This window comes from Hyla sarda, chromosome 12, assembly GCF_029499605.1.
Source record: "Hyla sarda isolate aHylSar1 chromosome 12, aHylSar1.hap1, whole genome shotgun sequence".
In the NCBI taxonomy this organism is placed as follows: domain Eukaryota; kingdom Metazoa; phylum Chordata; class Amphibia; order Anura; family Hylidae; genus Hyla; species Hyla sarda.
In genome coordinates, this window is record NC_079200.1 from 42,051,577 (window position 1) to 42,113,227 (window position 61,651).

The 61,651-nt window shown below is 44.4% G+C and overlaps 1 protein-coding gene across 1 annotated transcript; it reads right to left on the minus strand.

Moving 5' to 3' along the window:
- Positions 1-19,126: 19,126 nt before the first annotated feature.
- Positions 19,127-57,978, minus strand: MAP3K14 (mitogen-activated protein kinase kinase kinase 14). The gene is made up of 16 exons (XM_056548862.1): positions 57,807-57,978; positions 39,944-40,192; positions 39,724-39,796; positions 39,303-39,495; positions 36,350-36,823; positions 34,103-34,240; positions 33,040-33,169; positions 30,328-30,459; positions 29,218-29,322; positions 27,912-28,075; positions 26,847-26,997; positions 25,572-25,805; positions 24,383-24,480; positions 24,153-24,282; positions 23,505-23,605; positions 19,127-21,738 (listed from the first exon to the last, which is right to left on the minus strand). Exons 2-16 carry the CDS (start codon positions 40,173-40,175, stop codon positions 21,535-21,537), a joined length of 2,559 nt encoding a protein of 852 aa, XP_056404837.1. The 5' UTR covers positions 40,176-40,192; positions 57,807-57,978; the 3' UTR covers positions 19,127-21,534.
- Between the last annotated feature and the right edge of the window lie 3,673 nt (positions 57,979-61,651).

Below are 61,651 nucleotides of genomic sequence, written 5' to 3' on the forward strand. Positions count from 1 at the left end.
CCTCGGTTAACAATGGTATTCCGGAGGAGGATTCTTCGGTGCAATACGTATCGTTCGACAGGGCGGTGGATTTGGTCAGAAAAGCTGGTCGGGGTGCTTTGTTGGCCATGTCTGATGTGGAGGCTGCTTTTCGCCTCCTTCCCGTGCACCCTGATCGTTTCCATTTGCTGGGTTGTTTTTTGGATGGAGACTATTTTTTATGATGCGTGCCTTCCGATGGGCTGCTCTATCTCTTGCCACTATTTCAAGCTTTTTGTCTCTTTTCTGGAATGGGTGGTGAGATATGAGACTGGTTCCTCGGTTGTGACGCATTAGATGATTTTTTGTTTGTGGGTCCGGGGGCTTCCGGAATTTGCTGTTTTTTGCTGGATACTTTCAGGTTTTTCATGGAGTGTTTTGTGGTCCCTTTGTCCGAGGACAAGACGGTGGGCCCTTGTACGGTGTTGTCTTTTCTGGGTATTGAAATTGACACGCTGGACATGGTCTTTCGCCTTCCTCGGGAAAAGGTGGAGCGTTTGAAGGCACTGTTGCTTGGTTTTCATGGGGCGCGGAAGTTCACTTTAGTGCAATTTCAGTCCCTGTTAGGTTTATTGAATTTTTCGTGCCGCATTATGCCTATGGGCAGGGTTTTTCCCCGCAGGCTTTCTTTAGCTACCAGGGGTGCTAGGCACCCGGGTCACTGCATCGGTTTTACCAGGGCCTTGAAGGCGGATGTCTCAAATTTGCTGAGTTTTTTGGATTCGTACAACGGTCGAACCTGCTTTCAGTCCTCCGTGGTTACGAATGGCGAGATGGCCTTGTTCACCAATGCGGCTGGTGCGGTCGGTTTTGGCGCTGTTTTTGGTTCCCGGCTGAGTGGCCGGTGTCCTGGCGCACCTCCGGTTTGTGTTGCAATCTTGTTTTGTTGGAATTGTTCCCGATTGTGGATTCCATTGAGCTCTGGGGTAGTGAATTGCTGGATCGGAGGGTGTGTTTTTGGTCTGACAACATGGGGGTTGTCCAGGCCATTAATGGTCTTTCTCCTAGCTCTCCCCTGGTGCTCGCATTGCTGCGGCGCATAGTGCTGCGTTGCTTGGAATTTAATATTTGGTTCTGGGCTCAACATGTTCCAGGTGTGGAGAATTGTGTTGCTGACGCTTTGTCTCGCTTTCTTTGGCAGGAGTTCCGGCAGCTGTTGCCCCAGGTGGAGTCGGAGGGGCATCCGTGTCCGGACAGTTTGTGGGAGCTCGTGGAGATTTCCTGATGTCGCTGGTCCGAGCTTCTGTGGCACCTGCTACGTGGTCTTCTCATGGTAAGGCGTGGAATGAGTGGCTGGAGCTGGTGGGAGGTTGTAATGTGGGGGGTGTGGTGCCGGATTGGCTGGAGGTAATGGTGGATTATTTACTGTCTCAGTGGGCTAAAGGGGTTTCGGGTGCTGTTGCCACGCGGCGCTTGGCGGGGGTTGCCTTTTATTTTCAGCTCCTGGGCTGGTCAGACATGACCAAGTTTTTCGTCAGGCCCTTAAAGGGGTACACCGGTGCTTAGACATCCAAAGGATAGGGGATAAGATGCCTGATCGCGGGAGTCCCGCCGCTGGGGACCCCCGTGATCTTGCACGCGGCACCCCGTTTGTAATCAGTCCCCGGAGCATGTTTGCTCCGGGACTGATTACCGGCGACTACACGCCCCCTCCCGTAGGCTTGCTTTGAGGGGCAGAGCGTGACATCACACGGGGCGGGGGCGTGATGTCACAGTAGTCGCTGGTAATCAGTCCCGGAGGACTGATTACAAACGGGGTGCCGTGTGCAAGATCACGGGGGTCCCCAGCGGCAGGACTCCCTCGATCAGGCATCTTATCCCCTATCCTTTGGATAGGGGATAAGATGTCTAAACACTAAAGTACCCCTTTAAGGGGTGGTCCCGTGAGCGGACGGGGCTTGATGTCCGGCGCCCAGTTTCTTTTCCGCTTCTGGGTCGTTTGGTGGAGGCAACGTGGAGTGTCTGTGCATCACCTTTTGAATCGATTTTGTTTTCTGCAGCTTTTACGCTTGCTTTTTTCGGGGCCTTGCATATTGGGGAATTGTTGCCGCCCTCCCGTTTTTGTCCTGGCGGACTTGGGGTGGCGGACGTTTTTCTCGGTGGCCGTTTTGTGCGTCTGCATATACAACAGTCTAAGACCGTTTAGGCGGGCTCTTGGCTGGTGTTGCATGCGGTTTGGGGGGCGGTGTGCCCTTTCTTTTTGGTGTCTTCCTTTTTGACCTCCGATCCGGAGGGCCCGTCATTTCTTTTGCATGAGGGTGGCTCTCCACTCACGCAGTTTCAATTTTTGTCCTTTTTTAGGAGATGCTTGTCCTAGTTGGGTTTGGATCCTCGTGAGTTCGGTACTCACTCTTTTCGGATCGGGGCTGCCACAGAAGCTGCGCGGGCGGGTTTACCTGAGGCTGCAGTTCAGCGTGTGGGGTGCTGGCGGTCTGCTTGTTATGCCAGGTATATTCGCCCGGATCTGTTGGTTGATTTCTAGTTTTGTTTTGCAGATGGTGGTCGTCCGGTGGTCTGGGTGCTTGCACTCCTATGTTTTCCGGGTGGCTCAGCGGGCGGAGACCTGTCCTGGCAGCAGGAATTTGGGCTTTCAAGGTGTGGAGGTGTGTTGGAGAGGTGTCGGGGGGCTGCGGTGGCCCCAGGTGCTGGTAGAGGTGGTGGGCATCAGTCGGATGTCTCGGGGTCCGGTGCTGCTTGCTCTGCATGTCGGGGGTAACGATCTTTGTTCCACACCGTCGGCGGAGCTTCTGACTATGATGCGGGCGGATCTGGTGCGATTCCCTGCCTTCTTTTCAGAGCTTCTCCTTCTGTGGTCGGAGGTTGTTTCTCGGGCTGTGTGACATGGGGCCCATGATGTGGCTGCTGTGGAGAGGTGAATGCGTGGATGTTTCGATTCGTGTGGCTCCGCTCGGGCATGGTGGTCAGACATGTGGAGCTGGAAGGGGACAACAGGACGCTGCTTCGGTCTGATGGTATGCACCTGACGGACATGTCTTTCTGTCTGGCCTACAGAATGGGATGGAACATGGCCTTTATCTCTTGGGTGGGGGTCGGAGCCCGGTATAGGGTTAACTAGTCTTCTCCGTGGCGGAAGAATTAAGAGGATGCGGGTCATCCTGGGTAGACCTGTGCACCGGCGGGTGTGACAGTACCGCCCAGAATGACAAGAAGCCATCAGTGCCTTGTTTGTTGATAAGTTTTATACATTTTCTAGTTATTTATTGTTATTTATAAATAAAACTGTGGCCGACTTCCACCCACATAAAGTTTAATTTGGTGTTTATCTCTTATTTAGCAAGTAAGGGGAGGGGTTATGGTATGGTTTCAGTAACAACGATTCATGTCTTAGCAGTCATGTACATTTTCCTGATGTTCTTTTAGTTTCTCCACTGGCAATGTTGTTCTCATTTTCACATCATGGTTTGGCTGTACAGTGACCCCCCGACCTACAATGGCCCTGACATACGATAATTTCAACATGCGATGGCCTCTCAGAGGCCATCGCATGTTGAAGTCAGCATCAACATACGATGCTTTTGTATGTCGGGGCCATCGCATAAACGGCTATCCGGCAGCGCTGACTGCTTCAGCTGCTGCCAGATAGCCGTTTACGGTGCCCCGTGTGCTCCGGTGATGGTCTCCTACCTGTCCTCGGGGCTCCGGAGCATCCTCTTTGGGATCCCCTGCATCGCCGGCGCTCTCCATCGTCGTCATCACGTCGCCGCGCACGCCGTCCCGTCATGCAATAGGAGCGGCGTGCGTAGTGACGTGATCACGGCGACGTGAGAGCGACGGTCCCGGGCAGCAGAGATGTCCCGGAGCGGCGGGGACATCACGGGGACGCGGTGACAGCGATGGAGGACGACATGCAGGGCATGTTTACATTGCACGGATCCCTCAACATACGATGGTTTCAACAAAAGATGGTTCATTGGAACGGATTACCATCGTATGTTGAGAGACCACTGCATTTTACTGTCCTTTTCTTCATCACCACTATACCAGCCTCCATTGTCAATATCTTCAGTGTCAATCTACTTCTTAATATTGTAGTGGAGTATCTGTATTATTTTGTTTGGTTTTCGTTCTGATCAGTCACTCTCCTGGTTTGTACATGTGGTCCGAAAAGTTGCTTGTGATGCTGAAAGGATGGATCCCTATTTAGCCAGAAAATATGTGTCAAATTTCAGTGACTATCAATGTCAGCTTCAATTAAAGGGATACTCCACTGGCCAGCATCCGGAAATAAGTGTTCCGACTTGCATTGAGGGGACGTGGCCGTGATGTCCCGAGGGGCATGGTCGACCCCCACAGTGCGAAAACAGTGTTGAGAACATTTACTTCTGAATGCTGTCCAGTAGAATAGTAAGACTTTCTAATAATATGTAACAGATAGGTTCATTGGGTGCCTTTGTGGCAAGTTAATAAAAAAAAATGCTTCCTATCATTTGCTCAAATTTAAAAAGGGACGCGCACAACAAAATATATTTTGCACAGAAACTGGGAAAACCTCACACTTGTGCAGCAAGTTTTGCATTGTGCAAAAATCTGGGCTAAAGATAAATACTCCCCATAGTCTATACAGGGGATCTGAAACTCTGTATTAGGGTACGTTCACACGCGCAGATTTTTTTGCTGCGTATTTGGGTTTTCCGCTGCGTATTTGAAAGTGGGCGGGCTCTTCTCGGCTGTCCGCAGCAGATTTTCTGCGGCGGAATGTACACTGGGGAAAATCCGCCGCAAGCCCCATTGAAGTCAGTAGGGACTGTGGCGGATTTTCCGCAGCGTAAATTCCGCTGTGGAAAATCTGCAGCGGACAGCCGAGAAGAGCCTGCCCACTTTCAGATGCGCAGCGGAAAACCCGCTGAAAAATCTGCGCGTGTGAACGTACCCTTAGAACAAAGAACTGATTGCTGTAAAGATTTGTAATTCACCTCACTACTCTATAGCACGTCACGGGAAAGTAAATTTGACCAGACCAGCCTCCAGTCTGAGAAGTTCCAACCTCAATGTCACTGATGAATTAAAATCACAATGTCACAGTGAGGCCATGGTCACATGTCGGATTTTCCATGCTGGATTCCGTATTGGCAAGATTTGGCTGCAGCATTTCAATGGGATTCCGCTGCACTGAGCATACAGCGGAATTTCAGGCACAGAGATTTCGATTTCCGTGTCCGCAGAAAGAATGAAACCTGTTCATTCTTTCTGCGGACTCCACCCGGCATGCATAGCCGTCTATGAAACAACGCATTTCTGTGCGGTCCTAGTATATTATGCACAGTCTCTGAAATGTCCGCACGGAGATGTGTTAACATACCCTACAATGCTGGTTATATCTGTACCGTGATCTAAATAAGAAACTGGTGACACTTAATGGACACCGGGGGCATCTATTGACCCTACTGACTTATATTTGGGTCCATTGGGCTTCACCCAATAGGCTGCTAATAGCTGCAAAGTTTTAGGAGCTTTTTACCGAAAATTTATTAAAACACCTAAAAGCTCCGGGTGAGAAGTCTTTTGTAAAAAAACAAAATATTGTGAAGAATCTCTGTTTTTTTTTAAAATTATTATTATTTTATTCACTGTATGGTAAAAATTGTTATTTCTATTCTGTGAGTTGGTACGATCATGGCAATACACAATTTATATTGCTTTTTTATGTTCTTTTTCCTTTTTTCAACAAAATCTTTTTTGTGTTGCCGTGTTCTGACAGCCACAACTTTTTTATTTTTCGTCCAACACCATTGTGTGAGGGCTTATTCTTTGCAGGACAAGCTGTACTTTTATTGTTTCCATTTTTGCAAGACATGCTACCTTTTGATCTTTTTTATTCCACGTTTTGGACCAAAATGTGAATTTTTTTCACTTTTTTTTTTTTTTTTTTTTTTTTTTACAGTGCTCACTGTGTGGGATAAATACCATTATTGTTTTATTGCACAAGTCCTTACTGGTGTGGCAATACCTATTATGTATAGGTTTGGGCATTTTTTTTTTTATTGGGGAGGGGAATACAGGGTTTTGTTGAGAAAAGGGGCATTTATTTATTTATTTTTTTACACCTTGTTAATTTATTGCTAAACATTTGGGGGGAAATTTATCAAAACCTGTCCAGAGAAAAGTTGCTCAGTTGCCCATAGCAACCATTCAGATCGCTTCTTTCATTTTTCAGAGGCCTTTACAAAAATGAAAGAAGCATTGCTATGGGCAACTCAGGAACTTTACCTCTGGACAGGTTTTGATAAATTTCCCCCTTTATTTTTATATTTTACACTTTTTACTTGTTATACTATGCTGCAGTACATCTGTACTGCAGCACAGCATAACTGTCAGTATACACTGACGTGCAGCCTGTGCGATCCAGCCTATGGCTGGACCTTACAAGCTGCCGTACTAGGCAGACAGGTGACCATCAGCTGGCCTCCTGGTGCCATGGCAACCAATGGGATTCTGCGATTGTATCGCGGGATCGCCGTTGGTGAATGGGGGAGCCCCCTCCTCCTGTCGATCCCATAGATTTCGTGATCAGGACTGATCAGGGCATCTCGGCAGCTGTGGCGGGACCCCGTCTGTGATTGGACAGCCTGGTGATCTGCAGCACATCGTGCTGAGCAGGAGATCACTAGGATGTATGCGTACGTTAATATGTAGGCAACTGGGACCTATGCATACATCCTGGGGTGGGAAGGGGTTAAGGCTGGGTTCACATGGTCGAAAATATGTGTAGAAAACTATGCCACCATTAACAATAAATTACAAAACTGGTTTTAGGTTCCATGGAAGCTGCGTGGCTTTCATGTTAGGCCATACACTAAGGCTGAGTTCACACCTGCGTTGTATTTTTGGTTTTCTGCTTCAGAATGGAGAGGTTTCTGTATTTTACCAGAATGTACAACAGGTAACGAGGCTGAAGTTGGTTTCCTCCTGGTTTCAGATGTATTGTGCCGCAGAGATACCCTCACAAGTGTGGACACAACCTGGTTTTATACAGGAGTATGTGAAATCCAATATCCCAGTGTCTCCCAACCAGGGTGCCGAAGGCTGTCCGGGCATGTTGGGAGTTGTAGTTTTACAACAGCAGGAGGCACCCTGGTTGGGAGACACTGCAATAACCTGACACCGCAGACTAAGAGGTGCAGGTTCCAATAGCAACCAATCAGATATCTACCTTCAGTTTCTCACCTGCGATAAAGAAAAGCGATCTGACTAGTTCAGGGAAACTGTGCCATTACCAGATCTGGGCTGTGGTATCCTTATAAAATGGCATATATGGGCCTCATTGCATGCTGTGTTAGTAAACTAGAGAGCTGCTATCAGGTCCCATCCATTGTTACGGTAAATTTCGGGACTGAGGTCATCTGTTGTCAAGGACCCCCAGCTCACCCTGATAACACCCAGCAAATGTACGGTCACGTGATTAAATGGCCGCCTCCTATTCCCCTGCGCGACACAGTGCCTCTGCTGTTTAAAATTGTGAACCGCGGTACGCGCGCTATGGGTTCTGGTCACGTGATCTCAGTCTCACAGTAACCTTTTCTGCCCAATGTGACGTCACTTGCGCTCCGGCCCCATGAGAGGAGGAGGATAGTGCTTGTAGGAGGGAGAGTCACAGTGTGAAGAAAAGACACAGCATGAGAATCCCTCAAGTCTCTGAACTGTTCACAAATGAGAAGCATCACAGTGGTCTGCACTTGTCCCTAAGGTGGCATCTGCAGATATAGCCCGCCCTTGCTAAGGAACATTGGCCAACACTAGTCGGCTGCAGGTCCCTGTATGTCCTCCACCTCTTCTGACATGTTTCTGTCTACAGCAGTGGTTCCCAACCAGGGTGCTATATGGACACACCAAATGGCGACTAGACATGCACGTCCTAGGCTGTGAGCAGGGCCGGATTAAGAGCATCATGGGCCTGGTGCTGAAGATTTTGATGGGCCTTTTTATCATAATATATAAAATGAAAATGCAACACAAAGTAATTTTTCTTAACACAAATAAAGCGCATCTGTCACATGTTTTATGCACATTAAATTACCAGGATAGCTGAATATATGTTAGTGTCCAGAGGAAAAATTGCTGAGTTAACCATAGCAACCAATCAGATTGCTTCTTTCATTTTCCAGAAGCCTTTTCAAAAATGAAAGAAGTGATCTGATTGGTTGCTATGGGCAACTCAGCAACTTTTATACTGGAAGAAAGGAGATTTTGTCTAAGGCAAAGGAAAGGGTTTTTTACACTAAGAACAATAAGGATGTGGAATCCTCTGCCTGCAGAGATTATCTTATTAGAGTCTGTAAAGACGTTTAAACAGCAACTGGATGAATATTTGCAAAAGCATAACATTAAGGGATATAGGCCCTGATTTTTTTTTAGCATGTTGTGATGCCCGCGCTGTAGCATGTTGTGATGCCCGCGCTGTAGCATGTTGTGATGCCCGCGCTGTAGCATGTTGTGATGCCCGCGCTGTAGCATGTTGTGATGCCCGCGCTGTAGAATGTTGCAGAAAATTATTTTCAGTATAATACCAATTGCCACAGAATGGGAAAGTGCTAAAAAAGTTTTTACCATCTAAAACTACAGCTCCCAGTATGACCTTAAGTATGTGGTGAGGTTATGCTAGGAGTTGTTGTTTCACCCATCATTACTGCAGAACTTACAAGTGACTCCAGCTCTGATAGGACATAATGATGAGAATACACAATAAAATCTGTTACTACAGGTGACGTCTTCTCTATAGTGAAGAGAATGTACAATGATATCAGTGACTACAGGTGACGTCTTCTCTATAATGAGGAGAATACACAATGACATCAGTGACTACAGGTGACGTCTTCTCTATAGTGAGGAGAATACACAATGATATCAGTGACTACAGGTGACGTCTTCTCTATAGTGAGGAGAATACACAATGAAATCAGTGACTACAGGTGATGTCTTCTCTATAGTCATTCCTTATCTAATTCAGATGGTACATATCGCCAGGACTTGTTTCAGCTAAATGTTCACTCAGCAGAGCTTGATACCCAGATGGCTCCTCACTATGTCAGCAGATTCTGATCCTCTATATGAAAACAATAATTATTATAATACTGCCAAACACCATATCCTTTGAATATAATACTGGCACACACTGTACCCTCTGAATATGATACTACTACACACTGTATCCTCTGAATATAATACTGCCACACCGTAACCTCTGAATATATTACTACAACACACTGAACCCTTTGAATATAATACTAGCACATACTGTGCTCTCTGAATATAACCTTGCCATGCACCCTCTGAATACAATACCGTAATTATGTGGCCCATAAAAACCATACTACCCTAAAATTCCTTATAATATATACTATGGCCGACATGTATAATTGTCTTTACACTGTTTTTTGTGTCTAAAAATGGTGCAAAAAAGACGCAAGCAGGGTTTATTTGTGCCTTTTTTGCGCTTGAGTTGTAATCCACCGATTTTGGCAATACACATAATATGGAAGGGCATTATATGTGAGGGGCACAGGACATGAGGCATTATATATGAGGGGCACATGTCAGGGGGCATTATATGTGAGGGGCACAGGACATGGGGAATTATGTATAAGGGGCACATGTCAGGGGGCATTATATGTGAGGGGCACAGGACATGGGGCATTATATATGAGGAGCACATGTCAGGGGGCATTATATGTGAGGGGCACAGGACATGGGGCATTATGTATAAGGGGCACATGTCAGGGGGCATTATATGTGAGGGGCACAGGACATGGGGCATTATATATGAGGGGCACATATCAGGGGGGCATTATATGTGAGGGGCACAGGACATGGGGTATTATATATGAGGGGCACATGACAGGGGGGTATTATATGGGCACATGACAGGGGGGTTCTGTCATGTGTCCAGGGCCGGATTAATGTAGGCCCGCATAGGCCGCCCGGACCGGTGACCCACCTCCCGTTCTGCCGCCAACACCTAACGCCGACACCATGCCCCGCTCCCCTCTATCTTACAACACCAGGGCCGTCGTCACCTCCGTCAGTCACACGCGCTGCAGCAGCTGTCAGTGAGAGCTGACACAAGGACTGAGCAGCAGCCGCCACAGCGTGTCAGTCTGAGTCACCGGGTCCCAGAGAGAAAGGTGACAGCCCTTGGGGCCATTTATAATGTAAGGCACTGTGAGGGGCACAATTTAACATGTCAGGGGGGCAGCAACCGCATTATAGGTTGCAAGACATGGGGTATTATATATGAGGGGGACATTATATGTGGGGACACATGACAGAACCCCCCTGTCATGTGCCCATATAATGCCCCCCTGTCATGTGCCTCTCATATATAATACCCCATGTCCTGTGCCCCTCACATATAATGCCCCCCTGACATATGTCCCTCACATATAATGCCCCCCTGACATGTGCCCCTCACATATAATGCCCCCCTGACATGTGCCCCTCACATATAATGCCCCTGGCTTTCCTGCCCCCTCAGGGGCAATATATGTGAGGGGCACATGTCAGGGGGGCATTATATGTGAGTGGCACAAGACATGGGGTATTATATATGAGGGGCACATGACAGGGGGACATTATATGTGGGGGCACATGACAGGACCCCCCCCTGTCATGTGTCCATATAATGCCCCCCTGTCATGTGCCCCTTATATATAATACCCCATGTCCTGTGCCCCTCATATATAATACCCCATGTCCTGTGCCCCACATATATAATGCCCCTCATATATAATACCCCATGTCCAGGGGGCATTATATGTGAGGGACACATGTCAGGGAGCATTATATATATGAGGGGCACATGTCAGGGGGCATTATATGTGGGGGGCAAATAACAGGGGGGCATTATATGTGGGGGCACATGACAGGGGCCCCCCTGTCATGTGCCAATATAATGCACATATAATGCCCCCCTGACATTTGCAGCTTACTTATACCCCCTGTCCTGTGCCCCTCATATATAATGCCCCCCTGTCATGTGCCCCCACATATAATGCCCCCTGTCATTTGCTCCCCACATATAATGCCCCCTGACATGTGCCCCTCATATATAATGCCCCATGTCCTGTGCCCCTCATGTATAATGCCCCTCATATATAATACCCCATGTCCAGGTGGCATTGTATGCGAGGGACACATGTCAGGGGGCATTATATAAGAGGGGCACATGTCAGGGGGCATTATATGTGGGGGGCAAATGACAGGGGGGGCATTATATGTGGGGGCACATGACAGCGGCCCCCCTGTCATGTGCCAATATAATGCACATATAATGCCCCCCTGACATTTGCAGCTTACTTATAATACCCCCTGTCCTGTGCCCCTCATATATAATGCCCCCCTGTCATGTGCCCCCACATATAATGCCCCCCTGTCATTTGCTCCCCACATATAATGCCCCCTGACATGTGCCCCTCATATATAATGCACCATGTCCTGTGCCCCTCATATATAATGCCCCTCATATATAATACCCCATGTCCAGGGGGCATTGTATGCGAGGGACACATGTCAGGGGGCATTATATATGAGGGGCACATGTCAGGGGGCATTATATGTGGGGGGCAAATGACAGGGGGGGCATTATATGTGGGGACACATGACAGGGCCCCCCCTGTCATGTGCCAATATAATGCCCCCCTGACATTTGCAGCTTACTTATAATACCCCCTGTCCTGTGCCCCTCATATATAATGCCCCCCTGTCATGTGCCCCCACATATAATGCCCCCCTGTCATTTGCCCCCCACATATAATGCCCCCTGACATGTGCCCCTCATATATAATGCCCCATGTCCTGTGCCCCTCATATATAATGCCCCTCATATATAATACCCCATGTCCAGGGGGCATTATATGTGAGGGACAAATGTCAGGGGGCATTATATGTGGGAGCACATTACAGGGGCCCCCCTGTCATGTGCCAATATAATGCACATATAATGCCCCCCTGACATTTGCCGCTTACTTATAATACCACCTGTCCTTTGCCCCTCATATATAATGCCCCATGTCCTGTGCCCCTCACATATAATGCCCCCTGACATGTGCCCCTCATATAGTGCCCCATGTCCTGTGCCCCTCACATATAATGCCCCCTGACATGTGCCCCTTATACATAATGCCCCATGTAGTGTGCCCCTCACATATAATGCCCCCTGACATGTGCCCCTCATATATAATGCCCCATGTCCTGTGCCACTCACATATAATGCCCCCTGACATGTGCCCCTTATACATAATGCCCCATGTCCTGTGCCCCTCACATATAATGCCCCCTGACATGTGCCCCTCATATATAATGCCCCATGTCCTGTGCCCCTCACATATAATGCCCCCTGACATGTGCCCCTTATACATAATGCCCCATGTCCTGTGACCCTCACATATAATGCCCCCTGACATGTGCCCCTTTACATAATGCCCCATGTCCTGTGCCCCTCACATATAATGCCCCCTGACATGTGCCCCTCATATACAATGCCCCATGTCCTGTGCCCCTCACATATAATGCCCCCTGACATGTGCCCCTTTACATAATGCCCCATGTCCTGTGCCCCTCACATATAATGCCCCCTGACATGTGCCCCTCATATATATTGCCCCATGTCCTGTGCCCCTCACATATAATGCCCCCCTGACATGTGCCCCTTATACATAATGCCCCATGTCCTGTGCCCCTCACATATAATGCCCCCTGTCCTGCCCCCTCAGGGGGCATTATATTTGAGGGGCACAGGACAGGGGGCATTATAAGTCAGGGACATATGTCAGGGGGCATTATATGTGCATTATTTGGGCACATTAAGGGGGGGGGGTGGGCTGTCCTGTGCCCCCACATATAATGCCCTATGTCCTGTGCCCCTCACATATAATGCCCCCTGAGGGGGCAGGACAGGGGGCATTATATGTGAGGGCAACATGACAGGGTGCATTATATGCGAGGGGCACAGGACAGAGGGCATTATTATTACGTGGGGGGCACAGGACAGGTTATAATTATTATATGTGGGGGCACAGGATGGGGCATTATTACCATATATGAAGGGCACATATTGTTTTGCATTTCAGAGGTATGGGCCGGCATTTATCATTGTAGGTGTAAGTGAAGCATTTTTACACCTTTTTTGTGTGCTGGAAATGTGTTGGAGCACCAAATTGATAAATTTTGTGCAGGTCACATTTTCAAAAATTTCACTCTTCACATACACCAAAAAGCTAAGTCTGGGCTGGTGTAATTTTAGAGACTTTTCAGTGGTTTTGCCAATTTTTTGCGCCTTTTCACAAAAAGGTGCAGTTCATAAAACCCTTCCATATTATGTGTATTGCCAAAATCGGTGGATTACAACTCAAGCGCAAAAAAGGCACAAATAAACCCTGCTTGCGTCTTTTTTGCACCATTTTTAGACACAAAAAACAGTGTAAAGACAATTATACATGTCGGCCATAGTATATATTATAAGGAATTTTAGGGTAGTATGGTTTTTATGGGCCACATAATTACGGTATTGTATTCAGAGGGTGCATGGCAAGGTTATATTCAGAGAGCACAGTATGTGCTAGTATTATATTCAAAGGGTTCAGTGTGTTGTAGTAATATATTCAGAGGTTACGGTGTGGCAGTATTATATTCAGAGGATACAGTGTGTAGTAGTATCATATTCAGAGGGTACAGTGTGTGCCAGTATTATATTCAAAGGATATGGTGTTTGGCAGTATTATAATAATTATTGTTTTCATATAGAGGATCAGAATCTGCTGACATAGTGAGGAGCCATCTGGGTATCAAGCTCTGCTGAGTGAACATTTAGCTGAAACAAGTCCTGGCGGTATGTACCATCTGAATTAGATAAGGAATGACTATAGAGAAGACATCACCTGTAGTCACTGATTTCATTGTGTATTCTCCTCACTATAGAGAAGACGTCACCTGTAGTCACTGATATCATTGTGTATTCTCCTCACTATAGAGAAGACGTCACCTGTAGTCACTGATATCATTGTGCATTCTCCTCACTATAGAGAAGACGTCACCTGTAGTGACAGATTTTATTGTGTATTCTCTTCACTATGTCCTATCAGAGCTGGAGTCACTTGTCAGTTCTGCAGTAATGATGGGTGAAACAACAACTCCTAGCATAACCTCACCACATACTTAAGGTCATACTGGGAGCTGTAGTTTTAGATGGTAAAAACTTTTTTAGCACTTTCCCATTCTGTGGCAATTGGTATATTTGATTATTATACTGAAAATAATTTTCTGCAACATTCTACAGCGCGGGCATCACAACATGCTACAGCGCGGGCATCACAACATGCTACAGCACGGGCATCACAACATGCTACAGCGCGGGCATCACAACATGCTACAGCGCGGGCATCACAACATGCTACAGCGCGGGCATCACAACATGCTACAGCGCAGGCATCACAACATGCTACAGCACGGGCATCACAACATGATACAGCGCGGGCATCACAGCATGCTACAGCGCGGGCATCACAACATGCTACAGCGCGGGCATCACAACATGCTACAGCGCGGGCATCACAACATGCTACAGCGCGGGCATCACAACATGCTACAGCGCGGGCATCACAACATGCTAAAAAAAATCAGGGCCTATATCCCTTAATGTTATGTTTTTGCAAATATTCATCCAGTTGCTGTTTAAACGTCTTTACAGACTCTAATAAGATAATCTCTGCAGGCAGAGGATTCCACATCCTTATTGTTCTTAGTGTAAAAAAAACCTTTCCTTTGCCTTAGACAAAATCTCCTTTCTTCCAGTATAAAAGTTGCTGAGTTGCCCATAGCAACCAATCAGATCACTTCTTTCATTTTTGAAAAGGCTTCTGGAAAATGAAAGAAGCAATCTGATTGGTTGCTATGGTTAACTCAGCAATTTTTCCTCTGGACACTAACATATATTCAGCTATCCTGGTAATTTAATGTGCATAAAACATGTGACAGATGCGCTTTATTTGTGTTAAGAAAAATTACTTTGTGTTGCATTTTCATTTTATATATTATGATAAAAAGGCCCATCAAAATCTTCAGCACCAGGCCCATGATGCTCTTAATCCGGCCCTGCATGTGTCCCCACATATAATGTCCCCCTCATATATAATACCCCATGTCTTGCAACCTATAATGCGGTTGCTGCCCCCCTGACATGTTAAATTGTGCCCCTCACAGTGCCTTACATTATAAATGGCCCCAAGGGCTGTCACCTTTCTCTCTGGGACCCGGTGACTCAGACTGACACGCTGTGGCGGCTGCTGCTCAGTCCTTGTGTCAGTGGGAGCCGCGGGGACGTGACTTCCGGGCGCCGCCGTGAAGTGGATGACGTCACCGCAGCTCTCACTGACAGCTGCTGCAGCGCGTGTGACTGACGAAGGTGACGACGGCCCGGGTGTTGTAAGATCGAGGGGAGGGGGGTGTCGGCGTTAGGTGTTGGCGGCAGAACGGGAGGCGGGTCACCGGTCCGGGCGGCCTATGCGGGCCGCCTGTGCAGGCCACTGGGCCTATTTTAATGTAAGGGCCTGGAGCGTCAGCTCCATCCGCCCCTACATTAATCCGGCCCTGGCTGTGAGATCTCTAGGCCACAGACATAAAGCTTCCTGCAGCCACTAGAGGCTGGGAACAGCACTTCTGTAATACAAGTATGTGTTTGTTTTTTTTCAGGGGCCAAACTATTGTGCAGAACAGGCGGTTGTCTGTGGTGAGGGGGTCAAGGCCCACCAATCTGCTGTTAATGACTTATCTTGTGGATAGCCTTCAATGGGTTTGCTCTGGAAAACCCCTTAAAGGAGTACTCCGGCGCGCACTTTTTTCCTTTTATCCCGTCTGGGCTGCAAAATAAAAGAAAACACACTTTCTCTTACCTGCCAACATCGCTGCGGCCGGTGATAGGCTGAAGCTCCGTGTGACGTGCCGGGCTAACAGGAAGTAAGAAGAATACAGCCCTGGGACCGAACACCTGTACCGGAGTGTACCGGAGCTCCAGGGGCTCATTGGCAGGTAAGAGAAAGTGTGTTTTCTTTTATTTTGCAGCCCAGACGGGATAAAAGGAAAAACGTGCGCGCCGGAGTACTCCTTTAAGGGTACATTCACAGGTATGCAGATTTGATGCACATGATTTTCTGCTGCTGATTTTAATGTAAACTAAATGACTGAGCGCAGCTTCTAATCTGCAGTTACAAATCCTGCGCATCGAATCTGCGCAGGATCCTGTAAATGTGAAGGTACCCTAAGGGTAAGGCCCCACATACTGTAGCGTATATGCAGTGTATCTCATGCTGTGCAAAATCTGCTGCACAGTGGAAAATATGATGTGTATGAGCAGTCACACATCTGATGGCAGCCCTATGTGCACAGTGAGGTTTAAAGGCAAGCCTGTGTGTCACCGTCATATTGGCGTGCTGGCCTCACCTCCAAACCTTACTCTGCACACAAGGCTGCCCCGGGTATCCCTGTGTGTCTGCTCTTAGAAGAATATGCAGCGCATTTCTTACTGCGCAGTGGATTTTGAGCAGCGTGAAATATACTCCAGATACACTTTGTGGGACCTTACCCTTAAAGGGGTACTCCGGTGGAAAACTCTTTTTTTTTTTTTTTTTTTTTTTTTTATCAACTGGTGCCAGAAAGTTAAACAGATTTGTAAATTACTTATATTAAAAATCTTAATCCTTCCAGTACTTATTAGCTGCTGAATACTACAGAGGAAATTATTTTCTTTTTGGAACACAGTGCTCTCTGCTGACATCACGAGCACAGTGCTCTCTGCTGACATCTCTGTCCATTTTAAGAACTGTCCAGAGTAGGAGAAAATCCCCATAGCAAACATATGCTGCTCTGGACAGTTCCTAAAATGGACAGAGAGGTCAGCAGAGAGCACTGTGGTCATGATGTCAGCAGACTGTTTCCCAAAAAAAAAAAGTTTTCCACCGGAGTACCCCTTTAATCTGTGAATGAACATATATATATATATATATATATATATATATATATATATATATATAGTAACATATTTGCCCAGATTTATCAAATGGAGTGATTTTCCACAGCAACCAATCACAGCCCAGCTTTCACTTTACCACAGCTCATTAGCTGAGCTGTGATTGGTTGCTGCGGGAAAGTCACTACATTTTTTCCCTCACACAGTTTGATAAATCTGGGCCATAGTCCCAATGTAGTATATAAGGTTATGTTCGAATCAGCGTTGGGGAGCTCCACTATAGCAGCTGATAACAGGGTTGGGTGGAGGTTGTGTCACCTGACACCAACAGATCCCGACAGGTCCCATTCACTTTGGGTTCCATCAGGGTTCCATTAGATGTCCATTATTGTTCATTATTTTAATGGAGAAAAAAACTTGACCTGCAGGATTTTTTTCTCTGCTAAAGTCCCATCAGAAAACAGAGCTCCTGACGTTCATGTGAACATAGCCTTAATAGTTTAACGGGTTTCTGAGATCTACAACTATTTTGTGTAGAAATGAAGTCACAGAGGACAGAGTTTTAGTATAGACAAAGTAGCTGTAGATTACAGAGAGTCAGAGGTCACGTGGGCATTCACCAGGACCGAAAGAGTGTTTGAACTGGAGAAACAGACATATCAGCCCGCATGAGTAGACTTTACTGTCATGCAGGGGAAAACAAAAAACAGAATGCTTCTCTAAAAGAGAACTCCAGCCAGAATTAACTCATCCCCTATCCACAGGATCCTATCGCTGGGACCCCCCGCAATCTCTGGAATCGGACCCTGACAGTCTCAATGGGGAGTGTGTATAATCTACCGGTATATGGCACGCGCTCCGTTCATTTCTATGGGAGTGCTGATGATGCCTGAGAGCGGTATTCTTGTCTCCCATAGAAATGAGAGCCGGGTCCCAGAGGTCGGACCCCTCCGCGATCAGCTACTTATCCCCTATCCTGTGGATAGGAAATAAGTAAATTTTGACTGGAGGTCTCCTTTAGGTATGTGGGTTTGATCTTCATCTGCATCTAAGGTGCCCATATGGCTGCTACAGTATTTGTATATGTACCCCTAATATTCTCATCTTTTTAGGATTTCCGTAATTCCTGGTATATCTTTAAGGCTATGTTCACACGCCAGAATTTCTGCATGGAATTCTGCATGGAAATCCACATGATAATGTTGCATGAATTTATAGCCAATACACTTAAATGGAATTCTGCTGTCCCATTCACACAGCAGAATTTGTCCTGCAGAATTTCCATTGCACGAATTCCATTGAGTACAATTGGAAATTGATTTCTGCAGAATTTACTGCAGAATTTTCAAGCAGAATTCCGTGCAGAAATTCTACCGAGTGAACTAAGCCTTTGGCCACGTTCACACAACAGAAAATCCGCCTATCTGCATGAATTCTGTATCCGCTTAGATTTTCAGCAGAATTTCACAGTTTAACATTTGCGGAATTCGTGCGGAAATGTATGCAGAATTTCCGCACAAATTCTGCACCGATTCCGCAGCTCACTTAAAAGATAGACTTTATTTAATTGAACAGTCAAAATTCATGCAAATTCCGCATTAATTCTGCAGAAATCAAGCCTTATTGACTTCAATGAGATTCTGCAGCTGAAGTCTGGAAAAATATAAAACCAGATTTATATTTTTTGGGATTTCTGCATCAATCATTCCGCAGAAGACATTCTGCTGTGTGAATGACATTGTGGAATCAAACTGAAGATAATGAGCAATAAATATAGGTGGAAATCCGTGCGGAAAATTCACAGATTTCCTCGCGAATCTTCCGTCGCGTGAACCTGGCAGAATTTTTGCACTGAATTCTGCATGAAAAGTCTTTATGAATTAATAGCCAATGGAATTCCTGCAGCAGAAATTCTGCTGTGTGAATGGAACAGCAGAATCCCATTAAAGTGTATTCGCTATAAATTCATGCAGAATTCAGTGTAGAAATTCTGCTGTGTAGACGCGGCCTTACACTGCAAAATGCTGCAGCTTCCTTATTATTTCAAGCCTCATTTATGAAACCGATCAAATAAATAATACACAATAAATCATTTCCAGGATGTGACTAAGACAGATGCACATAGAAGAGTAGGATTCAATACATTTTTTATTCTTCTTGAGGTTTACAGATGTACAATTACACAAATTCATAAAATTCTTGCTATTTCATTTCCTCTTAAGTTACAGATATTTCCTGGTAACAAAGACTAAAGCCTATGACATAACATCAATTTCTGATACAGGTATTTCTTAATCGTATTTGAGGATTTCCTAAAGAGAACAGATCTGCATTCTAGTTATTGTAATCCAGTCATACCTGTATGCCAGGGTTTCCTTACCAAGGTGTCTCCAGCTGTTGCAAAACTACAACTCCCAGCATGTCCGGACAGCCGAAGGATCCAAGGATAGGGGATAAGTGTCAGATCGAGGGGGGTCGGACCCCCTGCTATCTCCTGCCTGGCTCTCCACCTACATGGAATGGGGTCAGCAGGCGCCCTCCATTTGTCTGTATGGGAGAACAAAAGTGCTGCAATTGGGTATCTCTGGCTCTCCCATAGAGATGCATTTGTTCTGCGATCAACACAGCTCGGTGCAGGAAGGACCCCCTGTGATTTGGTACTTATCCCCTATCATTTGGATAGGGGATACATTTTTCTGAGCTGGACTAATCCTTTAATGCGCAGAACTTCACTCCAAAATGTACTGTCTGCCATGACTAGAAATTTGCACTTTTTGACCTGGACCTTCACTATAAGCAATTTACTTATTTCTTACAACGTTTATTTTAAAAAAAGTGTCAATAATGTATGTTATGGCCTAGGACATAAATAGTAGACCATGTAGCTTCTATGGGATCCTAAGGCTATGTTCACATGTCGGAATTTCCGTGGATTCAACGGGATTCTGCTGATCTGTGCACACATCCGCCCCAGATGTTTCCGGCATGTAAATTCTGTTTCTGCAGAGAGAATTAACCTGTTTTTTCTTTCTGCAGACACTGCATGGAATGCATAGCCTTCTATGAGGCGGCGCATTCCTGTGCGGTTCTAGTGCCAGCATCTTATGCCGGCACCAGCAGTCTGTGGAAAGTCTGCATAGAGATTTTCCGTGCGGACATTCCGACATGTAAACATAGGCTTAAGTTGGCCTACAGGCTATAGAAGGGGAGGAGGAAAGAAACACCTTCTGCACCACGGGAGGTTTCTGTCCTCCCTGAGCTTAGGACACCTGCGTTACGGTTTGACAGGTGTTCCGCCCCAGTCAAACACCCCACCTGCATCTGTCTTTCTTGTCTATGGCTAGGTTCACATTGCCGTTTGCATCCAACCCATTCAGGGTCCGATCAGCTCTTTTTTTTTTTCCTTGAGCCAAATGGACCCTGAAACGGGTCGGATTCCAACGTCTTCTGCCAGGTCCCAACAGCCCCCATTTACTTGGATGGGGTCCATCATTGATCTGGTAATTTTACAGGAGTTTAGCAGAGAAAAGAATTGTGCAAGGACTATTTTTCTCTCCGCTAAACTTGACAAAACTGCTGACGGAGCTCCACCTAATGGAGTCCGACGGTAGTGTGAACGAGGCCTAAACCTAGCACCGTAATTGAAGACCTATTTTGATCTTTGCTATACACCCCCTTTTCTTCTATATATGCCATTATTGTGTGTGCACAAGCATAAGAAACAAAACAACCAATATCTTGTAAGACACAAGTCATAGGTATCTGGCATGAAAGGGTGTAAAGATCCAATGTTGCATAACTTTTGTTTCTTTACCTGACAGCAAGAGCCCCTGGGTGACTGGAAATCTAGTTTTTAATGTAACCTCACTCCATATACACCTGTTTTCTCTAACATGTTGAAAGTGTCCTATGCAGGGAATATTGACCACGTCTAAGGAGAATGAACATAACACTTGCATTAATGCACGTTGGGGTAGGTTGTGCTTTTTACTCTTAATGCATGCACAAACCCCACAAAAGTGCTTTCCATGGGCTACAACCTGATAACCAGACCTTCTGACATCATGAGCAACCTGATCAACGCTACTGTTCTCAAACTACATAATCTATCATTTTATGTACATAACAGTTGTGTTGGTTGTTATACTGGTTGTCTGGTCGGTCCGTCTATTGGAAGCCAGAACATATAATCTCTGGAAGCCATTCATGGGCTAATCTGAACCATGTGCCTGAAACATAGCTTCATCCTTTATAGGTTCAGTTCCCAATATACTAACCATCATATATCGATCTACTCTATTATTGACATAGGCACTAAGTCCTGCTTTTTCTTTCACAAATATTTCTGATTCTACAAGAAGTTTCTGCATAGAAAAAAAGTCTGGTAAACAAATATATTTTCTTATTACAGATATGGTAATGAAACTTTATACAATCAGAATGCAAGCACTTGTGTGTCCTCCATACATCACTGCGGACGTGACAGTCAATAAGGCATATATGTGTAGTTGTAACTGAGTTTAGGGATCACTCAGTCATAGCGATCACTCTGGGGTATCTGTCCCTCCGCCTGTATACACTTCCCCTGTATTCCCTTCTTCTATCTTTCCTTTTTTCACCCTCCAGACCCAACTGCCATGATCAGGAGCTAGGGCGCACTGTAGCTCAATTCCGCAGTCTGCGATGTCTGTGTCCCAAGGGATGTTTGTTCCTGTCTGGTTTACTATGGTAAAGGATTTTATAGGAATCTGTAGAAAGAATGAAAATGTAAATACATATAAGTAGGTGGAATTAAGGTAGCTGTGATTTAATGCCCATTGCAAGAAACATTTAGGCCATGTTCACATGGCAGAATTTCTGATCGGAATTCTGCATGAAAGTTCTGCATGAATTTATAGCCCATTCACTTCAATAGAATTCCTGCACAATTCCTGGGACAGCGGAATCCCATTGAAGTGTATTGCCTTTAAATTCATGCAGAATTTATTGCAAAAATTCTGCCGTGTGATTGCGGCCTTAGGCCGCACAGATTCCTCTTCTCAGTAAAAAGATATATTTTATTTAATTAAATAGTGATAGTTTGTGCGGAATTTCTGCTGAATTTGTGCGGAATTCATGCAGACTCCATGCGAATCCTGCACAAATTCAGCAGAAAGTCAGCCCCAATGACTTCAATGGGATTCTGAAGCTGAAGTCCAGAAAAATATAAGACCACACTTATATTTTTCCAGACCGCGGAAAACTGAATTTCAGCAGCGGAATTCTGCATGCGGAAATTCTGCTGTGTGAATGACATTGTGGAATCCCATTAAAGTTAATGGGCCAAAAATGTAGGCGGATATTCACGCAGAAAACACATGCATGGAATTTCCGCTGGTGAACCTGGTCTTAGGCTTGATTCGCGCTACGGAGTGAATCAAGCATAAGACCAGGTTCACACGGCGGAATGCACAGGGCTAGCTCCAGGTGACCACTCGAAATGTATCCATAGGTCCCCATTCACCTAACAAAGGCCAGAAGAGCGTCCTTTTAGTCTTTATCAGGTTACTGCGTGTTATTTTTTTTTTTTATGTGGTGCGACCATAGGCCCTTACAGTGGAATATGTCAAGGAATACTCCCAACAGTGTTTAAAGGGGTACTCCACTGGGAAAAAAATATATTTTAAATCAACTGGTGCCAGAAAGTTAAACAGATTTGTAAATTACTTATATTAATATAATATTTATACTTATCAGCTGCTGTATGATCCACAGGAAGTTCTTTTCTTTTTGAATTTCCTTTCAGTCTGACCACATTGCTCTCTGCTGACACCTCTGTCCATGTCAGGAACTGTCCAGAGCAGGAGAGGTTTCCTATGGGGATTTGCTCCTAAAATGGACAGAGGTGCCAGCAGAGAGCACTGTGGTCAGACAGAAAGGAAACTCAAAAAGAAAAGAACTTCCTGTGGATCATACAGCAGCTGATAAGTACTGGAAGGATTAAGATTTTTTTTAATAGAAGTAATTTACAAATCTGTTTAACTTTCTGGCACCAGTAGATAAAAAAAAAATGTTTTCCTGTGGAGTACACCTTTAACAACCAGTGTGCCTCCAGCTGTTGCAAAACTACAACTTTCAGCATCATGCTGGGAGTTGTAGTTTTGCAACAGCTTGAGGAAAACTGGTTGGGAATCACTGCTCCCAACATATACCTTCAACATATATCTGTGGTGTGATGTGGACAAAGCCTGCAGTAACCAAATTGGTTTCATTTACATTACTAACAGTAGATTTACCAATGTGGAATGGTCATGGTTGCCTGACATAGGCACTAATATTAAGTAATACAGGTTATTAATATCAAAACTGTCTCAGTGCCACTAACAGCTGATCAGAGTTTGAATACATTTTATGTTTCCCATGCAGTTCACATAACAATATCTGACATTGGCTCTGTTGTTACGGTTGCAGTCTTCTCCTCTAAAACAATGTAAAAGCTTCCCGTCCTATGTCACAATACTTGTTTGCTTCTTACCTGACTGCTGATTCCAACCGCCAGGTCTCCCAGTTTGGTCCTGCCAGACTCCCAGATATACAAGTCCTCCCCACTGAAAGACTTTAATTGCACTTTTACCCCTGAAATACATAAACAAAGGATTTTATGTTCTTTGTGCCCCAAAAAATATATATGGTATATAAAAAAAATTTTTTGTCTTAGGCCAAGTTCACATGACGGAATTTCGGAGCGGAATCCGATGGAAAAATTCCACTAGGAAATTCGGTTGCATTGCTGGGATTCTGCAGCACCGTGAACATGACAGAATTTCTGTAGAAATTCCATTATAATTATCTGCCAAAAAAATGAACATTTCTTAGTGGTCCTAGCATCAGCAGAACATGCAGATTTGCAAGATGTCCAATGCTGTTTTCCAGGTGAACATTCTGCAAATTTTCCACCATGCACCATAGTATTGGGGCTCTGTCTACCAAGTTGCATCAAGTTTACCATTCTGCACTGTGCCAAATTTGCTGTTTCATAAAATTATGTTTTTTTATGACACTGTTAAAAATCATAATAAATATAGGGCCTCAGGGGGCTGTGCATGACACAGGGATTCTCACTTTCATTGAATCCCTGGTGTAATTCATGAGCCCCTCAGTAAAGAAATATCTCTCAACCTACCATTGAACCAGCTGGGTGTAGTTGTAATTCCTCCGCTAAAGAATGAATCACTTTGCAGGCTCCAAGGATCCACACGGCTATCCCAGGAATGAATCCCAGAACTTTTTGTGTCCCAAGTTGTCATGGAATCCTGCAGAAGTTAGAAAACACAGAGATTGTTAGTTTGTAGGTGTATCGCTAGAGATAATATATTCTTGTATATTGATGATGTTGTAGTTTTTTATTTATACCTTCCGGCTGTGCAGAGGCTCCAGGCTGGGCTCGCTGAGAAACAGCTGTTCGTGTTCTTCGAGTGACAAAGGTTGGGAGAGGTTCTCCATGTATAGATCTATAGATAGAGGAGTGAAGTGTTAGACGAATTATGTTCAAGAACTTCATGCAACATCCAGTCTTGTATAGAATCCTAAAGTGCACCTGTCACTTAAAAAAACAAAAAGTTTTGATTGGTTGGAGACTGAGGGCTTAAACTCAGACTCCAACCAATCAAAAATTTTTATTTTTTTAAATGACAGGTGAACCAGTGAGAAGAAAAACGGAAACAAAAACTGTCTTTTGTTTTGTTTCCGGAAAAACTGAAAACAAAAAGTAGTATGAAATATGTTCTCTCCCCCATCACAGATAATGTTCTCCCCATCACAGATAATGTTCTCCCCATCACAGATAATCTTCTCTCTCATCACAGATAATCTTCTCTCCTATCACAGATAATCTTCTCTCCCATCATAGATAATCTTCTCTATCATCACGGATAATGTTCTCCCTCATCACAGATAATCTTCTCTCCTATCACAGATAATCTTTTCTCCCATCATAGATAATCTTCTTTATCATCACGGATAATGTTCTCCCTCATCACAGATAATCTTCTCTCCTATCACAGATAATGTTCTCCCCCTTATGACAGATAATCTTCTCTCCCATCAGTTAATGTTCTCCCCCATCACAGATAATGTTCTCCCCATCACAGATAATGTTCACCTCCATCACAGATAATGTTCTCTCCCGTCACAGATAATCTTCCCTCTCCCATCACAGATAATGTTCTCCCCATCACAGATAATGTTTTCTCCCATCACAGATAATGTTCTCTCCAATCACAGATAATGTTCTCCCCCATCACAGATAATGTTCTCCCCATCACAGGTTAATGTCCCCCCATCACAGATAATGTTCTCCCCATCACAGATAATGTTCTCCCCATCACAGATAATGTTCTCCCCATCATCATTCCTCCCCAGGAATGATTTCTTTTCATGGCTTCAAAATTTCTGGAAATTTTACATCTCTAGACACATGTGGGAGAGAGCACACTTAGCGCGCTTTCCTGGCTTGTTCTAGTGATCTGTTGGGGTCTAAACACGTGCCTATTAAGGTATTTGTGTAAAAAATTATATGAAAAGTTATAGCAAAACACTTTACCAAGTTCTAGACGCTCAATCTCTGCTGTGTACGATATCTTGGTTTGTTCCTCACTTTTGTGACTTGTAAAGGCAGCTTCCTCTGGTATCTGCTTACTGTACCCCTGTATAGCCATGGCTTCTTCAGGAAAAGGCTTGATCTGTGAACCAGGATCCTGTGGGGTTTCTGTGAAGGGGGGAGGAAATATTCGAGGTTCTCTGTATTCTGTGTTGTATGAAGATTTCAGACCTCCAACTAAAAGAAAGATGGACACGTCTTCATTATAAGTATATTATGGTATTGCTTTATTTATATGCCTTGTTCCTTTTCAGGCAGAGCTTTAGGGTGCGTTCCCACCTGGCGTAAACGCAGCATATTTGACGCTGCGCAAAATTTACGGCAACAGCGGGCAATACGCTGCGTATTCCTTGCAGCCCTATGTGTGCAGTGAGTTTTGGAGGTGGGGCCCTGTGCCGGCGTGACTGTGACGCGCGGCTCCGCCTCCAAATCTCAGTACACACATAGGGCTGCCGCCGGAAAGCCCTGTGTGTATGGTGAGCAAGGAATACACAGCGTATTTCCCGCTGCTGCCGTAAATTTTGGGAACGCACCCTTAATAAGAATGCACTTGTTTTGAAAGTAAGTAAAATGTATTAACATCATCTATAGCAGTGTTTCCCAACCAGGGTGCCTCCAGCTGTAGCAAAACTCCCAGCATGCCTGGACAGTAATAAAAATCTATTTAAAAATCTAAAATAATTTTTTTTTTAATTTGTGTCACCCATAATGTCATAAAAGGCACAATATGTAGAATACTAAAGTATATACATAGTTAAAAGTTAGAAATCACAAAAAAAAAAATAAAAAAAACATGCCAAAGTTCTAAAATAGGCTGCTATCCCCGCCCCTATAATTTAAAACATTATTTTAATATCACTTTTTGTTATTGATAAAAAAAAAATTAAACATTCAAACCAAATACTTATATAAATTTTTTGACATTTTACCCGAATATCACTAAAAATAAAAATTGACTAGACTAAGATAAAAATGAAGTAAAACAAAGCCTCATGGGAAATGGCACAAAAAAGGGGGGGTCAGAGCAGTAGAATGTCCTCTATTATGCCTGTATGCCAGAGTTTCCCAACCAGTGTGCCTCCAGCTGTTGCAAAACTACAACTCCCAGCCAAAGGCTGTCTGGGCATGCTGGGAGTTGTAGTTTTGCAACAGCTTGAGGCACCCTGGTTGGGAAACACTGATCTATCAGAAGATACTGAACTTAAGTACACCACTTACTTTTTCGAAGTGCAATGTCCACTTTTTGAATGAGATCCACCGCATCTGCTCTGATACTAGGATCCTTCTGAAGTCCATCCACTATGAGGTTACGGGTTAGGTTGTTACAGCTAGGGGGGATTTCTTGCAAAGGGGGTGGGTCTGTGGCAATCTAAGAACAGAAAATAAATAGAACGTTATATTGCATAACATAAATCTTTTTTGTGGGTTAATATTAGTTCATGGTAGGGTCCCAAGCAGCGCATCCGCAGTGTGAAATGCGCCGCCGGCAGTCGCAAAACGAGTGAGCTTCCTGCTGCGGCCGGGTAGCTTTGTGTGACCACTTGTAGCAACGGAGTTCCAGCCGGCAGTCACGAGCAGACACAGAGAGCTACCCAACCGCAGCAGGGAGCTCACTCTGCCATCGCTTTGTGACTGCCGGTGGCGCATCCGCAGTGTGAAATATGCTGCAGATGTGCTGTGTGTGTGACCTTGCTTTTAAAGGGGTTCTCCGGTACTTACACATCTTTTCCGCTATCCAAAGGATAGGGGATAAGATGCCTGATCGCGGGAGTTCCCGCCGCTGGGGACCCCCGGGATCATGCACGCGGCACCCCGTTTGTAATCAGTCCCCGGAGCGTGTTCGCTTCGGAACTGATTGCAGGCGACCACAGGGCCGGCGGCATGTGACGTTACACCTCTGCCCCCGTGTGACGTCATGCCTCCACCCCTCAATGCAAGCCTACGGGAGGGGGCGTGATAGCTGTCACGCCCCCTCCCGTAGGCTTGCATTGAGGGGCGGAGCTCCGGGGATTGATTACAAACGAGGTGCCGCATGCATGATCCTGGGGGTCCCCAGCGGCTGGACTCCCGCGATCAGGCATCTTATCCCCTATCATTTGGATAGGGGAAAAGATGTGTAAGCACCGGAGAACCCCTTTAAAGTGGTTTTCCCCACAAAGTAAAGTCAGATTTGTACCACATACATCTATGTAAAGGAGGATAAATGTGCTTTTTTTTTGTAAGAGTAAATCTACCAATTTCATGTTTACATGTAGCATTCATCATGTAACTTTTAATGCTCACCTTAAGACATAAGGGTGCTTTGTGTGTGCGGCTCCATGGATGCCAGCCATTCAGCATGTGCAGAAGCATGCAACATGCACTCCACACATCTAACTTTGTGTCACAAGGTTCCCCACGAACTAACTCAGGAGCCATGTGTGTTTCAGTACCTGGGACATAGTCGCCTAAAGGACACAAACGGTACAGTTACTATATTAATAGCAATTTTGTTTTTGTCTTTAACCGTCATTATTTTAGCCAACCATATAATCCTAAAATCTTCACTCTATAAAAGTAAAGTGTAACATGCTGAGCGGTGCAGTTGCTGAGACAACAGGTATGTTGCACAAGTTGTTATCAGAAGTATCTGCCATCAGTTTGTTTGTCCCTCCTTTTTAAAATAAATGTTTATATGGAGGTCGGAGAAGATAACCATTAGCCAAATACAGTGGTCCCTCAAGTTACAATATTAATTGGTTCCAGGACGACCCTTGTATATTGAAACCATTGTATGCTGAGACCAGAACTCTATGGAAACCTGGTAGTTGGTTCTGAAGCCTCCAAAATGTCATCAAAAATAGGAAAAGGTGAGGATTAAAGAAAAGTAAGTAGATAACTAATATAGATAAAGAAAGTCCTTACATATAAAAGTAAGAAAGATCTGCTGGGAGCTGTAAATCATTGTCTATGTCAGTGTTTCCCAACCAGGTTGCCTCCAGCTGTTGCAAAACTACAACTCCCAGCATGCCCGGACAGCCAATGGCTGTCCGGACATGCTGGGAATTGTAGTTGTGCAACAGCTGGAGGCACCCTGGTTGGGAAACAATGGTTTATGTAGAGGACAGGAGCTTCTTCAGGGTCCTATACAGTACACACAGTGTCCCAAATGGAGCCGCCCTTACTTGGTGTCCAAAGGAGCAGCTAACCCTGGCACAGGTAAGGAGTAGTACAGAACTTGTAGTTCCTCCCTGTACTGTAGGGGGCGCTACCAGACAGCCGGTCAGTGCATGCACTTCAGTAATACAGGGGTTTTACCAGTAAAATGCCCATTCTGATTGGTCAGTTCCTCCAGTTGTGAAATGTCTCACCAATCTGGACTGTCCGTAACATTGTATGTTGAGTCTGGTTTCAAGTACAATGGTCCAGAAAAAAACATTGTATGTTGAAACTATTGTATGTTGAAGCCATTGTAAGTTGAGGGATCACTGCATTTATATTTCATTAGTTGAATTATATTTATTTCATGACAAGTTGTTTTTTTTAGTTTTTTTCATGTTTCAGTACCTTTTTATATATTAATTTATCATTATCTAACACTGTTACCTACCGGTCAATAGCTGTGTCTTAGAACCACCAGGAGGTAGACATGCTGCGTGTCCGAAATCACACAGGTATGCTGTTTCTCCGTTTTTAGAAAGGAGTACATTGTCAGCTGTAAAGAGAAAAAGAGAGAGAGAAAGCTTAAATAGAGGACATCCTCAAAAACAGGATTAAACATGAAAGAATAACAGGTAGGAAATAAAGTGTTATTCCTAGATTTAATATAAAATCATTGCATATTGCCATCACTGGGAATAAAGGAACCTTAGTGCTGTGACCCTTTCTTGCTCTTTTTCTTGCCATCACTTGTTGGGAATACTTCTATAACAAATACTTTTAAAACAAGTCCACCTTAAAGGGGTACTCCAGAGGAACAAAACATTTTTCAAATCAATTGGAGCCAGAAAGTTAAAAAGATTTGTAAATTACAAAAATCTTGATCCTTCCAGTACTTATCTGCTGATGTATACTACTTTCCTGTCTGACCACAGTGCTCTCTGCTGACACCTCTGTCCTTGTCATAAACTGTCCAGAGTAGGAGCAAATCCCTAGTGAACCTTACCTGCTCTGGACAGTTCCTGACACCGACAGAAGTGGAAAGAACTTTACATATTTCTCTGTAGTATATCTGTAGTATACAGCAGATGATAAGTACTGGAAGGGTTACGTTTTTTTATACAGAAGTAATTTGCAAATCTGTTTAACTTTCTGGCCCCAGTTTATTTGAAAAGATTTTTTTCCCACTGGAGTACCACCTTAACATATCCACTAAAGCAGTGTTTCCCAACCAGGGTGCCTCTAGCAGTTGCAAAACTACAACTCCCAGCATGCATGGACAGTCTTTGGCTCTCCGGGCATTCTAGGAGTTGTAGTTTTGCAACAGCTGGAGGCACACCGGTTGGAAAACACTGCACTGAAGTAGCGGTATCTTGTCTATTACAGTCTTATTCATTTCAATGGAGAGCTGCCATCAGGAGATCTCCCAGCTAGTGTTCACATTTCTGTAAACACTTTATCCATGATCACAAACTCTCAACAATAGTATCTTATGATCTGTTTCATCGACATGTCAGTAGATATGTAAAGGTGAAAAAAATAATAATGTTGCAGTACTGACCTTTTATATCTCCATGCAGTATATTGGCAGCATGAAGGTGTTTTAGGCCTTGCAGTACTTGTCCTACATAATGCAAGGCACGGTCCTCTGCTAAGAAGCCACTTCTCTTGATCAACTGGCCCAGTGATCCACCTGAAAAAATATAATGGATACCAATTTGCAACCAGTTTTTAGTAGCATACTGTAACGCACAATGCAACACCGATCTAATACACAATTACATATGTAATTACCATGTGAAATCTTAGCCAGTATACTTGATCCGCCCTAGTTAGGAACCCACCATGAAGACCCAACTGCAGACAGTTGTTTTACCTATTTTACCTATGTCGGTGGGGCAAAGATGATCTAGGGGAGTTTACCAAAATAAACTTTTGTTATTCCATAGAGACATATCAAAAGTTTTCATCAGTCAAGGTCTGAGTAGTATAATCCAGACCAATCGCTAGAACCAGACAGGAGAAGTGCGAGTTAGCGTGACTGACACGGTTGTATAGTGTAGGTCTATGGGACTTTCTCACTCACATAGACACAGAGCGGGGAGAGAAACACGCGGCTGGGCACTTCTCTCACACTCATTTTAGTGATTGGTCAGGGTCTAAGCGTGACTTTTTATAGGAACTTTTTACATGTCTGAGAGACTGGTACACTTTTGTCATAAACTGGATTTTTGTACATTTAGGGGTCAAGCCAATAACAATTAGGTGTCAACACTTGTAGCCGTAATTTGTCATTTAGTTTTGCATGGCCACATGTGGCCAAAGATAGCAATAAATACACTTGTTTTATTTAAAAAAAAAAAAAAAAAGAATTATATAGAAAAATGTTGCCACTTTTTGATGATGTCCCTTTAAAAAGCTGACCCGAGTGTGTATGACTCAGTCTCCTGGCAAATAAAACATAATAAGCCAGATACCGAGTGTTTATCTATGTCTGGTTCATAGGTCGAAGCGAAACTACTTACACTTGAGTAGCTGTTGTTTTTTGCTTATACAATACAGAGCAGCCAGAATAAGGAATTCAAAATTAAAACTATGTTGGAATTTATCTCACACACCAGTTTTTTAAAATTTCCCCCACCCCCAGTGCATGGGCACACTGGATTTATGTAGAGGACATCTCAGGCTGCCTGTGCACTTACTAAAGAAATTCTGTGCCAGATCGGCGTTGGCACAGATGGTAGTTACAGTTTACGCCTGTATGCAGACACAATAAAGCAATGCATTTAATCACTAAGCAGTCTTTAAAGGGGAACTACTGTGGAAAACTTTTTTTTTTTTTTTTATCAACTGGTGCCAGAAAGTTAAACAGATTTGTAAATGACTTCTATTAAAAAATCTTAATCTTTCCAGTACTTTTTAGGGTCTGTATACTACAGAGGATATGTTTGCTATGGGTATTTTCTCCTACTCTGGACAGTTCTTAAAATGGACAGAGATGTCAGCAGAGGGCACTGTGGTCATGATGTCAGCAGAGAGCTCTGTGTTCCAAAAAGAAAACCATTTTCCTCTGTAGTATACAGACCCTAAAAAGTACTGGAAAGATTAAGATTTTTTTTAATAGAAGTCATTTACAAATCTGTTTAACTTTCTGGCACCAGTTGATTAAAAAAAAAAAAAAAAGTTTTCCACAGTAGTACCCCTTTAAAGACTGCTTAGTGATTAAATGCATTGCTTTATTGTGTCTGCATACAGGCGTAAACTGTAACTACTATCTGTGCCAACTCTGATCTGGCACAGAATTTCTTTAGTAAGTGCACAGGCAGCCTGAGATGTCCTCTACATAAATCCAGTGTGCACGGGAGTACCCCTTTAAAGCTAAATAGAAAATTTTTGACTTAGCTTTAAATGGGAGCAGCAGGGGATCAGAAAGTTGAGTATTACTTTTTATTTTTTTATTTTTTTTTAAAGATTATATGTGTCTGGACAACTAGAATACTTCTAGTGATTTACTTAAAATTCTTTATTTAGCAAGCATATGCACCTCAGTCTCTAATTTAAAGTTTTAGAGTATTATGTGAGCTTACAAACTTGTAGACATAGTGGCCGTGACCGGTCTGCAGCTTCACTGTATCTGTCACAGAACAGCAAATTATAACAACTGCCTGTTGGTGAATTAGAATGAAGGAAAGAACTGCAGAACAACTTACTAAGCTTTGAAGGAAAAGGTTAAAGGACAAGTATTATGTATGAAAAACTTATCCCCAATCCGCAGGATAGGGGATAAGTTTTAGATTGCGGGGGGTCTGAGCACTGGGGTCCTCTACGATGTCCTGTTTAGAGCTCTGGCTCTCCTCTACAGTGGCACGTCATGACCCCCTCATTGAGCTATATGGAGGGGGCGTGGCGGCCTCCGCTTCGGGCGGGGGTCATGACGTGCCGCTGTAAAGGAGAGCCAGGGCTCTAAACAGGAGATCGCAGGGGGGCCCAGCACTTGGACCCCGGCAATCTAAAACTTATCCCCTATCCTTCAGATAGGGGATACATTTTTTTACATGATGCTTGCCCCTTAAAAAATGTAATGTACACGAGGATCTAAAAGCACTGAGAAGGTCTCTACAGCTGGGTATACTTCAGCAGTTACAGTATAAACACATGATGTAACTCTGCTGCCCTTGTAATGGTTGTACCGTACTCTACCATTTTCTGGTAAAATTCTGGGTGATAAAATTGCATTTAGGTCAATCTGATCAGAACTAGTCATGAACCTTACCATCCATGGGCTTCATAAACACAGTGATCCAGGGTCCTTCTCGGACTGCCCCATACACTGGGATTATTTTTTCCGAATTGACAGCCAGATGACATGTCAGCTCCTCAGGTCGAAATTTGCTGATATTTACCTTAAAAAAGAAAGATGGAGAAATAAAAACTGGACGTTGAGGAAGTGAAGTTGATTGAACTTATTTCAATCTGCTGTTTCACCTAAGAAAGAAAGTATTTACACCACATGTAGGTGCCCCTGATTTTAATGCTGAGTAACATTGTTGTGGTATGAGTTCTGCACACTTTTTGATTTGCAAAAATGTGTGGAGGCTTCGATTAAAGGGGTTATCCAGGAAAAAACTTTTTTTATATATCAACTGGCTCCAGAAAGTTAAACAGATTTGTAAATTACTTCTATTAAAAAATCTTAATCCTTTCAGTACTTATGAGCTGCTAAAGTTGAGTTGTTCTTTTCTGTCTAAGGGCTCTCTGATGACACGTGTCTCAGGAACCACCCAGTTTAGAAGCAAATCCCCATAGCAAACCTCTTCTACTCTGTGCAGTTCCCGAGACAAGCAGAGATGTCAGCAGAGAGCACCGTTGCCAGGCAGAAAACAACAAGAACTAATTTACAAATCTGTTTAACTTTCTGGAGCCAGTTGATATAAAAAAAAAGTTTTTTCCTGGATAACCCCTTTAACCTCTTCCAGTACAAGCTTATTACCCAATTCCTGACCAGGAATAAAGCATCTTTAAAGGGGTACTCCGCTGCTCAGGGTTTGGAACAAACTGTTCCGAACGCTGGAGCCGGCACCGGGAGCTCGTGACGTCATAGCCCCGTCCCCTCATGATGTCATGCCTTGCTCCCTCAATGCAAGTCTATGGGAGGGGGTGTGATGGCTGTCTCCATCCCAGGCTTCTCTCTGGAGAGCGGGCACTAATGGGGCATGTGGACAGGTGATGTCGGCTAGGACAGCCTGTTTATCCCTCACACTTGCGGTTAATAGACAACTCCAGAAATATACACGGACCTATAACATTTAGGACATTTATGCAAAAATCACACTTACTGTTTTGGCTGCAAACGTAAGTCCAGTTCTGTTGTCTGTTCCTAAGTGCACATCTCCAAAGCCTCCTCTGCCCAGCACTTCTTTACTTTTTGTATAGTGAATGCCATCTTTGTACTCATAATCTATCATTCTAAGTTTCTAAAGAGAAGTTTTATAAAAAATCCTGTTAGCTGTGAATAATTATATTCTACATATACTGTTTATACAGACACATTTTACTTCCTAAAAATAACACATTAACTGACTTTGATATGCGTTCCTTTGCTGAAGATGATACAAAGATCCCCCATATAATCATAAAAGATAGAAATCTGACAGCCAGAGTTGGGTAATTTAAATAAACACTGTCAGAATCAAAAACTTATATGTTGTTCATACTAGAAAAACATTAACCTTCCTGATATACTTCATAAAATAATTTATCTCCTTTGAATAAAAATTGTGGCTTAAAAAAAACAAAAAACACTAGGGGTCCCCATAATGCGATCCTGTCCTGCTGCAATCATCAGCTAAAGCGCAGGTAGGGACAAATTCCAAGTGAGGGCGGGAATAGAACTCCTCTGTTCTCACTCCTGTCCTGTCTCAAAACAGAGAGGAGAGGATTACAGAACAGCCTGCAGTGATTGTATGAAGAGTCCCAGCACAGCAGACTCAGGGAGGAAGTGAATGCATGGTGAGTGCGGGCTCAGTGCTTGCCTCAGACACGCCCTTTCCTGAGCAGTGGATGTCAGGATGAATGAACAGCAGAATAGAGGGATTTGTAAGCCAAATACAGAAGCTTGATACATAAAATGATACCGCATCTTGATCCGTCACTCCGTTCTGCCGTAATTCTTCTTTTTCTGTATATGCAAATTAGTTGCTTGGGGCATTGGAGGAGCTACGAACCCTGCTCCGGCACTGTGATGTCATCTTCGCGGGGTGGGTGCTCCGCCCGACTCCTCCATCTTCATAATTCCCCTCACTGCACGCAAGGACTCTGGAATCAAGCTCAACCGTACACCGCTTCCGGGTGTACCCAAGGAGCGGGGCATGCGCCAAACAGTAACGTACACCGAGTGAGCAGGGAGGGGGATTATGAAGATGGAGGAGCCAGGCGGAGCACCCACCCCGCGAAGATGACATCACAGTGCCCGGAGCAGGGTTCGTAGCTCTGCCGGTGCCCCATGCAACTATTTGCATATACAGAAAAAGAAAAATTACGGCAGAACGGAGGAACGGATCAAGATGCGGTAAGTATCATTTTGATCAAGGCTGTATGACAGGTTAGTGCAGGTGATACTGATGACAGATTTCCTTTCAGCAGGACACATGGAACTTTGTATCAGAGAAATACAGTGGTCCCTCAAGTTACAATATTAATTGGTTCCAGGACGACCATTGTATGTTGAAACCATTGTATGTTGAGACCAGAACTCTATGGAAACCTGGTAATTGGTTCTGAAGCCCCAAAATGTCATCCAAAAATAGGAAAAAGTGAGGATTAAAGAGAAATAAGTAGATAACTAATATACATAAAGCAAATCCTTATATATAAAAGTAAGAAAGATCTGCTGGGAGCTGTAAATCACTGTCTATGTCAGTGTTTCCCAACCAGGGTGCCTCCAGCTGTTGCAAAACTTCAACTCCCAGCATGCCCGGACAGCCGTTGGCTGTCCGGGCATGCTGGTAGTTGTAGTTTTGCAACAGCTGGAGGCACCCTGGTTGGGAAACAATGGTTTATGTAGAGGACAGGAGCTTCTTCAGGGTCCTATACAGTACACACAGTGTCCCAAATGGAGCCACCCTTACTTGGTGTCCAAAAGGAGCAGCTAACCCTGGCACAGGTAAGGAGTAGTACAGAACTTGTAGTTCCTCCCTGTACTGTAGGGGGCGCTACCAGACAGCCAGTCAGTGCATGCACTTCAGTAATAGAGGTGATTTACCAGTGAATGCCCATTTTAATTGGTCAGTTCCTCCAGATCTGGACTGTCTGTACCATTGTATGTTGAGTCTAGTTTCAAGTTACAATGGCCTAGAAAAGACCATTGTATGTTGAAACGATTGTGCCGTATGTTGAGGCCATTGTAAGTTGAGGGATCACTGTAGAGCTGCAACCACCAACCATAAAGATAGATGAGGAAATGAATCAGCTTTACATTTGCGGCCTACTTGTATTGCCAAAAATGTGTTCTCTTTGTATTTGGTCTCGTCGAGTCATCATAAATATGTTTCTAATATAAAGTTGAGTCCAATATATTGTCATACCTCATTCAGTAGGATGCCTTCATTGATCTCATGTTCATCGTCATCACTTTTCTTCCAGGATTTGGCTAGCGTGCACAAGTTTTGCGGTTCTCCATAGCTCACGGAATCCTTAAGAGCGTACAATACCCCCTCTTCCACAGATTGGGAATTTAAGTCTCTAAAGCAGTCGGTAAGCTCGGAAGAACCCCATAGTGAGGTATATTTTTCTTGATAAGCATTAAGTCCGAAGGCGGTAATATTTTCTAAGAATCCATCTCCTGATGGTAGAACACCTGATAGATTGGTTGATGGCTGAAGCTTCCCAACAGCCACGTGGCAAATGCACTGGGACAGACTGATGAGCTTGTTGAGGGCTTTCTGGTCATCAGTGTATGGCTGTGAGGTAGGAGGTGAGTATTGAATGTTTTTACAGGATTGTTGATTTGAGAAGTAATTCTGGAGATCATTTGAATGCCACTGTTTTGATTCTTCATCCTATAGCAAATACGAAAACCAGTTTAAAAAGTTTATCATGAGAAGTTCTGCATTCCTAAAATACAATGATATATATATTTCATATAAATGTGTGAATAAGCTTTTCCACCAAGCCAGGGACATTGATTGAAAAGAGTTTATTAGGAGTTATGCTACAACCCCTTTCAGTACATCCTGTTAGGGCATATAGCAGTGTTTCCCAACTGGTGTGCCTCCAGCTGTTGCAACACTTCAACTCCCAGCGTGCTCGGATAGACTGGGAGTTGTAGTTTTACAACAGCTGGAGGCACACCAGTTCGGAAACACTAGCACATAGGCATTATAAATCATTTCAATGGGAGCATGTAATACTACATTTCTGATGAAAACTTCCCTTTTGCGGAGTCGGCTGGAAGTTGGCATAGCTCCTTTTTCTTAAAGGGGAAAGGGGTACTCCGGTGGAAAACTTTTTTTTTTTTTTAAATCAACTGGTGCCAGAAAGTTACAGATTTGTAAATTACTTTACTATTACTATTAAAAAATCTTAATCCTTCCAGTACTTATTAGCTGCTGAATACTACAGAGGAAATTATTTTCTTTTTGGAACACAGTGCTCTCTGCTGACATCACGAGCGCAGTGCTCTCTGTTGACATCTCTATCCATTTTAGGAACTGTCCAAAGCAGCATATGTTTGCTATGGGGATTTTCTCCTACTCTGGACAGTTCCTAAAATGGACAGCAGAGGTCAGCAGAGAGCACTGTACTCGTGATGTCAGCAGAGAGCTCTGTGTTCCAAAAAGAAAATAATTTCCTCGGTAGTATTCAGCAGCTAATAAGTACTGAAAGGATTAAGATTTTTAAATAGAAGTCATTTACAAATCTGTTTAACTTTCTGGCACCATTTGATTTTAAAAAAAATAAAAAATTTCCACCGGAGTACCCCTTTAAAATCAACCTCTTCAAAAGAAGGGTAATGTATAGATAAGTTAAAGTTTTTATTAATGTAAATAATGCAGTATTCCGCTGGCTTTCTAGCGTCCCAGAATTTTCAGTATGATATCAATTGGCAGAAGTTTCGCTCATGGGCTCTTTGCAGTCGCAGCTCATCTACTTTTTACATTCCATTTTAAAGGTATGTTCACATGTACTAAATATGCTGCAGATTTTATCACTGATTAACCAGCATAAAATCTGCAGAATATACAGCATGTGTCAACATACCCAGTCAACAGAGGGGAGACACAACTAATGCATACAATAGGTTTAGAGAAAAAAGTATGGCAAATACAAGCAGATTATAACTGCACCTGCTCAGCATAAGATGAAGTTCTTGTTTCAGACTGGATTCAGTGGTCGGACAGCTATAAGACCTGGTGCCTCCTATATACATCCAGACATGGCTGGCCGTTCACCAAGATCAAGGAAAAAACCTGATATTCCTGGTAACAGCTTAACGTTTCTTTCTTTATTCAGTATGCATGAAAAAGTAAGATAATGACAAAAAATGATGACTCGTTTTGAGCTATATACAGCTGTTAGTCATGCCCATGACTACGAGCAGCACATAGCTCGAAACGCGTCAGCATTTGCTTCTGTTTTACATAAAAAATGTTTGTCCTTATTTTAAAAGGACATCTGCAGTGTAAAGACAATTATCCCCTATCCACAGGATAGAGGATAAGTGTCTGATTGCGGGGGTCCGAACGCTGGGACCCCCCGCGATCTCCTTCACAATTGACGACATGCGATCTCCTGCACAGTCGACGACATGCGATCTGCACAGTAGACGACACGAAAGTGTCTTTATACTGCAGATGTCTCTTAAAGGGGTATTCCAGGAAAAAACGTTTTTTTATATATCAACTGGCTCCAGAAAGTTAAACAGATTTGTAAATTACTTCTATTAAAAAATCTTAATCCTTTCAGTACTTATGAGCTTCTGAAGTTAAGGTTGTTCTTTTCTGTCTAAGTGCTCTCTGATGACACGTGTCTCGGGAAACGCCCAGTTTAGAAGAAGTTTGCTATGGGGATTTGCTTCTAAACTGGGCGGTTCCCGAGACACGTGTCATCAGAGAGCACTTAGACAGAAAAGAACAATCTTAACTTCAGAAGCTCATAAGTGCTGAAAGGATTAAGATTTTTTTTATAGAAGTAATTTACAAATCTGTTTAACTTTCTGGAGCCAGTTGATATATATATAAAAAAGTTTTTTCCTGGAATACCCCTTTAACCTTTCATGCATATCGAATAAAGAAAGAAATTTTAATCTTTTACCAGGTATCTTGTGTGTTTGGGAGCTGAAAACCATTTTGGTTCCTGATCTTGGTGTACTTACAGGATCTGGCCTGCTCTATAGTCCGAGCTCTTCAACACATCATTGGATGCCGCTTTGTCCTTGGAGCACATCTATACTGGGTATTGGGCAGAGTTGTGTTTCTCTCCCCTTTTTTCTGTTATGACTGGCAGCGCTCTAATGTGTTTAGGCCTATCTGACATTACCTGGACAGGTATTGGTGTGCGTGTCTCCTGTTCTGGCATTGTCTGGCTTCTTTTGGCTGATGTGGCGCTGTTATTCTTAGCGTTCCTTTTCCGCCTCTTTTTCTTGCTTTTTGGGAATCGCGGTGGTTGCGCCAATTTGCCTTCAGTCGCATTAACCACGTTATTTGGGATATGCTCATTGCTTTCCGTGAAACTGCGAGAAAGAAAAAGGGGAACATGATGATGTCTGTGAGAGCAGCCATCTTTATTCTAAAAAAGTGTAAAGCAACACCAGTGCCAAGGGCATCATCGTGATACGAAGGTTGCAGATAGCATTTATAATAACATTATTTATCTATATCAAAAAATTGTTATATCTGTGAAAACTGCAACTACAGGTAAGTAGAAAAGGAAAGTAAAATGACCAGGATAGGTGAGTTACCTGTACTGCTTGGAATCTGTGATGTACAGGGGACCTTCAGGGGATGTTGGGCAGATCTCCTGATTATTCTCACCTAGAATGGGATATAGAACATTTGTTAATAAGGATATATATAAGGGATGGGTTGACTGAAGAGGTTTGACATGGTTAAAAAGATTTTATCCCACCAACAACACAGGATTGTGACAAATAAATGCAATATAAGAAGACAAGCTCTTACATTCTGGTTGTGCTATGATGGAGATTCCCAGGGCCGAGCTCTCTTTGGTCTCTGTGGCTGTTCCCTGCAGCAGCAGTTTGGCCCAGTGTCCATCTTTATTCTGGAGAAGAACTTCAGGTATTCCTTCAACCTTTATTTTTTCTACTGACTCAATAGACTTTATGAGCTTGTGGGGGTGCACAGGGGTCTTGGTGGAGACTGGGGATTGACCTTCGTGGCAGTCTATGGCCATGTTGTTTTCTCTTTAGCCTGAAGACATATGACAGTATGAGACATGCAGCATTCCTATAGACAACAAAGCATTTCTACACTCGACAGTGTACTAGTCTAGGATTATCTAATGTCCATTCACATCTTTACAATACAAGAGGAGTCCAGATATAACCACTTGTAGTCAGACACAATACACTTTATATGGAAATGGAGACAAGTAGGGAATCCTAAGATGAGTTGGTTAAAAAAGAAACAACCATCTTGGCTTACATTACCAACCAACACCACGAATCTTTGTTTCACGTCTAAACAAAACAAAGGTTCTTTACCGTCTACAGTTACATAGTAAGTAGGGTTGGAAAAAAGACACATGTCCATCAAGTTCAACCAAGGAAGTGAAGAGAAGAGGTATACGTGTATAAGGCTAAGTTTCCACTTGGGTTTTTCTGGCAGTTTTTGGAATACTACCACTGCAGTTTTTGAGCCAAAGTCAGAAGTGGATCCATAAGGGAGGAGAAGTGTAAGTCCTTTCTTTATATGCCCTATTCCTTTTCAATACACTTCTGGCTTAGCCTAAAGGGGAGGGCACGTGATTCTATATTTCTGCATTAGCATTAATGTTATTTTGTTCATAGTTTTATAAATCCAAGTAAATCCAAAGACAAACTTATTCTAAAAGCGAACATCATCTTCCTCTTCAACGTTATAATTTCTGTTAGCAAGCATACCTATTGCTGATTCAAGCATTTTCCTTTGTTACGCATAAAACATTGTCAGTAATATGATAGGATTGGACGGGTAAGGCTGGCCAGGCTGGTTTAGAAAAAAGAAAAGTGGATTTTCGTTTCCTCATGTCATTGCTGCAACACCATAATCCGGAGCACATGGCCCAAGATGCCCTCACTTCTCCATTTATAGTACTCTTTAACTTGTACTTCTCTTTATTCCTAAAATGACCAAACATTTACTAATAATTTGAAGAGAAGTAAGATATTGCTTGATCTGTATAAGAAATAAATCTGGATTGAAGGTCACATCTTCACTTGTGTATGTGGCTATTACTACTTTACATCTCTTCCCAGCATCTTTTTGACAGCAAAGACATACAGACTTGCATCTGTTTTGGGGCCCCTGTATGAGGGAGTGCTAAGACCAGGTTGACAGCATTCCTTATACTAGTGAGCATCAGAACTTTTGCGGGAATCCGCAAGCACAATACTCATAAGGAGACAGGGCTAACAAGAACCAAGTCCTCCTGTCCCATATCGTGAGAGATGTGGTCGTACGGTATTAACCTGCACTAATGTATTCTTCGCTATAGTGCTCCCTCTCCTCTATATATATGCTCCTGCTTGACACCGAAGCTATTTTCTCGCTTGACATGCCCATTTAGTTGCCAAACACATATCCTGAATGGAATTCTTTTTCATCAGAGGTTGACTAGACTAGACTAGAGTAGTGGTGTGTCTCCTCGGTGTAATGGGTCTCCTGACATATGGAAATTGTGAGCTGCTTTGCATATCACAGTATGAAACAAGCAAAGGTTTTATATGTCTGCCTCTGGAGGACCCGTCTAGTTTTGCCTTACACAGACAACCCAGTGAATGGATTATGTGTAATGTTTAATTTCACCTGTGGCGGTGCAGTGGAAGGATTGAAGACCTGCTGGCAAGTTCCTCAAAGATTACAGCTGATCACTGACTGTAATAGCAGGTGGGCATGTAATGTCCCAGTACAGAACATGTGTCATTTCAGAGAACCGGCGCGCGCGCCCTAGAGAGCGTGGCCGCGCGCGCCGGGACGGGACAGAAGGAGGACGGGGCTGGTGAGTGACATGGGGCGCGATCCGAGGGCGGGCACGTCCCGTGCCTCGAATCGCGTCCCTTCCGGTGACACGGGAGCAGCTCTCGCGGTCAGCGGTGCCGACCGGAGCGCTGCATGTGGAGGCACGGCGCGAGCGCTCCGGGGAGGCAGCGGGACCCGGAGCGCTCGCGGCGTGCCTCCACATGCAGCGCTCCGGTCGGCACCGCTGACAGCGAGCGCTGCTCCCGTATCACCGGAGGGGACGCGATCCGAGGCATCGCGCCCCATGTCACTCACCTGCCCCGTCCTCCTTCTGTCCCGTCCCGGCACGCGCGGCCCCGCTCTCTAGGACGCGCGCGCGCCGGCTCTCTGAAATTTAAAGGGTCCGTGCGCCACTAATTGGTGCTTGGCCCAATCAGTGCAATCACGTCCCTACACTATATTAACCCACTTTCCCTTCCTGTCCCTGCCGAATCTTGTTGCCTTGTGCCAGTGAAAGCTTTCCCATGTGTCCTTTGCCTGTGTATCCAGACCCTTGCCGTTGCCCTTGACTACGAACCATTGCTGCCTGTCCTGACCTTCTGCTACGTCTGACCTTGCCTTTTGCCTAGTCCTTCTGTACTGCGCCTGACTCAGCAGTCAGTGAGGTTGAGTCGCTATTGGGTGGAAAGACCTGGGGGTTACCTGCCGCTGCAAGTCCATCCCGCTTTGCGGCAGGCTCTGGTGAAAACCAGTAACCCCTTAGATTCCGTTCCCCTGGTACGGCCCACGCCATCACCTCACTGACATAGAGGATCCACTACCTGTGTCTAACCCGCATACCACTCCGGATCCTGACAACATGGTTCTGTACTACACTTAGGCCCTGTCAGGTTGAGTCCTCATTCCAGTAAGTCAAAAGTCTATGTCTGCTGTCACTACAAGTAGTCAAGTCCTGCACATAGTCAAACCTCAGGATAATTATCTAAAGTCTATTACCAGTCTAATTGGTCCCAGCAAGCTGCGAGGTCCTTCTGTGTTCCTGGCTACCTCTCTGGGAATCTGGCCTAGCTGTGAATAAAATTCCATCTGTCTAAACTCAGTAAGGCCTCCGATAAACCATACCTGGTTGTGGACTCTCCATTCACTACCTAGCCATTGGAATAACGGAGATACTGTTCATGTGTTTCTGGTACCCAAAAACCACTCTGGCATCACGAACATTAGGGGTTAATAACACCTTAGCCCTGGGGTTAATACCATCTTGCCCCATCCACCTACACCCCGTGGTCCCGCCATCACCATTGGTCACCACAGACACTTTGGGGGAGATTTATGAAAACCTGTCCAGAGGAAAAGTTGACTAAATGCCCATAGCAACCAATCAGATTGCTTCGTTTTTTTTTTTTTTGTTTTTTTTTTTAAAGGGCCTCTGAAAAATGAAAGAAGCGATCTGATTGGTTGCTATGGGCAACTCAGCAACTTTTCCTCTGGACGGGTTTTGATAAATCTTCCCCTTTGTGATTATCTTATTGTCAAGGGACCTTCTATCAAGTAGAAATTGTCCAAAGCAGAGCAACCCTTTAAATAGCATTTCCACCCTAATAGAAAAGTCACATTGCAAATTCATCAATGAAATTGGTACCCACAATTTCCCTGATGTTCCCCAATATTCCCCGATGATTTATAAGCCCACACAAAAGATCCAACTAGCCACTGGACAAACAGTTTGCTGGCTTTTACACAGGCCGATTATTGGGAACAAGCATTTCTATTAATGCTTATTTAGCCGATAACTGACCCATGTAAAAGGGTCTTTACCAACAAGGCACCATGCCTTATTTCATAGGTTATAATGTACAGTTGTCAATACACAGCACATAGATTTAATGGCGGTCAAAGTTTACCAGGCGCAATGCAACTCTTCAAGTGTCAATGTACTTTCAGCCCAGTTACCCTTTAAGAATACCAGTTACAATACCCAAAGAAATATTAGTCATAGTGATCCATAAAATTGCCAGCCCCCAAGCTGTGTTCTCTTACGCCTGCAGTTGTCAATGCATGATGGGAGCTGTAGTTTTGAAACAAATGAAGAGCCACTGCTTAGGGTTCATTGTCCTAGGCGAGTGATGGCGAACCTATGGCACGCATGCAACAGGTGGCACGCCAAGCCCCCTCTGTGGGCACGTGGCCATAGTTTGCCATCAGCCCATTCGGGACATCCCTGTGTCCCGAAAGATCTTTTCGAGACACAAGGATGTCCCTGGTTACCTTTCTGCGGCCCCGCGTTAACTTTAAAAATGCAGGGGCCGCAGGGAGGTAGCGCACGCACGGAACTATACTGCACCTAATGTGGGGGAACTATACTGTACCTAATGTGGGGGAACTATACTGCACCTAATGTGGGGGAACTATACTGCACCTAATGTGGGGGAACTATACTGCACCTAATGTGGGGGAACTATACTGCACCTAATGTGGGGAGTTATACTGCACCTAATGTGGGGAGCTATACTGCACCTAAAGTGGGGAGCTATACTGCCAACCTAATGTGGGGGAACTGTACTGAACCTAATGTGGGGAAACTATACTGCCAACCTAATGTGGGGGAACTATACTGCACCTAATGTGGGGGAACTACAACCTAATGTGCGGGGACTATACTGCACCTAATGTGGGGGAACTATACTGCACCTAATGTGGGGGGAACTACAACCTAATGTGGGGGACCTATACTGCACCTAATGTGGGGAGCTATACTGCACCTAATGTGGGGGGAACTATACTGCCAACCTAATGTGGGGGAACTATACTGCACCTAATGTGAAGGGAACTATACTGCACCTAATGTGGGGGGAACTACAACCTAATGTGGGGGATTTATACTGCCACCATAATGTGGGAGACTATACTGCACTTAATGTGGGGGGACTTATACTGCCAGCCTAATGTGGGAGATTTATACTGCCAGCCTAATGTGGGGGATTTATACTGCCAGCCTAATGTGGGAGAACTGTGCTGCCAATCTAATGTGGGGGAACTACAACCTAATGTGGGGGAACTGTAAACTATCAATAAAAAAAAACAAGTTTGGATCATTGAACTCTGTTGTGTTCTTTTAAAACAAAAGATGTTAATTAGTTATGGCAACTGTATGAGTTGTTTTTTCTAAACTTAAACCTCAGTATTCTGATTTAATTGCTGTCCGGGCATACTGGGAGTTGTAGTTTTGCAACAGCTGGAGGCACTCTGATTGGAAAACACTGTCCTAGGCAGTGGGACAGCTACATCCTATATGGCTTACTCCCCTGCCTGACCCTTGTTCTAGCCCCATAAAGACTACATAACATTCCTTTATCTTCACATAACATTCCTTTATCTTTTTTTTGTGTCAAAACTTGTTCTACTTCATCTGCAGAAGTAAAATCTACATGTGCATAGATGCTAGGCCCAGGGGTTTTCTCAATGCATCAATGTCCTATAATACAGAATAACCCATAAACATAATGTTACCTTCTGATTCCTATAAATGTGTCAACTGAAAAAACAACCTGCATACACTAAGCCCACTCACATATATGTAAACAGACACACTTACTCAGACAGCTGTCTGCTTATTCCATGTGCTTGAAACCTGAAAGAGCTGAGTAGTGACTGCTTTCAGTTTCTGTAGGAAGGTCAGTGAAGCCTGCCAGTAACAGGGCCTCCTCCTGCATGCTCGCCTGTCTCCTCCTTTCCAGCCCCCCTTACCCACCTTACTCTCCTGGCTTCTCTTCTTTTTTTTTTTGCCCACGCCCCTTCATCCTGTTCACTTCTATACTTAGCTGCTTTTCTTCTAGTGCTTTTGAATTACTTTTAACCCTTATTTTTGCTTATTAGAGTGCAAACCTAATAACAACTATTGACTGTTTTATAAAGGCCTGCGTCTCAATTTCTATATGTTCTTCTGACAGGTTTTAAGGGCAAAGACCCTGGAGGATATTAGAAGTGAAGATTATATTAGGGACAGATACCTAGTGTTGTTCCCTCCATGTATGGGCTTTACATATCATTCTGGATGGGTTTGGTAATAAGGGTTGATTTGTTTATATCTCCTGCTTGAGATTCTATAGCTAACAGGTTAAAGGGGTATTCCGGGTAAAAACATTTTAAGATGTCTGATCGCATGGGGCCCGCTGCTGAGACCCCCCCCCCCCCCCCCCCCCCCCCCCGTGATCTCCCTGCAGCACCCGCATTCTATGCCGGTGCTGAATCTCCAGTTTCAGAAACCTCCGAGTTTTCGGGGGGAGGTGACGTCACGCCACACCCCTCCATTCATGTCTATGGGAGGGGGCATGACAGCCGACACGTGCCCAGTCCCGGAAACCCGGAGGTTTCCGAAACTGGAAATTCAGCACCAGCATAGAATGTGGGTGCTGCAGGGAGATCGCGGGGGGTCTCAGCAGCGGGCCCCCCGCGATCAGACATCTTATCCCCTATCCTTTGGATAGGGGATAAAATATTTTTGCCCGGAATACCCCTTTAATACATGCACCAGGAGTGAGATATCCATTTCTATTGTGAAAAGGTGAAGGGTATGGTGGTCGATGGACGCTATGTGTCACCAAGGCTTCTGCCTTTCGTGAAGTAAGAGCCGATATTATTCAGTGTCTGTGCTGCGATGCCGTCTGACACTAATACTGTAGTATGGCTGGAAGGCCAATCCGGGTCGACTCATACTGGGAATGACCAAGTGCAGGGTGGGGGTCATTCCCCACAATCCAGGCCGCTTTTGTTGGCCTTAAAGCTAGGCTGCTTCACCAGCTGAGGGGGATTTGCTATTTGCAGCTCACAGAGTAAGAGAAAGCTGTGTGCGGAGTTCTTCCCTCTGGTTGCTCCTAGAGTGGAAGCTGCTGAATAGCCTAGATGGAGGCTTGGAAAAGTCTTGCGTAAGTGCCGCATGTCACGAACTCAGGTGTGAACAAACACCAAGGAAATACAGGTGGACTTTATGTTTTCCTTTGTTCTAAGTTTAAAGACTGTTTTGCTGTATGCTCAAGTGTGAATAAAACACTGGACTTTGATTTAAAAACGCTGCCTCCTTAACTCAATACTGCAACCGCACCTGTCTGCAAGAGCGAGTCATCACACTATCTAAGGGACCCCCCATTTTGCAGTATGAAGGTTTTGCAGTTCTTTAACCCCTTAAGGACCTGAGGTTTTTCCACTTTTGTTTTTTCCCTCCTTACATTTAAAAAAATCCTAATTCTTTCAATTTTGCACCTAAAAAATCCATATGATGGCTTATTTTTAGCGCCACCAATTCTACTTTAAAATGACATGTCATGTTACCCAAGAATCTACAGCAAAATGAGAAAAAAAAATCATTGTGCGACAAAATTGAAGAAATATTGCCATCTTGTAACTTTTGGGGGGCTTCCATTTCTACACAGTACATTTTTCGGTAAAAATGACACCTTATCTTTATTCTGTAGGTCCATATGATTAACCCCCCCCCCCCCCCCCCCAGGAGGCTATACCATGCAATCTTTTGATTGCATACACTGTTCAATGCTATGCCATAGCATAGCATTGATCAGTGTTACCGGTGCTCTGCTGCAAGCATGGAGCAGTAGAACGCCGATCAGACGACGAGGAGGCAGGTGAGGACCCTCCCATCGTCCAGTAAGCTAATTGGGACATTGTGATTCTGTCATGATAGTCCCGATCAGCTCCGCTGAGCTGCCAGGATAGTTTTACTTCCAGTTTAGAAGGGTTAATGCCGGGCATCGGCAGTGCTCAGCATTAGCTGTGGGTCCTGGCTGCCCGTAGCAAATGGGACCCACAGGGTTTAACCCATTCTCCGCTCATGAGAACGGTTTAAACCTAGTTAGCAGTATCAAGGCGTACAGGCATGCCCTAAGTCCTTAAGGACTCGGGAATGGGGGCGTACCCGTACGCCCTGCGTCCTTACCTGGTTAAACATATGTTTATAGGGATACTCCGGTGGGGAAAAAAAAATTTCAGGTCAACTGATTCCAGAAAGTTAAACAGATTTGTAAAATATTTCTATTTAAAAAAATCTTAATCCTTCCAGCACTTATCAGCTGCTGTATGCTACAGGGGAAGTTGAGTTGTTCGTACTGTCTGACCACAGTGCTCTCTGCTGACACCTCTGTACATGTCAGGAACTGTCCAGAATAGGAGCAAATCCCCATAGCAAACCTCTCCTGCTCCCGACAGTTTCTGACACGGATAGGGGTGTCAGCAAAGAGCACTGTGGTCAGACAGAAAGGAACAACTCAACTTCCTCTGTAGTATACAGCAGCTAAGTACTGGAAGGATTTAGATTTTTTTTTTATAGAAGTTATTTACAAATCTGTTAAACTTTTTGATTTGAAAAAACTTTTCCACCGGAGTACTCTTTAATCAGGCTCCAAAAGTGAAGCTTCACCTTGGTTAGCACTGATGCCTTGCAGCGCTGGTATCCTAAGTTTAAATCCCACCAAGGACAACATCTGCAACGAGTTTGTATGTTCTTCCTGTGTTTGCGTTGGTTTCCTCTGAATGCTTTGGTTTCTTCCCACACTCCAATATATAAATTCATTGTGAACCCCAATGGTGACAGGGACAGATTTGAGTGTACAACGCCTGGGAATAGGTGCGTCCTATAACTAAAAGATTATTATTATTCTGGAAGCCCAAATAATGTAATGGATATGGACAGATATAACACCCCTTTCACATCTGGAAGTGTGACCTAAAAAAGTTAACATTGCTTGAACTACGCCTTGTATGACCGCCCTCCCTCCCCCTCTCTGCCTCCTAGACCAGATCTGCAGTTCTTGAGAAATGTTTTTTTGTGATTCTGGAAAGTGTATCTATGTAATAAACAGGAAGCAGGAGGCAGAAAAGCACTGTGCACAGTCACCTGAATCGGGTTTTCTCAACCCAAAAGTTAAAATTAAACAGATTTATTTTTAGCTTTAAAGGATTTATTAGGTTTCATGTTATAGTCCAATATAGGTTAAAGGGGTATTCCAGGAAAAAACTTTTTTTTATAGATCAACTGGCTCCAGAAAGTTAAACAGATTTGTAAATTACTTCTATTAAAAAATCTTAATCCTTTCAGTACTTATGAGCTTCTGAAGTTAAGGTTGTTCTTTTCTGTCTAAGTGCTCTCTGATGACACGTGTCTCTGGAAACGCCAAGTTTAGAAGCAAATCCCCATAGCAAACCTCTTCTTATCTGGGCGTTTCCCGGGACAGGTGTCATCAGAGAGGACTTAGACAGAAAATAACAACCTTAATTTCAGAAGCTCATAAGTACTGAAAGGATCAAGATTTTTAAAATAAGTAATTTTCAAATCTGTTTAACTTTCTGGAGTCAGTTGATATATAAAAAAAAAGTTTTTTCCTGGAATACCCCTTTAAAGCAGACCTGTCAGAATCTAAATAGTTAAAATAAAGCGATGGCTACATAGGACTCCCCATAAGGATTCTGGGTTTGTCTTTATCTCCATTGTCCTTTCCAGAGCTAAGGTATAAGCTTTTTAGTAAATATATATAAAATCTATCAATAGGGAAGATTTATCAAAACCTGTACAGAGGAAGAGTTATCCATAGCAACAATCAGATTTCTCCTTTTCTTTTTAACAAGGCCAGTTCCACAAGGCCACATCCCCTTCTATTTTCAGCTTACAATATCTTCATCACAAATGGATCGGGCTATGACAACAATATGAGGATGGGATATGAAGTCAAAAGCTTCCTCCTTTTTTGTTTTTGTGATTTTCCTCCCCAACAAGGATTAGGAAGGAAAAACCAGGCAACGCCGGGTACTCAGCTAGTATGTAAATGAAGCTTAAGTGCCCAGGGGGCATTCCCCAGCATGGCAAGAGCCCAGGGTTTAGACAGCTCCTCACCTCTTTTTCACAGTAACCTCTGTCAATAAAAGAAGGTTAGGCATTGCGCATGGAACTTAATTTTACATATTATAAAATGTATTATGTTGGCAACTGAAAACACCATGGAGATACAAAATGAAAAATAAAGTGTGTCCAGAATCCTGCTGAGAATCCCTTTCTAGTCATGGTCTTATTTTACCCCAATTATCCTTCAACACTTGTGGTTGGGCTTAAAAGGATTGTACAGTCAGGACAGCCAAACGAGCAGCTCTTGCAGAAATGGTCCAAACAAGGATTACAAAGTCACTAGAGATGAGCGAACTTGCAGTAAATTCGATTCGTCATGAACTTCTCGGCTCGGCAGTTGATGACTTTTCCTGCATAAATTAGTTCAGCTTTCCGATGCTCCGGTGGGCTGGAAAAGGTGGATACATTACTAGGAAAGAGTCTCCTAGGACTGTATCCACCTTTTCCAGCCCACCGGAGCATCGGAAAGCTGAACTAATTTATGCAGGAAAAGTCATCAACTGCCGAGCCGAGAAGTTCGTGACGAATCGAATTTACTGTAAGTTCGCTCATCTCTAATTGCTATCTTAGACCTATTATGGTACATACATTTTAGGAAAAGTATAATTTTAATACCTTTTTATTTATCATCTCTATGCGTCTTATACTGCAAAACTAATTTTCTGTACCTTTTCCTATACTCATGTTACTGATCCCTCGTCCACCGTGTGATGTAGACCATATTTTCTCATTGCCGGGCTCAGCGGTTATGGAGATTAGTCAGCGTGGACAGCAGGATATGCTTCTTATGAGTAAGTGACTCAGAATGCCTGGGCCTCTTACTGACCCTTTTTCTACATTTAGACTTGTTAATGAAAAACAGATCCAATCTTTCCTTCAGTGTATCCCAGTGGCCCTTGGGAAGTAGCTCGCTGAGTATTATAAATTATGGCAGGATATTGAAAATGTAATCTTTTGACAGGACACTAAATTCTGCAACACTGTCCAGTAGGAAAATTGTCCTGTCCGCTGGGATTGCTCTTTAAGTGAGTTTTCCTTTATTCATAGACATACAATATACCTATCATGTGTTCTTGTCTATACTTAGATTTTAAAGGGGTACTCCACTGCTCAGCGTTTGGAACAAACTGTTCCGAACAATGGAGCTGGGAGCTCGTGATGTCATAGCCCTGCCCCCTCATGATGTCACGCCCCGCCCTCTCAATGCAAGTCTATGGGAGGGGCATGACGATTGTCACACCCCTCCCATAGACTTGCAATGAGGGGGCGGGGCGTGATGTAATGAGGGTGTGGGGCTATGATGTCACGAGCTCCCGGCGCCGGCTTCAGCGTTCGGAACAGTTTGTTCCAAACGCTGAGCAGCGGAGTACCCCTTTAAGCATTGTGGTGCAAGGCGATTCGTTTTTCTCTGAGCTAATATTCTTATCTTATAACAACTGTTTGCTGTATGTCCCTGTAACATGACTCCAGAAGATAAAACCCAATGGTATTAAGCTGCTGAGTCTTTTCAGGTAGAAGTGGATCTACTCTAAAAATTAAATTTGAATATATTTTTTATTTAATTACACATTAGACTCTATACATCATAGTGACAAAGTAAAAACAGAATGTTAAAAAATCTTTACTGATTTATTGGAAAGAAAAAATTATAATCTTGTAGTGACATAAGTATTCAGACCCTTTACCCTTTTCAGACCCTTGGCAGTGATTCCAGACTCCAGTCTTCTTGGAGATGACATCGCAAGGTTTGCCAACCTGGATTTAGGGATTTTCTGCCATTCTTCTCTGCAGTGCAGGTTGGATGGGAACGTCGGTGGAAGCCATTTTCAGGTCTCTCCAGAGAGGTTCCTTTGGGGTTCAAGTCAGGGCTCTGGCTGGACCACTAAAGGACATTTGGGAAGATTCATTAAAACCTGTGTATAGGAAGAATGTTGTAGTTGCCCATAGCAACCAATCAGATTGTTTCTTTTGTTTTTAACTAGGCCTCTGAAAAATGAAAGAAGCAATCTGGTTGGTTGCTATGGACAACTGCTCCACTTTTCCTTTGCACAGGTTTTGATAAATCTCCTCATATTGTCCCTAAGTCCCTGCTGTGTTACTCCTTGGCTGTGTGCTTAGGGTCATTGGGGGAGATTTGTCAAAACCTGTCCAGAGCAAAAGATGCTGAATTGCCCATAGCAACCAATCAGATCGCTCCTTTCATTTTTCAGAGGCCTTTTCAAAAATGAAAGTGATCTGATTGGTTGCTATGAGTAACTCAGCCACTTTTCCTCTGGACAGGTTTTGATAAATCTCCCCCTTTGTCTTTCCAAATGCTGTCCAGTCGTCTGGATTTACCAATCAAGGGGTAAAAAAAAACCTCTCAGATGATCAAGAGAAATGGGAGACCCCAGAGCAAAATGTCAAGTGGTATACCAAATGGTCTGAATACTTATGTCTATGGAAAATGTTATTTTTCCATAAATTAGCTAAATTGTCAAATTCAATTTTCACATTCTCAATATGGGGTACGGAGTACAGATTAATGGAGAAACATTTCCATTTTTTTATATTTCTGCAAAAGGCCACAACATAAGAAAATGTGGAAGACTGCTTCAATTTAGGCTGCGTTCACACAGCCATCTAGACCCGTCCCGTTTTTCCATCAATAACTAAACACATCAGTTTTTCAGAAGCTTTCAGCCCTAGAATCAGAGCTGTCTTTGTGTAGGTCCCCATTGTAAAATTGTATCTCTCCTATGTTTTTATAACTGATAGGCCATGTTCACGTGTCAGAATTGATTTTAATGTCCTATTGATTTTAATGGGATTCTGCTGCACTGTTCCGAACACTGGAGTCAGCTCGTGATGGCATGCCCCTTCCCATAGACTTGCATTGAGGGGGAGGGGGTGTTACATTGTGAGGGGGCGGAGCTAAGATGTCACGAGCTCCTGGCTCCAGCGTTTGGAATAGTCTGTTCCAAATGCTGAGCAGCTGAGTACCCCTTTAATTCATGTGGTGAAAACTGTGTACCTGCACCAGATCTATTACATGGTGCAGGGCCTGGGATAAATCTGGTTCTGATCACATTTCTTCAGTACTCGACTTTGTATGGTACCCCTCTGTGACTTTTTGTGCGACTTTTTTATCCATGTGTGACTTTTTAACAATGCTGTCCACAGTTTCTAAGCCAACTGAGGACTGTAGAATTGTGCCTTAGCGCAGTTGCGCCAAACAATGCGACAAACTGAAGAGTCGCAAATCATAAATTCCTGACCACTGCATGATATCAACTGAAATCACGACTTCCAACGTCACTTTGAAAAAAATTTTCTATTTGGTTTGTCTCTGAAAATAACTGCACCAAAAAATTTAGACAAATTTCTGCCAAAATAATGGAGTAAAAGGTTTTATAAATACCCCTCATGGTCTGCAATGGAAAGTTACATTTAAAAAATTCAGATGTATGGCCTATGCGTGTTTTCGTATAATATTTTCTTTATTGTTGCCCCCTTAGGGTAGGGTCACATGTGCCGTATTTTGCTGCAAATGTACATGTGACATATATGACCCTACTCTTGTAAGGTAAATCAAAGCATAGGACTGCAGGCATTTGTGATAGTTATGCCTTTTTCAGGATGTCCCCAATCACATAAGAGCAAAGCTGGCTGAACCTGACTATTTTGGCAGGATCAGCTGAATATTCTAATTGACAGATGATGTTGGGGAAAATAAGGATTGCGGAAGTAGAATTTTAATCCCCATTCCTGTTTGTCCTCAATGGAGGTAAGCGGCTGGCAGAGGTGTCTGGCAGTGACTTATTCACCATTCACCATTGAGAACACATCTATGCTTGGCCTGTCTAAGCATGCACATTCAGCTGACAGTTAATGAAAGGCCCCGTTCACACTACGGAATTCTCGTGGCTGAATTCTTGTGGAGATTCCGCCTGGCGGCTGCCGCCGGGGGTTCTTCGGCGCTAGGGCCGCGGGGCACTGAGCCGTCACCATTGACGGCTATGCAGTGCTCGCGGAATCCGCACAAAGAATGAACATGTTCTTTTCTTTGCGCGGAACTCTTTCAGCGGTGGAAATGTCCGCCGCTGAAATCCCGCAGTGTGAACGGGTCTCGCGTAGACCCGTTCACACTAATGTTAAAGTTCACACCGCGGAATTGCGCCTGCGGAATTCCTCCCGGAAATTCTGCGGCAATTCCGTAGTGTGAACAGGGCCAAAGAGTCTGGCCTCCTTTAGGCTAAGTTTCCACTTGGTTTTTTTTTGGCAGTTTTTGGAAAACTGCCACTGCAGTTTTTGAGCCAAAGTCAGAAGTGGATCCATAAGGGAAGAGAAGTATAAGTCCTTCTTTTATATTTCCTATTCCTTTTGAATACACTTCTGACTTTGGCTCAAAAACTGCAGTGGCAGATATCCAAAAACTGCCAGAAAAAAAAAAAGTTAGCCTTAGTATTCAGCTGTTCTTATGTAAGACACAACTGTTGGCAGAAATGTATAATTTAAAGTATGTTTAGGCTTTATTACATTGTCTAATTATTATTACAACTTACTCATTTCTAAGGGGATCATATAAGGGGTAGTCCAGTCTGAATGTGGAAATAGATCAGTGATAAAACTGCTGTTTACAATTGATCCAGATTGCACAAGGTTCTAGAACAGCGCAGCTATAAGATTGTTTGTCCATGGGTTAAAGTGGCTTTTTCTAATAGTCACCCTTTATTGGGTCCACTTTTTACGCACTAATATGAAGTTCATGTTACAATATAGACGGACGATTTGTTGCAGACCTGTGCATTATTCTGTATGCTTGTAATGTAAATGGGAATGTCATATCAGAAAATGACCTATTGTTTAAATGAAACAGATTTTTATAGAATTTATTTAAAGGAGACCTCCGGCAAAAACTAACTTATCCCCTATCCACAGGATTGGGGATAAGTATCTGATCGCAGGGGGGTCTGACTGCTGGGGCCCCCCATGATCACTGGGACGGCACCCGGCTCTCAGTGAAGAGCGCGTGCTGCAGACGGCCTGCGTTCCATTCATTTCTATAGGAGTGCCAAAAATACCAGAGTACAGCACTTGGGCATCATCGTTGCTCCCATAGAAATGAATGGAGCACGTGCCGTCTACCAAAAGCTGCAATAAAATCCACATGTATGATATGTAGATTTCCGTGTAGATTTTGAAGCAGATTTGTAGTTTGGTACCATCAGTGAAATTTTTTTCTGGGTTTGAACCAGGACTAATAGTTCACCAATCTGATAGGTAGATCACATACTTGTGCAGATGGATTTCCTGCCGTTTTTCCACATGGAAATTGCCACAGCAGATCTGCAGTAAAGTATATGGGATTTTTTTTAAATCCCATTTACACAGCGAGAAATATCACACCAAATCCTGCACCAAAGTTACAGCAAATCACTATGTGCAATTGCTATAAAAGAAAAGTGCACAAATTTTACTGCAAATGTGCTCAGGATGTTTTTCTGAAGAAAGTTATCAATCTAGTGTGCATTTAGGCTGGGTCCACAAAAAATATTCCAAACACAGATCCATATAAAGTCTTCTCTATGACAAAATCGCATGTTACTTTTGGATTTTTCTTGAAATTGGAATGGATTGTCCTTGAAATCACCAACAAACTTTACCCCTATAGCTACTACACCTCTGCTGCACCTGACAGGGACCTGTGCAGTACCTCTAGTGCTGTGGTTCTCAACCTGGGGTACTTAGCAGTTCTCCAGGGGGTCCTTGAGAAAAAATTTGTAATAGCAGTCACTGGTTACTGGTCTGGACCACTTTGAAAGAAATGGTAGGCTGACGTCACTGCACGAGGAGCGGAGTAGGAGGACAACAAAGGGGAAGCGTGGGCACTGGGCTACTGTGGGCAGTAACTACTTTCCCTGCATAGCAATAGGTCCCCAGACCAGAGGAGCAGTGGAGCACCAAAGCTGGACAGTATGGCGGCTTACAACTATATATGAGGGCAGTTTGGGGGCCTTCAGCTATATTTGGGGGCACAGAGGGGGCCTAACAACTTTATGGGGACACAAAGCTGGTACTGTTACTGTGTGTGACAATAAACATGGGGAGGTTGTAAATAGGTGGGTATTGTACTGCAGAAAGAAGCCTAAAATGTTTGTTTGGCTGGTTTTGTGGAGAAGTCTTGTATGGGAGAAATCTTAATGGCGGTCTAGGCCAGATAGTGAAAAAAAGAAAACAAAAGAAAAAAAAAGAGAACCACTGCTTTAGTGTACATCTCTTAAGTTGTTGTAAACATAAACTCTCATTCCTCGTCCGACACAGTCTGCAGGTCGTACAGAAAAATCGCTAATTGCAACTTCTGTAGGTGTTGGGACATGCTGGGAGTTGTAGTGGACAGCAGGTGTACAGCCTCACATTGCACACTTTGGCTCTTGAAGCATTGTTTAATCGGTATGTAAACAAAGGAGGCAGATGCCAACACTCACAACAAAGATCAGCATTTCACTAAACCAGCACAGTAATATTACACGATAACCACCTGCTGCACCCACACATATTGATAAACAGTAATAACTCTCCCCCGATTTAGAGCTATGTTCACATCCGGAGATTTTTGCAACTGAATATCCAATACATCTCATTTGAATGAGGTTGTTTCTTCAGCAGCTACATGTCTCTTTACAAAGCGCACTCAGAGGTATGTGACGATTGCAGAAAATCTGCCATGTGTGAACATACAATAGTAACAGTAACATATTCAAATAATATCTCACAGGAAGAAGTAAATGCAACAGCCCACTCAGTAGTGCAAGAGTAGATTTGTCATAACAGATAAAGTTACCAGTGGACAGGTCTCTGTATATGAGATGGACATGACCAACAAAGTTTTGCTGGCCACTCTCTAAAGGATCTCATACATAAAGCTGGACATTTTTTTTGCCATCTTTTACCAGGTGATTATCATTTCCATTTTGGACACTTGTATTGATATCTATTTCTTGGCAAATCTGGTCTCCACCAAAAAGGCCAGCCATACATCTCCATTTAGGTTGTCCTAACTATGCAGAAATGCCAACATTTTTCATGTTCAGGCATCTACAAGATCCAGGTGACTAGCCCCGCGGGGGCGTCACAGGCTGTCGCTCAGCTTTTCCAGAAGCAGATATGGCAAATGAATGGTTTGGAAGGAAAAAGACAAAAAATGTATTTGGTTTCAGAAGACCATGACAGCCTCTAGAGCAGTGGTCGCAAACTGTGGCCCTCCAGTTGTTGCAAAACTTCAACTCCCACCATGCCCGGACAGCCGTTGGCTGTCCGGGCAAGGTGGGAGTTGAAGTTTTGCAACATCTGGAGGGCCACAGTTTGAGACCACTGTTCTCGATCAATTGCATTTATCATGTATAGTAAATCAAAGTTGTTACAATATCAATCTCCGATGATAATAAATACTTCATTAACAATAGTTACTGTTAGTAATAGCTGTATATATCCGTCACAGTAACGTTTGTGCTCAGACATTATTCCTGCAGCGGCTTGATAGTTTTACGCTTGCACGTACAAAATGCATGAGTGCTATGTAGAATGCAAATAATCTCATAAATAGACAAGGGCCACGCATCGAATGCTATAAAGTATGCATATGCGAAAGACATGATCGATATGTATAGCTCAGGTAGAAACAAGTAAGGTATAGTCATGCACAGGCAGAGGTGGTGTAATCCTCCTTAGAGGGCGCACATATCTATCATCTCATCTGATGGGTGTCATGCAGTCCCCTTGGACAAACCTATCAGATGTAAAGTTGGAAATAGACACATTTTGCCATCGCATATACGTGCATATGATAAAGCACTTCCTTGTGATTGTTCAATCAAGCATACCTAGTCTGTACGAAGTCTTCATGTACCTGACGTGCCCAGGCTCTAGACCTGCAGTCACACCCCTCAGTAATACACAACCACTACCCGCACTCACCAGCTTCTGTTTTTGCTCTTTTGTGTTGTCTCTCCTTGAACTCGACCCTTGCTTCTTCCTGAGACTCTTCAGGCTCTATACATGTCTCCAGTCTATACTCTTTTCCTCCCTCCCCTTAGTTGTCTGGATACTATCAGAGTTGAAGTTTGCTTTTTTTCTTCTCCTTCCTCAGTCACATCTACAGCCTCACCATACTGTTCCCTCCTCCCCCTCCTCCTCCTCTCATGTGATGATCTCACCCCCCCCCCCCCCTTCCCTCCGCTCAACACTATGACCTTAATTCTGCTCGCTGATTGGCCCACAGCCTCATGGAATTTCCCGGCAAAGGCTAAGCTTCCAAGAAGACAATTGCCAATGGGTCTATAGGCCCTCTGCACCCCTAGTGGTTAACGCTTTGATACTATTAGAAAAGTTTTTAAGCTCCTTCATTATAGGAGGGAACAACTTTTAGAATTTTTTTTTTTTTTTTTACAGACTCAAAGGGTTAAGCATGCTTCTTCCGTGATGCAATAAGAACTGGTTCCTATTCTACTAGAAAAACAACAAAAACAGGTTATAAATATTTATTTTGCAGCGCTCTCTGTTTCTAAGCATATGTGTATAATTCCACTCCTTTAGTTTGGCTTCAGTAATATTATTATTATTTTTGTATTGCTGAGAGCTCCAAACCCAAGAAAAAAAAGGTCTTTGAGCATTAAAAAACAAATGTGTAAATGGTACAGCAGAGGCAGAAAAAGCAGGGGGGTATTGATGATGGTGATAATAACAAATTTGACTCAAAGTTTTAGTGTATTATGTAATGACTCAATGATGTCTGAATCAAATGTTTTTTTTATTGAGAAAAAAACTAAACACTTTTACAGTTTAAACAAAAGCCACAATAAACAATGGTGTCTAGACATACTGTAAAATAAATCAATGATGTCTAATAGACGGATCGTGAAAATGCAAGATGGAAACCGTGTTGGGATGGCAGGTTTAATGAATGAATTTGGTTTCATAGAACTAAAGGTATTTAAAGGAGAACTCAAGCCAAAATTAACTTACCCCCTATCCACAGGGTAGGGGATAAGTAGCTGATTGCAGGGGGTTCTACTACTGCTGGGAACCTCTCCACGATCTACGGAATGGGACCCAGCTTTCAGTCAGGAGCACGTGCTGTAGACGGCAGAAATAAATGGAGCATGAGTAAGCCCTGGAGGGGAGAGCATCGGACCGGAGGGGCACATGACAAGGGGATGATGGCCAGGAGATAAGGAGTTAATGTTGGGTTAATAGGGAAAGGGGAGGAGTAACCAGAACATGTATGCTTAGGCAGGAAGAGGAGTCAGTTGGTGCAACAACTGAGAAGAAGGACTCTGCGCTCCTACCTGAGATGGCGTCCCCTGTGGAAGAGGTGCTGAGGCAGCTGCGGGAGGAGGCATTGCGGCGCGGTCCCCGGTGGCTCCAGGAACAGTTCACTGCCCTTTCCCAGGAGGTGTTGCGGCCGGCTGGCGGGTCTGGGGCCCGCTCCAGCGGGCGGTGCTCCTGCCCGCCAGCGCGGCTTTCTCCGGAGTCGTCGCGGTGTGTTCGCCGCCGCAGGGTAAGTCCCCGGCCAGGTCCCTCTGCTTCCCGCTTGGGGGGGTCAGGTCCCGGGGGGCTGCCGGTAGTCACGGCGGTACAGAGAGGCCGGCATGGCGTCCCTGTCGGTCCTCTGCGCCACGAGGAGCAAACGGCGGCCTGGAATCGGTCCCCTGCTGCTGTTGAGGGGCGGGGCCATGGCACTACTGACCCCACAGCGTGGCTGCTACGCCCATTCCCCAGGAGGGGAGGCGGTCTTCTTCAGGTCTGGGAGGCCTCCAGGCTTCGGTGGTGATGGACCTGGCTGGGTTTAATGGAGAGGAGGATGGCAATGCTACTTACCTGCCTGAGAATGATCACTCCATGGGGCGGGAGGGGGTCCTGGACCCTGCTCCCAGTGACGTCAGCGACTATGAGATCCTGCTAGACTTGGGGGATGAGGAGACGGCCTCTGCTGCTGCAGGGGTTCCTTTGCTGCCAGAAGACAGGAGGGGTGGGCTTCTGCGCCCTCCCTCTCAGGATGCCAGGGATCCGACCTCATCTAGGCCTGTGCCTTCAGTGAGAGTTCTGGTGCCGCCTGCAGGCTCTTTGGCCTCTGCTTCTACGGGTAACCAGCGAAGATCCTTGGTTGCGGGCAGTGTGCCCTCTGGGACGGGAGTTGCTGCCGGTGGTCCTTCAACAACTGGGTCCGGTGAGTTATCCACCTTCTCCTTGGGGTCGGGTCTGGAGTCACAGGTGGGGGGCTGGCGGGTCTCCAACTGTTACTAAGTGGGCTGTAGGCTTTAGTGGTTGGGGGGGGTCGCCTAAGTCAGTGTGGGGGTCTGGTAGTGTAGCGCCGGGTCTGGCTTTGGGGGGGGCGGGTGAGGGTGCAGCGGTTGGGCCGGTTCCTGTAGGGGGGGCTGAAGTGAACGTGGTTTCCGCTGCGGGGGTCAGGGGGTCTAGCATGGCGAGTGGTGCGGATTCCTCTGGCGGTTCGGCTGCTAGCGCCCCGGATGTGCGTCCGTCTCTGCGGTGGGACCACAAAGATATTGGTTTGTGGATGTGACGTATGGCTGCTCCTCGAGTGGGTCTGCAGTCCTTTCGTAAGGGCGGCAAGGGTTTCGGCCCCGCCAGGACGGGGGGGGGGGGGGTGCAAAAGAGGTGTGCTGGCTGTTTAATGAGGGCAGCTGTAAATTTGGGGCAGAGTGCAATTTCCGTCACGAGTGCTCCAAGTGTGGTGGTGCCCATGGACTGTCTCACTGTTTTAGGAAGGGCGAAGATGCGGACTTCAAGAGGGGCAAAGGCGGTGGAAAGGATGTCGCCCTTTCTCTACCGGTACCCAAATAGGGCCTCTGCTGATTTGTTGCGCAAAAGGTTTACTGAGGGTTTCCGTATTCCCAGCTCAGCCACTGGATCGGACAGGGTGGTGCGGAATTTGGTTTCTGCTCGGCTCCGTCCGGGGTTGGTGGCTGTAAAATTGTTCAGGGAGGTGCAGCTGGAACGCATGGCAGTGCCTTTTGGTCCCCCCCCCCTCCCCCCCCCCCCCCGTTACCGGATTTGCGGGTTTCCCTGTTGGGGCTAGTGCCCAAAAAGGACCCCAATAAATTTTATCTTTCACCACCTCCCATCCGGCGGGGGAGTCGGTGAATGACGGTAGCAATCCGGCAGTTTGTGCTGTTTGGTATACGTCCTTTGATGCCGCTCTGGTGTGGGTGAGGCGATATGGGCGGGGGGCACTGCTGGCAAAGATGGACATTGAGGCTGATTTTCGGCTTCTTCCGGTCCACCTGGATAGTTTTCATCTGTTGGGTTGCTGTTTGGAGGGGCAGTATTTAATTGATCTTTTGCCTCCCTATGGGGTGTTCGGTTTCCTGCGCTTATTTTGAACACTTCAGTTAATTTTTGGAGTGAGTAGTTAAGCGGGAGTCCTGGGTTAATTCAGTGCTTCATTACCTGGATGACTTCTTGTTTATTGGTCTGGCGGGTTTTGCATTTTCCTGTTGTAGGCGATGGAGCGGGTGGCGGAGGGGCCTGCGACAGTCGTTAAGTTTATAGGAATAGTTATAGATATGGTGGCTCTGGAATGCAGATTGAGGACAAGCTCGGGGAGTTGAGGTTGGCGGTGGAGCATGGGCGCTGTGCTGGGAAGCTTTGGTTGTGGGAGGTTCAGGTTCTTTTGGGTAGGTTGAACTTTGCTTGTAGGATCATCCCTATGGGGCGAGTGTTCTGCCACCGTAGCGGCGGCTACGGCCGGGGTGGTGCGGCCGCACCATTTCAGCCGCCTTTCTGCTGATTTGGAGCGACTT

Excerpts from the sequence above, each read along its gene's own strand:
- MAP3K14 (XM_056548862.1), bottom strand. The coding sequence starts at position 40,175 with ATGGCCATAGACTGCCACGAAGGTCAATCCCCAGTCTCCACCAAGACC. Across the intron at positions 33,170-34,102 it reads TTACGTTTGCAGCCAAAACA|GTAAATATCAGCAAATTTCG; the intron begins GTAAGTGTGATT and ends TTCTTTTTTAAG. Across the intron at positions 23,606-24,152 it reads TACACCCAGCTGGTTCAATG|GGGTAAAAGTGCAATTAAAG; the intron begins GTAGGTTGAGAG and ends TATGTATTTCAG.